The sequence below is a fragment of the Erigeron canadensis genome, chromosome 3, assembly GCF_010389155.1.
Source record: "Erigeron canadensis isolate Cc75 chromosome 3, C_canadensis_v1, whole genome shotgun sequence".
NCBI classification, from domain to species: domain Eukaryota; kingdom Viridiplantae; phylum Streptophyta; class Magnoliopsida; order Asterales; family Asteraceae; genus Erigeron; species Erigeron canadensis.
In genome coordinates, this window is record NC_057763.1 from 26,179,328 (window position 1) to 26,251,416 (window position 72,089).

At 32.7% G+C, this 72,089-nt stretch overlaps 8 protein-coding genes and 1 long non-coding RNA gene across 11 annotated transcripts; 7 read left to right on the plus strand and 2 right to left on the minus strand.

Moving 5' to 3' along the window:
* The first annotated feature begins 1,858 nt into the window (after window positions 1–1,858).
* On the plus strand, window positions 1,859–3,569 carry LOC122593492 (putative UPF0481 protein At3g02645). The gene has a single exon (XM_043765910.1). The coding sequence runs from the start codon at window positions 1,976–1,978 to the stop codon at window positions 3,359–3,361; it is 1,386 nt and encodes a 461-aa protein (XP_043621845.1). The 5' UTR covers window positions 1,859–1,975; the 3' UTR covers window positions 3,362–3,569.
* Window positions 3,570–12,026: 8,457 nt separating this feature from the next.
* Window positions 12,027–13,813, plus strand: LOC122593473 (putative UPF0481 protein At3g02645). 2 transcript variants are annotated; one of them, XM_043765887.1, is made up of 2 exons: window positions 12,027–13,461; window positions 13,551–13,813. In XM_043765887.1, exons 1-2 carry the CDS (start codon window positions 12,230–12,232, stop codon window positions 13,564–13,566), a joined length of 1,248 nt encoding a protein of 415 aa, XP_043621822.1. In that variant the 5' UTR covers window positions 12,027–12,229; the 3' UTR covers window positions 13,567–13,813. The 2 variants fall into 2 exon arrangements, with proteins under 2 accessions (XP_043621822.1, XP_043621821.1); XM_043765886.1 differs by having other exon boundaries at window positions 12,028–13,461; window positions 13,574–13,813.
* Window positions 13,814–14,760: 947 nt separating this feature from the next.
* Window positions 14,761–16,063, plus strand: LOC122590654. Its single transcript, XR_006322572.1, has 3 exons — window positions 14,761–14,845; window positions 14,931–15,062; window positions 15,841–16,063. It is a non-coding gene; the product is annotated as an uncharacterized LOC122590654 (long non-coding RNA).
* Window positions 16,064–18,196: 2,133 nt separating this feature from the next.
* Window positions 18,197–20,138, plus strand: LOC122591774 (putative UPF0481 protein At3g02645). The gene is made up of 2 exons (XM_043764016.1): window positions 18,197–18,220; window positions 18,645–20,138. The coding sequence occupies exons 1-2, from the start codon at window positions 18,197–18,199 to the stop codon at window positions 20,136–20,138; spliced, it is 1,518 nt and encodes a 505-aa protein (XP_043619951.1).
* A 4,143-nt stretch (window positions 20,139–24,281) lies between these two features.
* Window positions 24,282–25,905, plus strand: LOC122593873 (UPF0481 protein At3g47200-like). The gene has a single exon (XM_043766327.1). The coding sequence runs from the start codon at window positions 24,357–24,359 to the stop codon at window positions 25,701–25,703; it is 1,347 nt and encodes a 448-aa protein (XP_043622262.1). The 5' UTR covers window positions 24,282–24,356; the 3' UTR covers window positions 25,704–25,905.
* A 6,889-nt stretch (window positions 25,906–32,794) lies between these two features.
* Window positions 32,795–41,008, minus strand: LOC122593354 (auxin response factor 1-like). Of its 2 annotated transcripts, none has more exons than XM_043765747.1 (13): window positions 40,800–41,008; window positions 39,531–39,754; window positions 36,116–36,214; window positions 35,857–35,972; window positions 35,488–35,583; window positions 35,352–35,408; window positions 35,075–35,227; window positions 34,911–34,995; window positions 34,312–34,402; window positions 34,069–34,218; window positions 33,598–33,717; window positions 33,440–33,515; window positions 32,795–33,133 (listed from the first exon to the last, which is right to left on the minus strand). In XM_043765747.1, exons 3-13 carry the CDS (start codon window positions 36,129–36,131, stop codon window positions 32,996–32,998), a joined length of 1,098 nt encoding a protein of 365 aa, XP_043621682.1. In that variant the 5' UTR covers window positions 36,132–36,214; window positions 39,531–39,754; window positions 40,800–41,008; the 3' UTR covers window positions 32,795–32,995. The 2 variants fall into 2 exon arrangements, with proteins under 2 accessions (XP_043621682.1, XP_043621681.1); XM_043765746.1 differs by having other exon boundaries at window positions 39,531–39,762.
* Window positions 41,009–41,258: 250 nt separating this feature from the next.
* On the plus strand, window positions 41,259–44,153 carry LOC122594136. The gene is made up of 6 exons (XM_043766609.1): window positions 41,259–41,580; window positions 42,329–42,419; window positions 42,514–42,752; window positions 42,833–43,180; window positions 43,319–43,417; window positions 43,508–44,153. The coding sequence occupies exons 2-6, from the start codon at window positions 42,335–42,337 to the stop codon at window positions 43,886–43,888; spliced, it is 1,152 nt and encodes a 383-aa protein (XP_043622544.1). The 5' UTR covers window positions 41,259–41,580; window positions 42,329–42,334; the 3' UTR covers window positions 43,889–44,153.
* Window positions 44,154–49,132: 4,979 nt separating this feature from the next.
* On the minus strand, window positions 49,133–56,503 carry LOC122591081 (auxin response factor 1). Its single transcript, XM_043763277.1, has 15 exons — window positions 56,398–56,503; window positions 55,765–55,864; window positions 55,152–55,267; window positions 54,810–54,905; window positions 54,594–54,650; window positions 54,308–54,460; window positions 54,143–54,227; window positions 52,646–52,736; window positions 52,381–52,545; window positions 52,133–52,252; window positions 51,978–52,053; window positions 51,706–51,871; window positions 51,130–51,602; window positions 50,202–50,392; window positions 49,133–49,730 (listed from the first exon to the last, which is right to left on the minus strand). The coding sequence occupies exons 2-15, from the start codon at window positions 55,814–55,816 to the stop codon at window positions 49,559–49,561; spliced, it is 2,013 nt and encodes a 670-aa protein (XP_043619212.1). The 5' UTR covers window positions 55,817–55,864; window positions 56,398–56,503; the 3' UTR covers window positions 49,133–49,558.
* An 8,077-nt stretch (window positions 56,504–64,580) lies between these two features.
* LOC122591775 (putative lipid-transfer protein DIR1) lies at window positions 64,581–65,098 on the plus strand. The gene is made up of 2 exons (XM_043764017.1): window positions 64,581–64,899; window positions 65,076–65,098. Exons 1-2 carry the CDS (start codon window positions 64,581–64,583, stop codon window positions 65,096–65,098), a joined length of 342 nt encoding a protein of 113 aa, XP_043619952.1.
* Window positions 65,099–72,089: the final 6,991 nt, after the last annotated feature.

The window sequence follows — 72,089 nt, forward strand, 5'->3', positions numbered from 1 at the left end:
ATTGGACCAACTATTTTAGCTTTCAATTCACTATATGTTATAATCTTTAAAAATATAATCATTTGTAATATTACATAAAACTAAAAAACACTTGTCAGGTGGATGAGAAACCGTTGTCAAACTTTAGTCTTTAAAATTATATTTATACTATGGTTGATTTATGAATAAACAACCAGTTTATTTCATTATTCTTATTTTATTTATTAATCTGTCATTTCTAAATAATTTTTAAGTATTTATTATAGCATTTTGCTAGCTTTTTACATGTATAAATGTAATTTTTTATACGTTTTTTCGCGTTTTACGCGGGTTATAATGTAGTATTTCAGTATATAAGGTTTTATCTATGAAGTGTTTTGAAACCTAGATCAAACCAACTAGTCAAATAGATCCGAACATAATTTTACGAATACGATGATTAGAAAACAACCAGTTAATTAACTTTTTTCTTGAATGAACAAACAAATTGACCCATTAAAAATAGTTAGGCTCATAAAGGGTACGTTAATTCACCAAGATTGAATTGACATAGATAAAATTTTTAATAAATTTTGATGCATCTACTTACATAGAAACCATTATATAGTGATTTTACTGACTATTATTATTAAATGGTAAAGATAGGGACGCAAGTCTTGAATTCGATTCTCATGGATGATAAGTTTTGGGATTTTTCCCTTTGAATACTTGTAACGACCCATAGTCAACATCTCGTTGTCTAAAGTACGTGCAAGATTTTACCATTATACGGTAAGGTTTATCTGATATCGTATACCGACTGAATGTTTGAAAAAATAGGGACTCAATAAACTCATAATATTTTTTATTTATCTAGAATAATATTTGTATCATATCTTTGTACTTTACAACTATATAAAACAGGTAGTAGTTTAATAAATACGTATAAAAACTGTAGATTGCACGGACGATATTTAAAGCATTATTGGTTTGAAATTTAACTTTTAAAAGTTGTTACCTTTCTACTTGGACCATACACCCATAACAATTATCCATGTAAATTACTATAAAAGTAATAACTCTTAAAATAAAAATAATAACTCTTAAAAATAACACTGTTGTCCGTAGATATGGTCCAGTGAAAAAATAACAACTTTAGGATGTAATTTTTAGAAACTGCTGGTGGTGGGCATATTTAGAGTAAGTGTTTGGTGGTGGTATGAGTGGTGATGATGATGACGGGTCAAAAGTGGATTTCGATCGGTTAAATATGGTTGTGGTTGATTTGACTATCGGATGTGGTGGCGTGGGTTATTGCGGTGTCGGATGTGGTGGGCCGGTGGCATGGGTTTCCATGGAGATGGGTGGTCGGGGTGATGGATTCAGAGAAAAGAAAGGTGAAAAGAAAAAATTGGCAAAGAATAATTACCTTAACCTTCAATTTATTAGGTAATATTTCATTACTCACTTTTAAGCATTGAATACCATTACCTTCTATAACCAAACATCTTTATTTATTACCTTTCTCATTGCTTTCCCCAAAACCCCAACTAGACACCCCCTAAATATCAAACAAATAACTCTATGTATACATATTTCAGGTATCATCTAGATATGATTAAAAATTACCAGTTTTTTATTTAGTCAACAAAAGTCTTTGTTTAAATAATTTACTAGCTGTATCCCCTCTGTTGAATTACTCCACGTGAATTCGTGATTTCACCCGGTCAAAGAAACTAGTTTATATATCGATAATATAACCTTTTATGTAAACAATTATATACGAGTAATAAAAGTCACTAGTTCACAACTATTCTCACAGGTCAACTAACGTAGTTAGTTTTGAAAATATAATCTATATATATGTTGTATGGTTTGGCTATTTTATGGACCAAATAACCATATCAAAAGAAACCAACTAAAGCAAAGGTATCCCGGCCACCAGCAACTTTTCTTGTCTTTCATAGATTGTTAATTTCAAAAGATTTAAAAGAGCTTAATTAGCATCATTTCAATAATGGCAAATGTTGATCTGGAATATGGACGTGTTCCTAATGAAGAAGTAGATGAGCCAGCTTTTCAAACCCTTCTTCGGCGTGTAAAGAGTGGAAAGAAAAGTGTTGAAAAACGCCCGTCTATTTGTACGGTTCCTAGCGTCCTTAGAAACCTTAGCCAAAAGTCATTCACACCACGGGTGGTTTCTATAGGACCTCTACATAAAGAAAGTAAAAATCTTCAAGAATCCGAAGGTCTAAAAGATTCTTATTTACATGACCTGTTGTCTCGTTCACATCCTTCTCGGACACTAGAAGAGCAACTAAAAGAATGTTTGGAAGCAGTGAATCATATGATGAAAGATATCAGGTCGTGTTATGACGACGTCGTGATGAACAAAAAGTATAAAGACACCGACTTAGCCAATATGATGGTTTTGGATGGTGGTTTTATACTTGAATTTTGCTACAAATTACAAGATAATAAAGAAGCGACAATGTTAAGCAAGATACAAATCAGTTGTATTGCTATTGACTTAATGTTGCTAGAAAACCAAATTCCGTTCTTTGTTCTTGAAGCTATTTTCAACCGCACGACCCATCCGAAAAATATTTCACTTACGTGCCTTGTTCGAAAGATTTTAGGAAGCTACATTCATCCTTTTTCTTTTTCACTAGAGAAAGAAGTCAGTGACGATGATTCAGTTGATTCATCACAACATGTTCATGTTCTTGACTGTGTACACAAAATTTACAAAATCAAGCCGTCATCAGAAACGGTTGTAAATATCAAGTGTCAAACATCAGAAAAGGATGGAGATTGTGAGACATCATTGAATTACAATCACTCTGTTGTGGAACTGGACAGGTCTGGGGTGAACTTCAAGCCGCATAAACAAAACGAGATGTCAATGGCCATGAATGTTATCAAATCTCGTTCGTGTTATCATTTATCGCCGTGGAGCAAAAGAACACTAGTAATGCCAACACTTGTTATTCAAGAATTTACTGAGGTAATTTTGAGGAATTTTATTGCATATGAGCAATTTTCACCTAAAGTGAACTACTATTTCACATCGTATGCATCCGCTATGGACATGCTTATTGATTGTGAAGCGGATGTTGGTAAGTTGGTTGAGTCAAAAGTCATTGTCAACAATCTTGGTTCGAACAAAGAAGTGGCAAGAGTGATCAACGGCATATGCGTAAACATAGAAATCGAACGTTTTTGTTACTCTGAAGCGATTAAAGAATTGGATAAGTACTACAATTCATACTGGCCGAAACATTTTGCATATTTTAAACGGACGTATTTCAATAATCCTTGGAGTGTGATCGCTTTCTTTGCAGGATTCATCGTGTTTGGTCTTGCTGTTCTTCAGGCCGTCTTGAGGATCATTGACAGATGATTTACATGATGATTGCTTAGTAGTTAGTACTGTACGAATTGTATGTAGTAACCAACGGTGGGATTTCAATAATGATAATCTGTATCTTTTACTTTTATTATTGTTGGCCCCAAGCCTTCAAGTCATCCACATGTGTAATGTGTTGTATTATTATAAATTTATAATTACGATATATATAATAATAAAATGTTGTATGCTAGACCTCCAACTCACATCTCGTTTAATTTTTTTAAAAACGAGCTATATATTATACTCGTATATGTTAGTCAAATGCTGGTTTTCTCGCATTAATATGAGTCAGTTTTCAAAGAAAACAACTAATACCAGCTCAAATTATTTTTAGCTAAGCTTTAGCCATATAATAATCGTATACACCCATCATTATAATGCAAAGTGTCTAAGAAAAAGAAAGTTATACTATACCCGACACGATTCTCAATTAGATTAGAACATAAACGATTTAAAATATAATTACAATTATACACGTAACATAAACAATTCAAGCAAAGTTGTCAAATGATAGTTATGAAAAAACGACAATTTTAAATTGACAAATGTTAATGTGAATTAGTCAATTAGTAACAAAAATTTTAGATGTAAATATATTCTTAGATATTAGAAATGATAGAAGAGTATCAATGATCTTTAAAATATATAAACAGGTAGACAAGGTTTTACTAAAATGACGAGTATGGTACCCGCGCGTTGCGACAGATATTATGGACGACGGTGGCTGATGATGGACGACGGCGATGGTTATTCACGAAAATAAAGAAGTTGTGTATTGTTTTGCTATATAGAAAGAAAGAATATTTTGTGTGTTGTTTTGGAGAGAGGGAGAATGAAGATATTTAGTTTTGTTTTAAAGAAAAAGGTAAAAGGGTAAAATTACATGTTCCAAACATGTAAACTTTTCAACACCCCATATAATTTTTAATAGGGAGTATAGATGTGACCAATATTAGCTATAACTAAGGCCGATCCTTATAGCCGCGTTTTTCGGCGTCCAACGTCCAGCCAAGTTTAGACGCTATTAGCACGACTGCGTCCAGTCCTGCGTCCAACTCGTTTCTTCTAAGTGGAGACGCTCGTCCAAGGCTTCGTTGTGGGTCGCTTTGCGAGTTTGAACCATTAAAATAAAAAAACAAAAGCTTTTTCTTTTAAACTATATATATATATATATATATATGAAGAAGACGATTAGCACAGTACATGAATGTATTTAACTTGTTTCCGGTCAAACCTGTTTTTTTTTGTAACCATTAATGTAAATTTTCAATTTAACCCTTTGACTTTTAACTTGTTCACAAAATAATTTTTAGAGTCTAAAAAATTTCACTTTTACACCATGCACATCTATATATATATAGTTTGAAATTGCATATTGTTTATTTTTATTATTTATAAAATTTTAAATGAATTTGCAATTTAATGTAAGAGAATTTTATGGAAAAAAAAAATGAAATAATAAAATAATGAATGAATAGTGAAAGAAGTGGGAAAGAAATAAGTAGTATTGGGAGGAGGTATTTTTGGGGTGTTTTAAAAAAGAAAAGGCTGACAAATAATAAAAGTAGTATGGAAGAAGTATTATGTACAAGGAGAGGCCTAAAATGATGCCCCTCAAATCTTTGTATTGTTCAAAAACGTTAAATGAACATGAAGAACCCACAAAACATGAAGAATCCACAAAACATGAAGAATCCACTCCACTTAGGCACTATTCTCAATGGACATTAATATCAAAAGATCCCGTGCCAATTTTGATGCTTTCTAAATTTAGGCCACTAATCTTTTATCATGAGTCACGTTCACTTTTCATCAAGCTATCAACTTCACAGATTATAGAAAATCATTGCTCTTGCTTTTGACATTCCAAGCCAAGGAACTATCCATGTCGCGAGGATATATAACTTATTACTTTCAAACAATGTGGTACCTCCCATAATTTGTTAATTAAGCACGATCATGGGCATGTCTACTATGATCTCCGGACCCCCTTTCCATGGCATTGTAAATGTATAAAATCATCATTTATCGATAGAGAACCTCCATCTGCCCGGCCACTCTATAGGTGTCTTTTACTTCTAATTTTCTGGTTATCTATCACTTTGACATCATCATTAAATCACTGATAACGATGCCAAGCCGTGCAAAATTAGAAAACAGGTTGGTAGTTCATTCCAAAATACTCTTAATTTTCAACGCATTTTTAGCTCAAACACTAAATCTACCCATTAGAAAAGCAACATGGTTGGATCAGTGGTAAACACATTTGCCTCTGGAGACAGAGGTCATGGGTTCGATCATCATCCCATGCAAAGGTTGGAGGGCCTTTTCAACCATTTAGGTAGAAACTGTAAGCAGTCTCTCTACTTAGGTAGAGTTAAGGTCTGCCTACATCTTAACCTCCCCCATACACCGTCGAGGTATTGGGGCTCAAAACCCGCGGAAGGCGGCACTGAGCAGTTACTTACTTTACTAAATCTACCCATTATATCTCTAAAATATTTTACACCCATATTTATCCAAACTATCTATCTCTTTTATTATTAACTTAAATATTTCCACCTAATATCTCTATAATACTTTTAATAAAGTTATTTATAAAAGATACATCCCTTAACTATAAAATAATTACACTACCATTTACATCAATTACTTTTAGATTAATAACCACATCGTTACCACCACCGCCACTAGCATGTACCACCCGTTGCCGCGATCGCCGCCGCATTGCGCGAGTACCCATCTCATTATATATCTATTTATACTTCTATACTTCTTCTTCTATATTTTAAAGAGAATAACTTCTTATTTATGGAAATGTTGAAGTTTGTGCAATATTTACACATAGCACCCTTAAAATGTTTTTATCTACACTACCCACTTAACATTAATAATTAAATTACATTATAAATCATTTATTATTCAAAATGTCTCTATTACTTTTATATCGTTAACTTACACCACTCGACACCACCTCTACCACTAACAATCGCCCATACTACGTACCACATTGTTGCTGGACTACCGCCGCATCGCGCGGGTACCATGGTAGTACTTATTTATAATGATTATCACATCCTCCCATTTTTAGAAATAGTATACAATAGTTACATACAAAATTACTAAATTACCCTTAATAAACACTCACTATGGAAAGAGTTTTTATAAAATACCAAATTTGCCCTTAATGAATTAATTTACACTCTAAACCTTTATTTTAATAATTGACACTTTAAGCCCCTACCTTCTAAAATTTTTCACTATCACAATTACATCAACTTACACTATTTGACACCGTCACCACCACCAATAGTAGTATCACCAACACCACTAGACTTATCCACCATCGTCACCGCATTGCGCGAGTACCATATTCGTACTATTAAAGGGAATGAAAACATGAATAGAAACTCGCCACGTGTTACTATTTGTCTATGTAACATTCTAATTTTTTTTTTGGTCAAATCGCATCACGTCCGATTTTTTTATTACAAGTTATTTATTGGTATTTATGTCAACTTTTTCCTTTCCGATTGCCAAACAATATAATGCATTTTTTATTTCTATATCCCGTACAATTACCATTATTTGGATTTTCAAACATCGCATCCCGTTTGGATTTCTATTACGGGTTACTAATTGTTTTTTTAAAACTTTTTTTTCGTTTGGTTTCCAAACAGTATATTACAACTTACCCTTATTTAGTTTTTACACATTTTCTTCTTTTTGGTTTCAACTAATATATTAAAATCTTTCATTTGAGTGTTTTTCTTGTGCATATTAAATATATGTATTCGATACTATAAATTTTTAGATGCGTCTGTGGTATATCTTTAAATAAATATATATTTCATATGGTAAAAGTTTTAAGCTGACATATATAACGACACATCATGAGTAACAAAATGTAATCACAATAAATGAAACTTCACAGCACTCAGATTGAAGCTACAGTAGAACCTCTATAAATTAATACTCAATAAATTAATAACCTCGATAAAACTAATAATTTATCCGGTCCCAACTTGAGCCCAGTACAAAATTAGACACCAATCAATAAAATAATAAAATAATATTTTTTTAAACCCCAAGGTAAGTATATAGATCCCATAAACTTAAATTAATAATTTCTTAAATATTCCAAAATTTTAATATTGTTTAGTAAAAAATGAATCTATAGTCACTTTTTTTTTAACTTTAAATCTATGTTGAATTTATCCTTAAATTTTTACATTGTAATTAAGAGTTGAGACATTGTCGCAACAAAAGGTGTGAAGAGTTGTTAGCCGCTTATAATGCTTATTTCCGAGTGATTGATTTCTAAATTAATGCATCATCCTCAACTTCATTATCAACTAGATTTTGAACAATATCCATCACAAATTCTTCAATGCTTTGAACCTCATAACATTCATTATTTTCACCTAGATAATCTAGCAACTCATTCACATCCGTTTTGTGCTAATAATGCATACCCGTAATCAAGCTCACGAATGTCTTCTTCATAGTTTACATCGTTTAAATTACTTGAGCCGATTGAATTTATGAAACGAGTTTTATCGTTGAAAGCAATTTGCTTTGAACTCTTGTGTCATTTAATGTGTAAATGTACATTAGATATGAAAATTTTGAAAGTGATATATAATCCTTTTTAAATTAATAATTTATTAATTTATCGATATAATAATATCTCAATAATTTAATAAAATATCTCGGTCCCAACATTATTAATTTATAGAGGTTTTACTGTACTGTGGTTTTGCTATTAAATAAATATATATGTATATATTTGAAAAAACTTATTTATGACAAAATGTTCTTTAATTAGGCGGTTAGAGATTTAACACAAAATACTCTATAACAACATGACAATTTTAAAACGAAAGTTGAGGTCCCATAACGCGAGGGTCGAACTATACTTGGTTAACAAAAATCCCAACTTAATATATCAAATTATTATTTATTAACATGAGAGATCCCCTTCAATTCACCATCTACTCTTAAATTCATAGAAAATATGACAAAGATGTGACCACACAATATCTTTACCCTTTTGACTGCTAACATACCATCTTTATGGGATTAAAATCCTCTAAAGTTAAAATAAATTTTAGGTGAAATTGATAGATGTAGACCATTGGATTAAAATTATTGAACAATATTAAAAAATAATTTTTGAATCTTAATTTTTGATTTTAATCCAAAGGTCGAAGTCATCCTAACTTTACCTATAAAGTTACTATAACTTTAGAGGATCTCAATCTATCACTAAGTGTCTACGTCCCTTTTTTTATACGCTTGACTTCTATACACACCCTTAAATATACTATCACTACGTCCCTTTTAAATAGACCTAACTTCTACACCCTCTTAAACATACCGTCACTACGTCCTTTTTTTTATAGACCTAATTAACTTCTACATACCGGCCTCCTGTTAAACATATTACCGACACGTCTCTATTTTATAGGCTTTTCTACTACACACCCCTCAGTTTATTGTGACAGCGAGTGTACTTTTTGGATAGTGTATACAGTGATTCTTTAAGCAGATTTATAGTTTTGGGAAATAACTAATCCTTTTAAAAAGAATGACCTAAAATTTATTTAAACTATTAGATAAAGATATGTAAAAAAATCAGGGAGCAAGAATAAGAAAGAGAATTAGTAGATATCACACAAGCTTAATTAGGTATAAAATCCCTCACATACTACGTTCTTTTTTTTTTTTTTTAATATTTATTGTATAATAAATATATAATTGCCCCATGTTTTTAATATTTTATAGCCATATATTCTCATTTATGTGGTTGTTAGATAACTAAGTTTGAGTATGAAACCTCTCATGTATGAATTTTTTAAAATTTATTGTATACTGCACAAATGATTGGATCCTCTAGTTCTTTATGGATTCAAAAATTTGATTGTGAAGTTCTCCACTTAAACTTAAGTATCTATAATATAACTAAAAAATGGGGTTGTGGTACACTTGACACTCATAATCTCCCTCCTAGAGCCTAACCCTCCTTGTTATTAATCCTCTAATTTTTTAATATTAATCTAAATTAATTTACACTTTTTGTTTTTCCATCACCAATTTACACTTTGACCCAATCTAAAATAATTAATTTACACTTTTTGGTTTTCATCCACCAATTTACACTTTAACCCAACTTAAAAATAATTAACTTACACTTTTTGATTTTCCATCACTACTTTACACTTTAACCCAATTTAAAAATAATTAATTATACTTTTTGATTTTCTATCACCAATTTATACTTAAAAATAAATAACTTACACTTTTTGGTTTTTCATCACCAATTTACAATTTCACCCAATTTTAAAAATAATTAATTTACACTTTTTGGTTTTATTGGTAATCTATAATATAACTCACTTATGACAACAAAAAAAAACTATGATCATCAACTACAAAAAGAGTTTTCTTTTTTTATACTTTGTACATAATTAAAATGTTCGAGATACTATTTGCTGATGAATTGGTATGTACTTTTCAAATTATATAGTTTACACTTTTAGAATATAAAAAACTGTAAATTTTTTATTTAACTAAAGTTGAAAAAAAAGTAAGCTGAAATCAATATTTATATGGAGTTAATTTTTGTATGTTTCTTCTTTAGCTTTCGTATTGATTAAGTTGTGATATATGACTTAACTAATCTAAATATTATATGTTAAATATTTTATTTGTAACCTATATTAACTCTTAACTATTCAACTAGCAAATTTTCAAGTTAATTTCGGTATCTATCTGAATTTTTTATTTGTAACCTATATTTGAATTCCAATTTTTTAGCTTTGATTAATATATTTTAAAACTACCCGTCCATTAGACAGGTTTGAACATTAGTTTTTTTTTTAAAGTTAGTTTCGATTAATTCAAACATGTTGGAGGCAATTTTAACCAACAATTCGTTGGACCTCCAACCCCATTGGGAAAAACTTTTGTGAGAAACCCAAGACTCGAATCTGACACCTTGGGAAAAAACTCATCTTCGAGGCCCACATAGTGAATTTAAAAGATACCTCTGGCCAAACCAGAACACTAGTATAACAATATAAACATAAAAATAGAATGGAACTTAACCGAGAAAAAATATAAAGGAAAAAAAAACATTTTTTTTTGTCCTTTTTTAAAAAAAAATAAAATTAAAGAAGGTTTCAGGATGTACCTAGGGGTGTTCATTATTTGAATTAACCAAATAACCCACCCAATCCATTGACATGTGTATTATTTGGATAGGGTTATTCGGATTTGGTTCGGTTTTTGGGTGAAACCAATTAAAAAAGTCGTTAAATGGTTCGGTTTTGGTTTAGATAAATTACAATTGGGGCCCAACCGAAACCCGATTAAGCATTTAACATTTCATAAAAACTATAATAATTTAATCTAAATGACATAAATACAACTCTAGTTTTGTAAATACGTTAAACCTAAAATTAAAAATACACCTATTTATTTCAATAACCTCGCATGAATAAATAAAATGGTGTGCATTGAAATTCGATTTTTATGATTATTCAAATATATTGAATCAAAGTTTGAAAGCGGTTTTTATTTAGGTAATCCAAAACCCAACCAAATAACCCGAATTTTATTTGGGTGGTTTGAATTGGGTGGCCACATATATGGATTGGGTATTGGGTGATGTACTAATTTTTAAAAAACCGATTAAGCCAAACCGAATAACTCTACTCCCCAAAACCCGACCGAATGAACATCTCTAGATGTACCACTCGTTACGGGCCTACGACGCTATACCACTATTGGCGAAAAGTTTGGGCTAGAAAAAATTGAGCTACACTATTGCAAGTTTGCAACTCACAATAACAAATTGCGGAATTTTTCACCAATAACATGGTTGGAGTAACAACAAAATACATTAATTGGTAATTAAGTGGTATAAGATATTTAGTTAGTAGATATTATCTAGAAATTATGAGAAGGAATAAGTAGAATTCACTGTATAATGATTCCTCAAACCTCTGAAGCCTATCTATATTAGCTAGGCAAGTCTTGTATCAAAAGGATGTACAACATAAGAAAAAAGGGCTTTCCATTTTAGTAAACAGAAGTCGTCCCTCGTTTAATTACAATAGCCTCTTAAAAATTCCAACTATTCTTCTATTGAAAACGGCGATATATTAAAATAAAGGTCACTAATAAAGCACTAGATACCCATAAAGTACAAAGACGGAATCAAATACAATTACAATTTCACTATCTCAAACGAAACAAATCAACAAAATAAAAAAATACTTCTTGATGCTTGGATTGTAATGATTCACTCCACGGTGTTTTTGATATAATCCCGTATAAGCCCCAAGGAAATCACGAGCCAAAACTAAGGAACAAGCAGAGGTCATTTGAGTCCATTCAACCATGAGATCTATTTTCTTTTGCATCTGCTAGAGTACCACATAAACGACTGAGCGATGATGAGATCCATGAAAAACTCTTTGCGATGAATCCCATTGTTGAAAACTACGAGTACCTCATTACGGAATTTCCAAATCGACCAACATCCACAAAAAAATATAGCTTCGATAATTTCCATTTATTCCAAAGAAATATTCATATTGGCAATACATTGGAAAATTTGAGCAGGCCCATTACGTGGGACAGGAGGAATCTGAAGCCACATAGCAATTAAATTCCAAATTCCAGATGCCACCACACAAACTCCTAATATATGATCACAAGTTCCATCCAAGTTACTACACAACTGACGAAGAGTCGACGGTATATCCACACCTAAACCCTAAATCCCAACTATTCTAACACGTCCCCTTTCATACATTGCTAATTTCAAAGGTAAAAGAGCTCAGAGTTACTATGGAAAATGATGATGTCGAATACGGACGTGTTCCTAATGAAGCCGAGCCTTTTGAAATCCTTCTTCGGTGTGTAGAGAGTGGAAAGAAATGTGTTGAAAAACGTCCGTCTATTTGTATGGTTCCTAGTGTCCTTAGAAACCTTAGCGAAAAGTCATTCATACCTCGAGTGGTTTCTATAGGACCTCTGCATAAAGAAAACGAAAATCTGAAGAAATTTGAATGGCTAAAACATTCTTTTTTGTATGATCTATTGTCCCGTTCAAGTGACCCGACATTAGCAGAGCAACTAAATGAATGTTTGGAAAAGGTGAATGATTTAATTGAAGATATCAGGTCATCTTATGATGACATGATAAAAGAAAAGTATAAAGGCAGAATTGATCAACTAGCCCACATGATGGTCCTGGATGCTAGCTTTATACTTGAATTTTGCCTCAAGCAGGAATATAAACAGGATAATAAAGAAGCAACAATGTTAAGCAAGATACAAATCACTTGTATTGCCATTGACTTATTGTTGCTTGAAAACCAAATTCCTTTCTTTGTTCTTCAAACCATCTTCGACTGCACCATAAATCGTAAGGGAAGCCATCAAGAAAATTACCTTACTTGCCTTCTCCAAAAGATTCTAGGAAAATACATTCACCCATTTGCCCAATGCACTAAAGATTCAGAAGATACAGAACATGCGCAATGTTCTGATGATTCAAAAAAAGAGTCAGAACACGCGCATGTTCTTGACTGTTTACACAAAACTTACAAAGTGAAGACATCAGAGAAGGTTGGAGATTGTCAGGCATCATTGAATTACAATCACTCTGTAGTAGAATTAGACAGGTCAGGGGTGAACTTTAAGCCGCAGAAGGAAAAAGAGATGGAAATGTCTATGAGTATTATCAAGTCACGTTCGTGCTATAATTTGTCGCCTTGGAGCAAGCGTACGCTTTTCATGCCAACACTTGTTATACAAGAGTTTACTGAGACAGTTTTGAGGAATTTTATTGCATATGAGCAATTTTCCCCTGAAGTGAACTACTATTTTACATCGTATGCGTCTGCCATGGATATGCTTATTGATAGCGAAGCGGATGTTGGCAAGTTGGTTGAATCAAAAGTCATTGTCAACAATCTTGGTTCAAATAGGGACGTTGCAACAGTGATCAATGGCATATGCGTAAACATAGAGATTGAACGTTTTTGCTACTCTGAAGCGATACAAGAATTGGATAGGTACTATAATTCATATTGGCCTAAACATTTTGCGTATTTGAAACGTACGTATTTTGATAATCCATGGACTGTGATTGCTTTATTTGTAGCATTCATCGTGTTTAGTCTTCAGGTTCTTCAGGCCGTGTTAAGGATCATAGACAGATGATTCACAATTATTGCTTACTTTGTATACGGATTAAAGTAGCCAATGGCGCCTGAAATCAATGTTTGCTTTTTCTCCTATCATCGGCCCCAGCATCTGTAATAATTGCCTTTTCTTTTATTGTCTAGAGAATCGTGGACACATGATCCACATGTGTTGTACCATATGATTATGATATGATTATATAATAATTATTTTTTTTTTGTATAATTATACAGTAACAATTTTAGTTACGAGTATGATATATACTCCATTTTAATTAGCTAATGTTATGTATATGCCATTAATTAGCAGTTTAGCACGTACTCTATACCGATTTGTCATATACTCTTAGCTACGTTTGTACATCCAGTAACATGGGACAAACACTCAACTCAACTTTTTTACATCCAATTTTCATTACAAACTTCTCTTTACTCGATATTTTATCCACCTCATATCTGTTGGACATGAGAAGTGATATTAGTACCACAGATATTGATTTATCTACCATAATGTACAACTTTTATAACATATTGTATAAGTCAATAAAATACATATGTGGTAGATATATCAATTGTTGTGGTACGAATATTACTTCCCATTGGACATATAGATGTAAACACTATAAATATAGGTGCAATTACAACTGATAATGCTATGTGACATTTTATAATTCCATCGTTATGAGTTTTCTAGTTTATTTTTGTTGATCTCAAGCCTGGATAAAGGAGAAGAGTTTAGGTATATATTAGTTACGCTTAGAGCACTCAAACTGATTAAGTCGATCGGCCCTATAATCGATTCTAACATTAATTTTTTAAAAGTTTATGAGTTTCCCCTATATATTATTGACATGTTATTCGTATATATTTTAAAAGTTTATGAGTTTCCCCTATATATTATTGACATGTTATTCGTATATATATGTGATATGTCGTGTATACTTATAATAATGTTGTATATTACTCGTATCATGTTATTTTTCCAATGTACACTTATGTGTGAATGTATGATGATCTCACGGAGGTTCAACGTAAATGATGTAAACCAATGACGATGCGACATATGACGTAAGACTGTAAAACCGAATAATTAATATTTAAAGTCTGTCAACATTAGGAGGTTGGTAGGTATAGTATGTAGTGTAATAATTCATAACGATCCATATGATTGATGAATCTAGCTATATATATAAGTTGTATGGTGTGAGTACTTAATGGACAAAATAACCATTACCAGAGGAAACGAACTAATAAGGTAGATTAGCATTTCTTATGTTTTCATAGTCTTTTAATTGGTATTCAGATGGTAATAATTTAATTTTATTATCTATCATATATAGATTATTAATTTCAAAGGAAAGGAGATTAGCATTACTATGGCAAATAATGATCAGGAAGCTGGAAGTGATCTTAATGAAACAGAGCATTCTCAAATCCATCTTCGGTGTTCAAAGAGCGGAAAAACTCCATGGGTAGCTACTCTTTTTTTTTTTAATTACCAATTATGCTATAATCGTATGCTACATTCAAAGTACAAAATAATGTATATACATTCCTAGATGTATTTACTTATACAATTCTATTAAAAAAAATAGAGCAATGGTATATGAGACTAATTTGATGCACTTAAAAATATGTCATATTAAAATATAATGCTCATATATGAATTTCATTCATTTTGTTTGTAAATCTTAACTTTTCTTTCGGGCACAGTGCATCAACATAAAATTTTAGACATATTTTTAGTCCTACTAAATTATTAACATTCTTATCATTTTTCCAAAAACATATTTATACAACTTTATAGAGGACCCTTATTTTGAGAACCCATTTTTTTTAAGAAGCTTGAGAACTCTTAAATTATGTATTGGATCACATGTTTTTTTTTGTTCATTCACATGTGAAACGTTATAAATATATATGTTGCAGAAAAAAGCTTTCTTCAAAACCTTATATATACCCTATTTGTTAACAAGTGAACGAAAACGTGAACATATTCATTCACAAGTTCACAAAAGGCTATTTTGAATGTTTTTTAAAAAAGTTTCTTCTACAATATACTCACTTTTTTTATATCATTTCAGATGTTAATGAACAAAAAAAAACATGTGATTCAATACATAATTTGAGAGTTCTCATATTCTTAAAAAAAAATGATTCTCAAAATAAAGAAAGTCCAACTTTTTTTATATATATATATATATAAGAACCGCATAGTTCTTTATATATATTTAACTTCTAGAGTTGTAGCCTTGTAGGTACAACTTTTTGAACAACTAGTGAGTTTTGGGGACCACAAACTTTTGTCGTGTTGATCCGGATTTATTATGGTTGTCTATTCTGCTTTTCTAATCAAAAGATAGGAGGACACTCCTTCTCCCGAAGTTAAGGGGTCTTTTTGTCGAGTTCTTTCGACATGGTTCTCTGCGGTGTGCCTACTTAAAAATCCAAAATAAAAAAAAGTGTAAGAAACCAAGAGATAACTTGAATAAAACAAAAAGTGTGTCAGATCGAATACATACATTTAGTTTGTGCAACAAAACCAAAAATCAAAAACGAAGGAAAAACAAAATGTTGAGTAAAAGTTTCCAATATATTAGTTGAGAACACAAAAGCAAAAAATCTACGAAAAAACCCGAGAAAAAACCCCAAACAGGATCCAATATGACCAAAAAAATATGTGTAAGAAACCAAAGAAGACGAAAGAAAAAAAATTCTTAACGGGATCCGATATGGCAAAATCCGAACCAATAAAAGAGACCACAAAAGCAAAATAAATGTGCAAGAAACCAAGAAGAACAAAAAAAAATCGGAACGAGATCCGATATGTCAAAATCCGAGAAGAAACTTAAAAGAACTGTGCAAGAAACCAAAGAAGACAAAATAAAAAAAATCTTAACGGGATCCAATATGACAGAATCCGAAACAATAGAAGAGAACACAAAATCAATATAAATGTGCAAGAAACCAAGAAGAACAAAAAAAAAAAAATTGGAACGGGATTCGATATGGCAAAATCCGAGTAGTAACATAAAAAAACTGTGCAAGAAACCAAAGAAAACGAAAGAAAAAAAATCTTAACGGGGTCTGATATGGCAAAATCAGAACCAATAAAAGAGAACACAAAAGCAAAATAATTGTGCAAGAAACCAAGAAGAACCAAAAAGAAAAAAAAACTCGAACGGGATCCGATATGCCAAAATCCGTGTAGTAACATGGGGTGTTGGACCAATAGAACAGTGCCCCATGGTAGTGGTAGAGAACACGAAAGGAAAAAACTATGAAATACACCAAAAAAAACCCGAAAGAAATAACCCTAAACGGGATCCGATATGGCAAAATCTAAATAGTGATGCTGGGTAATAGATAAAGCAATAAAGAGAATACAAAAGAAAATAAAAATTGTGCAAGAAACAAAGAAAAACCAAACTGTATCCAATACGGCAAAATCCGAACCTGAAAGAAAACTCCCAAACGGGATTCGATATGACAAAATTCAAATAGTGATGCGGGGGATGAAGCAATAAAAGAAAACAGAAAAGCAAAAAAATTGTGCAAGAAACCAAAAAAACCGAAAGAAAAAAAGTGAAACAGGATCCGATTTGACAAAATCTAAATAGTTTGTTGAATATAAGTGGACTAATAGAACAATGTCACCTGGAGGTGGCACTGTTTATTATCATCACCTTTAATGATATAATAATGTGTCAAAATTTTTTTAATGGAAAACCTAAAAAATATGATATTTAAAATAAACGAAGACCGTTTAAAAAAATATTTAATGAAGACCGTTTAAAAAATATTTAAAAATAAAAATATAGTGACAGTCGTATGAGTTATATTTATCGGGCATAAAAATTTTACACCTTCGATTTTATATTTAAATTCGGGGTAAGAAACACTAACTACGTAGTAATATATAATCTAAAAAGGTTTTTCTCTACATGTTTACATAGAAGATTTGTATGCTTCGAGTTAGAGGTAAAATAAACGTGTTTGACACTTGTTAAAATATATGAAAGAAAAGTGACTATGGGGTTGTTACACACCCAACTTAGGTGAAAAACTCCTTACATGCTAAGTTTTTAATACTTTGAATAAATTATTGATCTCCTATGTTTTTTATGTATTAAATTTAGTATGTGAGATGTTTTTCACCTAGGTTAGGTGTGTAATAGCCCATATTCAATTTTTCCAATATATAAGATGTCAATAAGAGTAAAAGAAAAGACAAGTAGAAAAACCAATTAAGGTAAAGTTAGCCCGATCTACAATTTGCTTATGTCTTTATGTTTTTGTTGGAAATTTTATATTATTTCATAAGTTTGAAATATATAACTTAATATAAAATAATCAAGTGAATAAATATGTTAAAATGAAATTGGAAAATATGTTTAACTAATGTGGATTTGTCACATTGTAATGAGATAAACATTAAGTGTATTTATAAGAAAGAGTGTTGTAGAATAATAATTACTTATAAAAAGTCACACTCCAAGTTGGCAAGGAGGATACGAAGCAGCCGACACGCCCTGTCAGAGATCGGTTTATGGGCGATGAGGCGTAATATAGCGTTTTAGTGGTGTACTTTGAACTTAAGCGGTTCATGGTCTTGCACTTGGCACCACAGGTGCACTAATCCTTTAACCAATCCACTAACTAATATACTGATTAGTGGTAACTACACATCTGATTCCTACCATCAAAATATACACTAAAAAAACATAATTTTGGAGCATCAAGGAAATATGTTTGCTCTAAAAACATATTTCGGGCCATCCAAGTGAACCCCTTGTCTAACATATTCCTCAGCGCCCTTTTATTTTGTTCTAGTTGTATGTCTTTTTGATTTCTGTAATTTTAGTTTTCTAGTAGTATTCTTATTCTCTTGTAATTCGAATATATAATAATAATAATAATAATAATAATAATAATAATAATAATAATAATAATAATAATAATAATAATAATAATAATAATAATAAATTGCATTTTAGTGAATGGTCAATTATATTCTTACATATATGCTAATAGCTTTTATTGTCCTTTCCTAGATTATTAATATCATAGGAAAAGAGGTTAGCATTACTAAGGCAAATGAAGATCTGGAATATGGAAGTGTTCCTGATAGTGAAGAAGAGCTTCTTCAGTTTGTAAACAATGAAACGAAGTGTGTTGATATATGTCCACATGAGCCTATTGGCATGGTTCCTAGTGTCCTTAGAAAGCTTAGCAAAAAGTCATTCATACCACGGGTGGTGTCTGTAGGACCTATACATAGAGATAATAAAAATCTACATGAATTTGAAAGGAAGAAAGCTTCTTATCTGCGTGATCTATTGTCTCGCTCCTGTATCCAGAGACCAGAAGACCAACTAAAAGAATGTCGGGAAAAGGTGAAAGCTAAACTTGAAATTATCAGGTCATCTTATGATGACGTGATAATGGAGAAGTATAAAGACAAAGATGATCAGCTAGCCAACATGATGGTTCTCGATGGTAGCTTTATACTTGAATTCTGCTTAAAGCGGGATAATAAAGAAGAAACCTTGTTAAGCAAAATACAAATCACTTGGATTGCCATTGACCTAATGTTGCTTGAAAACCAAATACCTTTCATTGTTCTTCAAATTATCTTCAATTACACCATTAATAACAAACCCCATCCAAAAAATTACCTTACTTGCCTTCTCCGTAGAATTCTAGGAACGTACGTTCATCCCTTTTCTATTCCTGATAAAGAAGTCACTGATGGTATATGGTTTTCTAAATGCTTTCCTAAATGGTTTTCAAAAATGGTCGGTTCGAACAAAAAAAAACCCAATGATGATCCAATAGATAAACTATTCCCGGATAATTCAAAAGATTCAGAACATGCCCATGTTCTTGCCTGTTTACACAAAATTTACAAAGTTAAGCCATCAAAAATGGATGGTCAGCCATCACAAATGGATAGAGATGTTCAGGCCTCATTGAATTACAATCACTCTGTTGTGGAACTGGACAGGTCTGGGGTGAACTTTACGCCGCAAAAACAGAAAGAGGAGTCAATATCAATGAATATTAAAAAATCACGTTCATGCTTTCATTTGTCGCCTTGGACCAGGCTTACACTTTTTATGCCAACACTTGTGATCCAAGAGTTTACTGAGGCAGTATTGAGGAACTTTATTGCATATGAGCAATTTTCCCCTGAAGTGGACTACTACTTTACATCATATGCATCTGTCATGGATATGCTTATTGATAGCAAAGCGGATGTTGGTAAGTTGGTTGAGTCAAAAGTCATTGTCAACAATCTTGGTTCAAACAAAGATGTGGCAAGAGTCATCAACGGCATATGCGTAAACATAGAGATTGAACGTTTCTGTCACTCTGAAGTGATACAAAAATTGGATAAGTACTACGAATCATACTGGCCCAAACATTTTGCATATTTGAAACGTACGTATTTCGGGAATCCATGGACTGTGATTGCTTTCTTTGCGGGATTCATCGTGTTTGGCCTAACCGTTCTTCAGGCCGTCTTGAGGATCATGGACAGATGATTAGTACGGATTGGGGTAACCAATGGTTGGATTTCTGCTTTTTCTCCTATTGTCGGCCCAAATAATTATGATATTTGCCTTTTCTTTTATCGTCTTGAGGATCGTTGACACATGATCCACATGTGTTGTATAATTATGATTATGATTATGATAATGATTACTCGTATAATATAAGGTTGTATAATAATTACTCTGTTATAGTACTTAGTGATCCATTAGAGAAGGAGATACTATTCTATAATTAGGTGATGTTATGTCTGCTTTTGATATTTGGTATTGTGTAATACACAAATTACTAAATAAAACGTCAAATGCTATTTCCTCGCATTAGGAGAGCTTCGGTAGAGTTACCAAAAAAATCAACCTTAATACCGATACAAAACATAAAAAGTACAAGTTTTCCAAAATCTTCTACGCCCAGCGGTGTAATGCAAAGCACTTTGTAACTCAAAATGTATAACAAATCAAATACGAGAGACGTAAATATTAAACCAACGCCGAAGAAGGGCTTCAAAGGGGTCTTCTTTCATTGAGAACACGTTCATATTTGTAAGTTGTAAGACTCATATATTTGACTTCGTTGACTTTGTATTTAACGTGGTTAAACAATTTGCTAATCAATGATATATCGAGTTAATTAACTTTTGTAATCCTTAGCGTAAATTATTATGTTGGATATTTTCATCTCTCGTTTTGGTCCTTTTGGATAGTTACATGGGGCCAATAAAGTATTGAGTATTGACATACATTAGATGAACTATTCATGAGGTAGACAAGTGAGATTGCAGAAGTGGGGGTCTAACTCTAATATCTTCTTCTCATTTTACCCTTGTTTATTTAACTATCTACAAACCAACATATCTTTGTCCTAAGGGTAATATAGTCATTTCATCTCTTTGCCTTAAATTCAAATCAGACAACATACAACACTACAAAGGGCACTCATAAACTTACAAGATCCATCCCATTTATTACTTTTGAGTTTAGTGTAATTTTAGTCCATGCTTTTTGTATGATTTTACAAAAGGATAATGGCATGGAAGTGTAACCAACTATGACCAAAATGTTATGTAAGTTAACCAATGACTCAACTATGACCAAAAGGTTATGTAAGGTAACCAACGACTCAACTATCGAGTCATTGGTTACCTTACATAACATTTTGGTCATAGTTGGTTACACTTCGATATCATCCTCCCTTTTACAAAAGAGACTCTTCTTATGTTCCGTAAGGCTGGACGGAGTGGATAGGGGAGGGAACCGGTACCCGATAGGTACCGGATGGAACACCGCGCCGACCCCCCAGTACCTATAGGGTGGGGAGCGAGTTGGGTACCACGGTGCCGGTTTTGGTGCCTATCATTTTTTTTTTGTCTTTTTCTTCCTTTTTTTTTGTTTTTTCTTCCTTATAAATAGAAAATTGTGGGGAGTGGGGGGGTGAGACATTCCTAGCATTAGGGGAGGGGAGGAAAAGAAAAATCGAGGAAGGGAGGGGAGGAGTGGGGAAGCCCTCCCCCCACCCTAACAATGGGAAGCAAACCTATATTACAAAAAGGGAAATGATAATGGTACCACTAGTTTTGATTAACTTGACAAAATGTACAAGTTTTACTGCACACAGTATAAAACAGTATTGCGTTTATGTGGTTGATTTATCATTTGTTGTGCCACTTCCCTTACAAAAATGTGCAAATAACAGTACCAAAATTGCATTTAACTCTTTTGTACTACATGTCCACACTCCCTTGCCATCAAACTTTACTTATTGTACCTTTTACATTGCAGCTGGGCCGGTACTTCTTCTGTAAAGGACTTTCCAATTTAATAAACCAAGCTACCAAATGTCCTCTGTTTAAAAAATTCTCTAGTTGGATGACTTGGATCCGGCCCCTCTATTCAATTACCTCCATGTGAACTCAAAATTTAACCCAGTCAAACAACTATTTTGATTGTAATTTATTCTTATATGAACGCTAAATATTACAACTATTCTACAGGTGTAATGTAGTAATTTTGTAAATTTATCTATATAATCACCCCTTTGATACTAAAGGAGAGTTCCAAAGTGACATCACTTGTGTGTGTTGTCAAGCAAAGAAGCTTTTTACATTGGAACTATAATGTCAAGTGGTGTGTATTTTATGGTGTATTTGGTGTATGGAAGAGAAAGCTTCTTTGAGAAGCTTTATATTTATATTTAAGGTGTAAATTGTGTGTGTTGTGAGTATGTTGTGTGAGCAGGGGGCACACAATTATAAACTTCAAAATTACAAATAGATTATTTAGAAAACTATCAAAAAACAATTTTCATGTAAAGAACAATAATCGGTTGGACTTGATTTGAAAAGTTCTCAAAGGTTCTCGCAAAAAAAAAGGTTCTCAAAATAACTTTACCCTATATATAAAGTTTTTGAAACTTTTGTGCTCCCTCAAAATTGTACTCTGGTTGGATGTCTTACTTGCCAGTTCTGGGTCTCCCATGCAAGTATTGACAATTTGACATACATTAGATGAATTATTAATGAGGTAGACAAGTGAGAGTGTAGAAGTGGGGGTCTAACTCTAACAATTTAACAAGTAACTTCATCTTCTCCTCATTGTACCCTCATTTATTTAATTATCTACAAACCAACATATCTTTGTCCTAAAGGTAATATAGTCATTTTGTTCTCTTTGCCTTAAATTCAAATCAGACAACATACAACACTACAAAGGATACTCAGGCTATCTTTAATGGAGGTGTCTTTGGGTGTCCTTATGTGCCATTAGATATCATTTGCCGTTGAAGCTTGTCCAAAACTAAGGATTTATAGAGGATGCCCTTACCTAAGGACATGTTTTACTTGTTCTTACCTAATATATTTTTGTTTTTAGTGGGGGTAAAATGATATATAAGGATGATTGTATAGTTGGAAATAAAATTATAATATTTGAAGGATTTGTAAAGATATAATGTGACAGCTCAAGAACGTCTTTAGCATTGAAGATAACCTCGTTAACTTACAAGATCTATCCCGTTCATTACTTTTTGAGTATAGTGTAATTTTGGTCCATGCGGTTTGTATGATTTTACAAAAAGGGGATTTTTTTTATGTTCACTAACAATGGGATCTCCTTTTAGGAAACCTCTATTACAAAAATGTGCAAATAACAGTACCAAAATTGCATTTAACTCTTTTGTATTACATGTCTACACACCCTTGCCATCATACTTTATTTTTTGTACATTTTACATTGCAGCTGGCCGGTACCTCTTCTGTAAAGGACTTTCCAATTTAATAAACCAAGCTACCAAATGTCCTCTTTTTAAAAAAAATCTCTAGTTGGATGACTTGGATCCCCTCCATTCAATTACCTCCATGTGAACTCAAATTTTAACCCAGTCAAATAAACTATTTTGATTAATTGTAATTTATTCTTATATGAATGCTAAATATCACAACTATTAACAGGTGTAATGTACTAGTAGTTTTGTACAATGTTTTAAATACCGGTAAATACCAGCCGGTATTACTGGTATTACCGGTACCGGAGACCACGCCGGTATTTTAAGTCCGGTATTTTTTCGGTATTTTCACTATTCAATACCGGCTGGTATTTCCGGTATTCCCGGTATTTTCTGGTATTACCATACCGGTATTTTCGGTATTTTCAAAAAATAAATTTTGATTTTTTAAAAAAATTATTTTTATGATATTTTAATGTTATTTTTTGTTATTTGTGAACTTTAAAACCTATATTTTGTTATGAAATACATATTTGGTATTATTTTTGAGTAAATTATAATTGCATTTTGACTATTTTTGTTAAATTGTAACAAGTTTTGTAAGATTTTTACACAAAAAAATATAATAAATTAAAAATAGTCGTACCGGCCGGTATTTCCGGTAATACCGGTAATACCTGAAAATTTTTCCACGCCGGTATAACTAAAATAACGGTTTTTAAAGAATTGGTTTTGTAAATTTATCTATATAATATGCTTGTATGGCTTGACTATTCAAAATGGACAAAATAACCACACCAGTAGGAACCAACTAAAGTAAAGGTAGCCCCACATCCAAATTTCTTAGTCTTCGTCTTTTGTAGTCTTTTACTCGTAATATTTAGATATATATATTCTACTATGCTATTCTTACATTATCTCCTAAAATAACTTTTCTTGTCTTTCATAAATTACGAATTTCAACGAAAAAGAGCTTAATTAGCATTTCTATAATGGCAAATAATGATCTAGAATACGGACGTATTCCTAATGAAGAAGAGCCAGCTTTTCAAGTCCTCCTTCGGCGTGCAGAGAATGCAAAGAATCGTGTTGAAAAACGTCCGTCTATTTGTATGGTTCCTAGTGTCCTTAGAAACCTTAGCAAAAAATCGTTCATACCACGAGTGGTTTCTATAGGACCTCTGCATAAAGAAAACGAAAATCTACAAGAATTTGAATGGCTAAAAGATTCTTATTTGCATGACTTGTTGTCACATTCGAGTGACAAAACAAGTACACTAGAAAAATGTCTAGAAAAAGTGAACAAAAAAATGGAAGAAATCAAGTCATGTTATGATACCCGAATGATCAAGAAGTATAAAGACACTGACTTAGCCAATATGATGGTCTTGGATGGTAGTTTTATACTTGAATTCTGCTTCAAACAGGATAATAAAAAACCAAGTTTTTTAAGCAAGATACAAATCACTTGTATCGCCATTGACTTAATGTTGCTTGAAAACCAAATTCCTTTCTCTGTTCTTCAAACCATCTTCGACTGCACCATTAAGAAAAGCCATCCGAAGATTTCTCTTACGTGTCTCCTTCGTAGGATTCTAGGAAGCTACATTCACCCCTTTTGTATTCCCTTAGAAATAAAAGTCACTCATGAGTCTGATTCACAACATGTTCATGTTCTTGATTGTGTACACAAAATTTACAATCCATCAGATACAGTTGTAGATATTCAGCCAACAAAAAAGGATGGAAATATTCAGACATCGTTAAATTACAATCACTCTGTTTTAGAACTAGACAGGTCAGGGGTGAACTTTAAGCCGCAGAAAGAAAAGGAGAAGGCAATGTCTATGAGTATTATCAAGTCACGTTCGTGTTTAAATTTGTCGCCGTGGAGTAAGCGTACACTTTTAATGCCAACACTTGTTGTACACGAGTTTACTGAGGCGGTTTTGAGGAATTTTATTGCATATGAGCAATTTTCCCCTGAAGTGAACTACTTTTTTACATCGTATGCATCTGCGATGGACATGCTTATTGATAGCGAAAAGGATGTTCGTAAATTGGTTGAGTCAAAAGTCATTGTCAACAATCTTGGTTCGAATAAAGAAGTGGCGAGAGTGATCAACGGCATATGTGTGAACATAGAAATCGAGCGTTTTTGTTACTCTGAAGCGATACAAGAATTGGATAGGTATTATAATTCATACTGGCCGAAACATTTTGCGTATTTGAAACGTACGTATTTCCAAAATCCATGGAGTGTGATTGCTCTATTGCTATATTTCATACTCTTTGGTCTTGCCGTTCTTCAGGCCATCTTGAGAATCAGGGGTTCATGATCCATAATAATTGGTTAGTATAATTTGATCAGTAACCAACGGCTGGATTTTCATTATTTGCTTTTTCTTCTATTGTCGTCACCAAGTCTTCGAGTCAACCACATGTGTTGTGCAATGTAATATAAATATATAATATACTTCTAATATGATGTTTTGTATGCTTCTGATTTGTTTAATAGACAAATTATTTAATATCGTCAAATGCTAGTTTCCTCGCATTTGGTTGAGCTAATTCGATAGAGTTTTTCAAAGAAGGCAACTAATACCAATTAAAAATAAAATTACAGATCATTCATGTCAAGGAAAATTTAGCTCGACCCATATAATCTTTTAAAAATTATATACACCCAAAAGTTTAATGTAAAAATGTAAAAAAGAAAATTATGTCATATATACCCGACAGGATTCTTAAAATATGTTAGTTTTATGGACTTTTAATGCATCAAAATGATATTTTTTAAGGTATTCTCACCGAAGTGTTAAAATATATAATTTTTAAACACTTAAATAATGATAATTAGTTATGCACTATATCAGTTTTATGAACTTTTAAAGCATCAAAATGCAGTTTTTAAGTGTTCTTATTTGTTCTCATTTTAATTTTGTTCTCATTTGATTGTCACCTTATATATATATATATATATATAGGAGGGGTTATTTGAGAACTCCTAAAAAAAAGAACTCAAGAACTCCTATACACCCTTGGATCAAAGAAAATGGATGGACAAGATTAAAAATAAAAAAAACTTCTTTCAACGCTAGATGGGTATTTTCGTCAGCTCCTTTTTTTCACTCTCTTACTTTAATAGAATTCTATCTAATTCACTAAAAATCTTTTATCTCACAAAACGTAAATCGTCAAACGAAAAGAAAAGCATGGGTAGTCTTAGAATTTCATCCTCTTTCATTAGAGATGCGATTCGATATACTTTTGACGACTTTTTAAATTTCGTTTTTTTCCCCATCACGTTCATTTTACACATGTGTACGTTGTACTTACCCATGAGCAAGTTGTACTTACCCCTAATACATCCCGTTCTAGGGTTTAGGATTTGAAGGTTGAGGGTTAGCCGTAACCCTCGAGCTTTAAACCCTAAACCCTAGAGTGTGAACCCTCATCCTTTTTAGGTTTTTAGGGTTTAGCATTTAGGGTTTAGATTTTTCAGGGTTTTTAGAATGTAGCGTCCCCCTCGGATTAGTAATTAAGCTTTAGGGTTTGAAGTTGTAGGGTTAGTCGTTACAACTTTAAACCCTAAAGTGTACCGTGTACCCGTTTTAGGGTTTAGGGTTTGAAGGTCGAGAGTTAGCCGGCTTCAAACCCTAAACCCTAGCGTGGGAACCCTCATCCATTTTAGGTTTTTAGGGTTTAGCATTTAATGTTTAGATTTTCCAGGGTTTTTAGAAAGTAGCTTCCCCTCGGATTAGAAATTAAGCTTTAGGGTTTAGCATTTAGGGTTTTACAATGCGTCATCATCTTTTTTGAACTTTATAAGTAACTTACCCATGTGTAGGTTATACTTACCCATGGGCAGGTTGTACTTACGCATGGGCAGGTTATACAACTCACTACTTCCAGGTCTTTTCTACACATGTGTAGGTTGTACTTACACATGTGTATGATGAACGTGATGGGAAAAAACGAAATTTAAAAAGTCGTCAAAAGTATATCGAATCGCATCTTTAATGAAAGAGGACGAAATATCAAGACTACCCATGCTTTTTTTCCGTCTAACGATGTACGGTTTGTGAGATAAAAGTTTTTTAATGATTTAGATATTTTTTGATTTAATAAGAGGAGAGAGAAAGAGAGTGTTGGACAACTTTTTTAATAATGACAAACATGCCCTTCCTGATCTTGATGAATGGAGGGCTGAGATTGGTTCTCGCGTTCTTTTTTTTAGTGGTTCTCAAAATAACTCACCCCTATATATATATATATATATATAGGGATGAGAATATAAGGCTGTCGGGTATTTAAGCTTAGGTGTGTAACACTCACATATTGTTTTTTTAATCCATAAAAATCATGGGGGCCCATGCATTTATTCATTAAACAAGAAATAATAAAATATTATTATGTGAGGGGTTCTACACCTAACCTTAGGTGCCGGACAACCTTATATTCCCTTTTCCCATATATATATAATATATATATAGGGTGACTATCAAATGAGAATGAAATTAAAATGAGAATAAATGAGAACACTTAAAAACTACATTTTGATGCATTAAAAGTCCATAAAACTGACATAGTGCATAACTAATTATCAGTATTTAAGTATTTAACAACACATCGATCCGTTAAAATCCAAAAATTCACGTTTTTTGTTGGATGCATCAATTTGATAAATATGCATCCAAGATGGATGCACAAAAAAAACATGATTTTTTTTATTTTAACAGATCAATGTATAGTTAAACACTTAAATAATGATAATTAGTTAAGCACTATATTAGTTTTATGGACTTTTAATGCATCAAAATGATGTTTTTAAGTGTTCACACAATTCTTTTTTTAAAAGTGTTCTCACCGGAGTGTTACCCTATATATATATATATATATATATATATATATATATATATATATATATATATATTCGTATGGTGCACGATTTAGTGAAAATAGAAAATGAAAGTTATGGAAAACACAGTATTATTAATCTTAGATAATAAACAAATTTTGTTAGTTACAAAATTCATGTAATAAAAAAAAAAACTCTACTTAGGTGGATTAGTTGGGGATATCTTTTAATTTACTATGTGAGCTCCGAAAGTGAGTTTTCCCCAAAGTTTCGGGTTTGAGTCTTGGGTGTTCTTTCATCTCAAAGTATTTTTCATGAGAAAGTAGATTAGAAGTCTAGCAAATCGCTGTTTAAAATTGCATTCAGTACGTCTAAATCGAAATTAATTTAATAAAAAAAATGGATATTTTCGTTTGAAGAGTTTTATGTCCTCTTTACTCTAATTTTCGTTTGAAGAGTTTTATGTCCTCTTTACTCTTGCTCTTTGCTCTTGGGACTCAGGTTTATATCCATGAACTTACCTTTCATCCCTGTTAATAATTTTTTTTTGGGTTTTGTTGAACAAAGATTAACGTGCATTAAACAGTTGTATAATTATTATAAAAATTAAGGAGTGAGCTTTTGTTATGAAAACGTACAACTTTTGTATACGTGAAGCCTTCATTTAGCATTTTCCTTTTTTTATAACCCTTTTTTAATGATGCTCTTAGGACTCATAAATATCGCTCAATTTTACATTCTATCTACATCATGGTTGCCTTAGCTGTTTGTGGGTACGTTGTCTCATTTGTAAACAATGAATTGATCAATTACCTTTTCTCACATCAATCAATCGATTGATCAATATCTTATTTTTTTCATTTTTCTTTATGGCGATTACATCCTTTTTACTCCTTTTTATGAATGACCCTAATATATTGTTTATCCAAACCAATCTATCTAATGATCTATCTATATCTATCTATCTATCTATCTCTCTATCTATATTATAACTAAATAGGAGGTTAAGATACATTTGAGTTTTGACACCTTTTAAATCCCCTTTTAAGCCTAAAACTCTCTCTTAATTACTCTAACTCACTCTTTTTTCCAACCTTTTTTTTATTATTTATTTGTTTATTAAATAGATAACTATATTTAAAACTCGGTCATAAATATTTTTTTATCAAAACATATCTTTTTTAAATTTTAAATATATATAATATTTTTAAAACTCTCTCAATGAATATACATACAATTATTAACCCATTACTATTTTAAAAAAATTATTATAAATACAATCTAAATTTTTATTAATTATTCTCATTCATGTTAATCCTCTCCTTCCTATCTTTAATAAACAAATCACGTTCAGTGAATTTCTCAACAAAAAGAAACATACGTTTTTTTTATATCACTTTAATTTTATTTTTGTTATTTTGTTCGTGTTTGTTTATTATATGATATTGAATTGTTATATTATTGTTATTTTTCATCTTTTCTAATTTAGTTTGTAATCGATTGTAGTTTGATTATGACATCATCTTCTTTTAAATTTATTTTGTTCTTGTTTTGTTATTTTTCACCTATTATGTTATTTGTTATTTTGATATTTAACTTATATATATATATATATATATATATATATATATATATATAATTTGAGATTATTCGTTTATCGGACGGGTCTGAATTTTAGTATTATAAATACAACTCTAGCATTCTTTTAAAAAAAAAAAAAAAATTCCCTACTTCATGGGTTATACTTCATACTATACTATCTTAGTACTTTTTAATATTTATTTTACTTTTACAATCATGGACTATTTATGAAGCACACTATTACTAAATCAGATTTTCTTCTCCTTTATTAATAATCTTAATATTTTAACAGATGTTTCAAGTTCTTAATCTTACTTTTAACATCCTTATTCCTAATTTGGATATTTTTCATGATGATACTTATAAATTCATCCCTAAAATTCATTTACACTTTTCGAGCAAAGTATATATCCAAACTCCTAGATTATTACTCCTTTGATATCGGTCAAATTATACTTGTTACATTTTATGCTCAATTAGTGTATTTTGGGTTACCCAGTAAATGCATAAGTATTTTGTAGGTTTAGTACGTGTTTTAGTGTGTTTTAGGTTACCCGGGTACATGCATAAGTGGCTGTATTCAAGTATGTTTGAGACTTTGAGACGATATCATTTACTCTTGGGCCAAAGTTACATAAAGATGTTCGGAAAGAGAGTTCCTAAAAGCAGGCGTGCTCCTATTATAAGCGAGATCTTGTGGACTCTTTTGTGTCGTGATGGGGCAAAGAGAAAGCCTAAACACTTTGGCCCGTTTTGGTTCATTTATTGGTCAGCCCAAAAGCCAGCTGTAAATTTGTATTCACATTTTTGTTTTCTCTTTTGGAAGACTTTTATTTGTTTTCTTTTTGACCATAGCAACCACCAAGCACCTCTTTTTCCCAAACATCTAGTCGAAGGAAACTTCACCATATATTGGTGAAGCCTTGCACGTACCTTAGATAATAGGTTGTTGACCATGGGTAGTCATATATATTAGAAAGGCCCAATAGTTTGTCATTCCTGAGGATCCAACTCAAGATCTTAAATAAAACCGAGAGTGTCTCAGACCAACTAGGGTGACCATCATTGACGTCCTTTACCTTTTATTTGTATTTATTTGGAACGATAAAAGTTTAGATCAATAACGAACTGAAGAAGTAACATAAATTTTATCCTTTTACACTTATGAATATCCAAACTCTTTTAATTGACACTTAAAAACGATCTGATTGACACTTAAAAAAATATTATCTTCTTAAACATTAAGAAACAGTTGTTTAATCACTTATTGACCAATCGAATCTTTTGATTTCTCATATTTATTTTGTTTTCAATTTTGACTTTTGATATTATAACTATAAATTAAAAATATGACCCACAACAATCTTAATTATTAACTATATTAATAGTTTTTATAAAAAATCTCATTAAATTAAAGTTTTTGTTTTCCTTACTAATTTATTTTTTTTTAACTTTTTAATAAATAAATATATAATTAAAACCCGTTAATCTATATATATAATTAAAACCCGTTGATCGATATTAGTGTCGCCTCACAAAAGCTTTGTATTTTAACATTTAGTGGAGCCCACACATTATCTATATAATTATTAAAACAGTAGTTATCTGAGCATTTTAAAACATGCTCTTTATTTTAAAGCTACTCTTAAATATTGCTACATAAGATTTATTTTAGATGGCATCTCCATATTTTTTTACAATTAATATATTTATTTATATTTATCTATTTATATTATTTATTTATAAAAATTATTAAATATATTCTAAAGTTTGAGAAATGTTGATATGTAAAACATAATTTTGAAACTAATAAATTTGATTTTTTTTTCCAAAAATACACACATTACTTTTGATAAATATATTGCTTATTTTTAAGCAAATATGCTTCTTAATACCCATCGACACAATCATAATACTCTTAGGTCACGTTTGTTTCACAGAATTTGATGGAATATTTCAATTCCATTCCTTAGTGCGTTTGGTTGTTTAAAGAAGGATGAATCTCATTCCGTAGGAATGTAAATATTCCATCATTTGATGGAATCTCCATTCCTTAGGGATAGGAAAGGAATTTGATTCCTTCTATCACTTGAATACTCAAAAAATATAATCAAAAACATTTTGTCAAATTCCATTTCTTCATATTACAATTTCTTCGAAAGATTCCATTTATTCCAAAAATATTATGTGAACCAAACGCGCCCTTAGGTTTTCCCTTAATTTTGTTCCTCTCCACTTTCAATATGCAAGGTAACTGATTTGTTATATTTCATGTGTTCTATTGCATGTCTTTTTTATTTTTCTTAAATTTATTAGTTATGACACAACTTGAGATTTATCTTTTCTTTACTTTATTGTTATTGTTACTCAACTACAATATTTCTTTTTCCTTAGATTTTTATAAATTACAATGTTTTATTTGAAATTATTATTACTATTATGATTTTGCTTAGGTTTAAAAATTCCTTCATTCAAAACTAATCATAGGCTACACAATTTGTCTTGATGATCTACTAGAGATAATTTAGTATTTGAACTAATTTTACAATTATTGGTTATGCATCTTTATCCAAATCATTCATTTATTTACGACAAATATTATGTACCTTTTTTTGTGCTAATAGGTTGTTATTAGTTACTATTGTGTAAATTGGATTGATTATTAAGACACAGAATAAATGATATGTCTCTCAAGACAATGTCTAAGTAACATAACTCGTACATAAATATATAGTGTGGATTTCTATGCAGCCTCTTCTTTTGGCAATGTTAGTCCTGTTGTTTAATTTCTTGCAACAATAGTCCCCACTCCCCATTGTTAAATGACAATACATTTTCATACACACGTTTAAATAAGAAACAAACGAATGTATCTGTTACATGTGTAAGGTTTCTAAAAGCAACGTTATGTCCCGGGGCAACGCCCGGGTACATAACTAGTTGACGTTAAAAAAGAACTAATGAATTTCAATATTTGCAACGTTGACGTTAAAATGAAAAACAGATGTAAAAAATATTTCAAGGCAGCAGAAATATATCGTACAAAATGTGAGAAAACATGGACCTGAGAATTGATATGGGCAAACAGAACACCTTATATCCCATCTAGCCCCATAAAAAGCAGAGCATTACATTCACTTAAACACAAGACAAACAGCAGTAGTAACAAGCAGACTATAGAGCAAACTTTTAGTCCAAACAGAAAAGTTTTTTAACTATAGATATTCCGAAACAACAGCAGCTCCACCAACTTCTCTTTGGAGGGTCAATTTCCCAGGCGGAAACTCGGTTAGGGCATGATACCAACATTCCTTGATCCCACCGAACCTGAAACACAACATTGTATATGATTAAACATAAAGTTAGGAACAGAAAGTATGTAGCATTTAAACATCAGCAGAATCACCAACTTTTAAGATATCTAGCAAAAATAAGTCGCTTTAATTTATTAATCCTTGTTAAAAGTAAAAATTAATTATCGTTGATAGTTTAGGCTATTATCGGGCTAGAGTAGAAAAGAAAACATAAGAAACAATCTTATTTTTATTTGTATGAACTATTCAAAACATGTAGACTTGTAGAGCACTGTGGATTTTCTAGTGCTAACTGATGTTTCTGATGGATGGAATTTACCTTCAATGATCTCCATTCTGAATCAGGCCATTTTGATGAAGCAGTCTCTCCAACACCAACAATGGTCCCTCTAAACCTACATTAAAATGTAAAATAACCCATTATGACATTTCTTAAGCACCCAAATGTGTCACTAATGAGCCATCAATAGTAGGTACCTTTGCTCAAGAGAATCTACACCATCAAACTTCAACTGGAATTTCATTCCAACAGAAAACCTATAACTTTGTGCTTTAAGGTATTTGTTCAGGCTGATGATAAATGGGGATGGACTCGCCCTGTTCATACATGATTCCAAATTTAACAAAAAGAATTTTTTCTCAATATATAACAGACAAAATGATCAGATATTTTAATGGTGTGTATCTATTGTTCAGTTCACGCAAGATGGATAAAAGAAAAACATCATTTTTCTCTTATTTTCAACCTATCACAAACTCAATATATTAAGCTCCTACAAAAACCAAAAAGCCTCTTCACACAATCGAAAGTAAAATTGCATGCAAACAATTCCCTGGAACTTGCGAGCATCATTAAAACCGAGTGAAAGTTCACTTTCCAGTCATCAGTAAAATTCGTTAAAAAGATTTAAGGAATCTCACTACAAATAAACGAGTGCTAATGAATACCTTGGCCTGTATGTTACTAAAAACCGGGTTCCGCTTGTAATTGCATGAGAGGTAGTTGCAAGGATGGAAAGATGAGTCTCATTTGATGTCGCAGATGAAGTATGATTCTTACGCCTCCTTACCCCAACACAGATCTCTCCATTTCCCCCCCTGAAATAATGATTAATAAGGATTGCGGTACCGTTAAGTTTCTAGATTAAAATAAATAAATAATTATCAGGCCGAGTTAATGATACAACCTACCTTAGAAAAAGAAAAGCATCACCAGCAACCAACTTTTTAGCATTAACAAAGTCGCTCCAACCAGTAGTCAGGAAGTGACGCTTAGGGTGCTCTGAAATACATATCCAAAAACTATTCAAAGTCCAACACAATCAAAAAGCTACTATACCCATTAGATGGCAACTCATGAAGCTACAAGACAAAGCAAATATAAACGTAGTCCGACGCCTCTATAATAGGTTAGACATCATTAACCTCGTAGCACTAACTTGAGGAGCGTCATATTATAAATCGCATTTAATATTTCAGAAATTTATTACCATGTTAAGGGTATAGTTTCCTATTCCTAGCCTTTTATTGTAATAATTGAGATCATTAACTCATAAGGAATGTTGGTGGTTAATTTTCATTAATCATTTGTGTGTATTATGATTTATAGAAAGACTGAAAGGTTTCAAATAAAGCTTAATACACTTTAGGTAATTCAGGATGCACACTTGTGTAACTGTAAGGGTCACATACACAAGTCCCAAATCATATGACAGCATACAAATGAAGCCCGTATAGCTTATGTACATATATGATATATTATTTATGAAAGTAAGTCAACAAAGCGTAACCTTGCAACATATGACAAAAGTGCCATTCATTATTCTGAAGATCAGAAGCAACCACTTCTTGCCAGGATGGCTGCTGAGACATATCCTGACCATGAAAATCATTGTTAGTAGACGAGCAGAGAAAAATTGAAGATATACTCTAGCCCATAAAAGCTGAAACTTACCAGTGTTAGCAAACAGTCAACTGCGTCCCTAAGGGGAAGAGATAATCCGCCAATTGTGCTAGTATCCAATGTGGTCAATGTCTTGCAGATTGTGCGAACCATGCAAGTAGAAGATTCCAGAAGCGGAGGATCTGGGATTATAACCTCACCTTGCTGCCACAAATAAAAAAAATATAAAAAAGAAAAAAGAAAACACACACACACAACATAAGCACAAGAGACCAGAGGTTGGTGTAGGAATGATAGGGATAATTATAATATATAAATTTATGCTCACATCATGATCGGGTAAAAGGGTTATGTCTGCATATATTTCATCTGTATCAGGTTCAACCTGAAAATCATTGCAGATTCATTAGTCAGTATCAGCATTAGAAAATGTGATGATATTTAACACATAATATATAACTTACCAGAAGTTGAACATTCACCACCTTGCACAATATTTTGGGGGGTAGATAAAACGATGGGAGCTGCTGCTGTGATCCATTATGCATGTAGGCCTTGATCTGTAATAATAACCACAAATAACCGTCATTTCAGGTACATAATATGAGTAAATCGGTTCATAACAAGTATAGAATGAAACTAATACAAGATGACTTGCAAAATCTTTTGAGATATGAAATATCTGTATCATATCCGCATATATTCTATTTCCGAATGTACCACAGAACTTCAAGTCTACAATAACCTGACAAACACTACCTGAATCCTTGCATCAACAAGAGGTCCATAAAGAAGATTCTAAATAAACTCTGGAAAGAAGAAAAATAACAAACCTGTTCCATATGGCCTTCGGGGAAGTAATAAACACGCTCCCCTACACATGGAATACTGACTTGTGGTCCAGCACAAGCAAGCCACAACTCTTTATACATGGTCTTGGTTAAAGGTCCTGAAAAGCAAGCTACATTATAAACAACAAAGGTGCAAAAGTGGAGAACAAAATTGAAAACATCTGTGCAGTGAATATAAAATATTAAAATTCAAAATAATATTGATTATAAGTTAATTGAGCCCCGAGAGCGTAACAATTACCAGAACTAAGCCCCATGATGAAATGAAGTTGATACACCAAGCCCCTCTAAATATATATAACACAGTATATAGCGTAAAGTACCGTCCCGTATACAGTAGCTGTAAGAAACAAGAATACAGCCAATGACCAGAATGGTAATCAGTATGTAATTGCTAGTTTATGATATGAATGACTAGTAAGTCACTAATATCGAAGATTATATAGTGAAGTCTTTTGGTTACTATCCGGCTTTTCGCACTAAAGTCAGCAGAAAAGCCGAGTTTTATGGTATTTGTACTGAGCCTCAAAATCATAACAAAAGCATGACTGTCTCATGCGATGCATCAAATACCACAAACCCATTTAAAGTTATCCGTCCATTCTGGTCAAAAAGTCACCGCAAATGGTAAAAATGACAAAATCTTTGTGGTTCGCAAAAATCCAGTAGTTTGAACTTTGAACAACATCCAATGCGGTAAGTGCATAAAAGGGTATTCAACTTGTCACGTTTTGCAAATGTGTGTATCGGTCTTTCAATAGTAAGGTGGTACAGGACTACAGGTTTTACTGGCATTACAATCTATATAGCTATTAGCTACCATGTCAGCAAAACAACTTACTTGATAAGGATGTAACAGCATACATACACTATCAATAATAGATACATACAATAGCAAGTTGAGTGGATACTACAACAGTAAGTTTGAGAGCGGATACTACAACAGTAAGTGTTAATGTATGTGTATATTAACAAGTTAGATACAATATTTTGCACTTGACACATATCCAAAATTTTATAAAATGTACCTACTTGAACCACTACAAAAACTAACATCTACACTTTTTTTTGACATATATACGCACTTAAAATTGTGTAAAACTTTATACATGGACTGAGAAATGGTTGCAGGACCTTAGCTCAAAATTTCACTATAAGAAATGCTAAGAAGACGGTTCTAACTCTATGCTTAAAAGTGCAGATAAATTTGATTCCAATTTTCAAGTCTCCAAACTTTCAAGTGTGGACCATGTTATTATTTTCATTCCATTTGTAAGTGTGAACGCATATTGATAAATTAAAAAAAAAAAAAAAGAGGTAATGGGGGAACCCTAGCCCCGGTACCAGAATTGGATACTCATCAACTCACCCGATATGAGCAATATGATGCTGGTACAATACCTCCATTGTAATTCCCACATGATCTGGGCACCCTGAAGGATCGAACCCGCATCTTTAGAACTTCACATGTGGGCATAGGCTTCATTGGTAATGGGTACCTTAAAAGAATTGTTTGTTTTTTTTTTGTGCCAAGTGGGGATCAAACTTGGGACCTTAAGCTCACCAAGTGTTTCCCTTACCACTAGGCCAACTCCTTGTCGGTACATTTATAATTTTATGTATGCTAATAAGAAATTATACCCCATCACTAACAACCAATAACCATACATTAATCTATGGACTAGTTATCAGAAAAGGATGGCTTGTATGTAAGCAACCAGTATTACGTCTGTACTTTTCAGTATTTCCATACAGCTTTCTAGCACTAAAGGCAGGAAAAAGAATCCGTTTTTTATGGTATTTAGAATAAAAATCATCATAAACTTTGACTGACGTGAGTGATGAATCTCCCGACCCCTTTACCATAGATTTCCAGTTGGCAACTCCAATAACTTGAAAATTATCTGAAAGAAATTAGTCATGTAGAATTGTAAACATGCCCAGAGAAAGGAGTCATGGCCACCCATATATTTATATCATTCACTTTAAAAATTACATTTACATGTTTTCCTAATCCGCAAAACTTAACATGCGTATTGTAGTAAAGCATTTTAATAACGCTATCAAATTACCATGTAAAGTAACTTCACCTAACCATTACATCACTGATTGGACACGCTATCAATAAAGCAAAAAAAGAAGGTAGATAATTAAAATTAATCATATATACTGATTCTCAATAGCAATCAAAGTAAAAGGTTAAACAGAAGGTGGCATAAGAACGAACAATGATATACCTATGGAGTGAAGTATAAGGGATTTAAAATCAACGAGAAACAATGATTATCAACCACATACACACCAATTAAAATCTAAAGATTGAAAGAGTAGAGGATCAAAGAAAAAGTTAAAAAGAAGAGGCAAATTATAATAAATGATTAGAGCTTTGAAGAAATCGGTAAAGGTGAAAAGAAGAAATATTACAGATACTGATAATTGACAGTCTTAAGTTTGGTTGAATCCAATGGTATGCATGCACACTTAGTATTTAAAACATCAATAAATGATTCAATTAAGGTATATAAGGATTAAGATTGACTAGATGATTACACAAAGTAATTTTTCAGCATCAAAATATATATTTCTTTCCCTTCAGGAATAAATTGTTAGCAATTAATTTCATATAGATAGTTTAATCAAAATAAAAGTTGATTGATATCGAGTCTGTCAGAATAGAAGTTAAAGAGGGTAGCCAATGATGATGAGATAACTCTCCTTAAGGTCGATGCTAAAGAGCATACTTAAGACCAACCTTGGGCAAGCACCCAGGAAGGAAAACTAACAAGATTGCTCTATTCAATAGGGACTTCTAAAGATGGGACCTTTAAGAGAGGAGGCTTCAAACACTCGCTAAGCCCCTAACGAATAGGGCGAGCTTGTTAGTCTTCCTTCCTGGGTGCTTACCCGGGGTTGTCTTTAATAGTCCTTTGTCTCGAACTTTGTGAAGAACTCCATTCTATCTCTCCCTAGTTAGAAAAAACTGGGGCAACAACCCATTCGTACTGATAATCTGATATGGACCATTTACGGATAGTCTAGGAAAGTGGATACCGTTAATTAGTTAGACACGTCATAACCTAAGTGTCTTTATGTGATTGGTTGGTACTAAGTCAGTATGATCTATTGTGCAGTGTAGATAGAATCTTAAGTCCTATAACTTATCATTCAAGCATTTAAATTAATAAAATTTCAACGTTTTGCTCTCAAGCTATTCTTGAGCAGTAGGACACAATTGGGGCTGTTCCTTAACATTGCTTCATTCTATTCTATTCTAGAAACGGTAGCTTCCGCGCCCTTCCTGCTCGTGAAAACCCGGGTCGGTCGGTCCTCCATTCATCCGACCGGGGGAAGAGTTAGTTAGTTGCTAACCGGAAGAGAAGGACTTACACCATCTGCTTATGTTCTCGTGAAATTACTTAATATTCCTCTATTATTAGAGCTTAGATAGGGTTTCACCTTCTCATGTACACTCCATTGGTACTGAATTATATACTAGAAATACTCCTCAAGACAAAGTTGTCACAACTTGTAAATCAGGATCAAATCGATCAATCAAACAAAATCATGCCATTATTGATTATAAATACATACATGCATACGTAGATATATAAGTTGCAAAAGTATATTATTCGTATGTATATGTAATCAGAACTGACCTGTATGCTTTTCTCTTCCTCCATGAATATCTCTAGGAAGCTAGTCCATTGCGAGACAGGTAGAAAGAGATCCCAAAGAGCTTCTCCTGGATATCCACTGAAGCAAGGAAAATATTACTTGAACTTGATGCTAATATCCTTTCTTTAAACAGATTTTTAAAACATATCTGCAAAGCTTGTAGCATATCAATGCAGTCCATATTGTAATTCCTCTTCGTAAACACCTGATCAGCTAGAAATGAATAAGAGTAACTTAACTACATCATGTTATCCAGTTTCTAGAGTATTATTTCATAAAAATAAAATAAAAATACTCGTACAACAATGTGAAAGTGTCACTGGTGGCCGTAAAGCTTAAGAGCTACAGTCAGTCATCAACTAGAAAAACTTGGACAAATATATATACATAATGAAGTTCAGTCAATGGGAAGAAAAAAACGAGACAGTAAGGGACCTAGAGCACCAACTGGCGACCTAAGAAACAGGTAGATGATTATAAATGCTAATTCATTAAAACAGTTGAGCCTTTCTAGTTACAGTAACACATTCTATTATGCTGCGCAAATCAGTTAATTAAGCTTGAGCCCATGATGCCCAAAAATATTCATTAGTTTGAGAATGTTGATTAACTTTTCACCTTTGTTCTTGCCTTCATGTATATGTATACTACAGTACATTATAAAGCAATTATCCCTTCCTTTTTCATCGACTAAGAAGTTGATAACCCCAAAATGCCCCCTTTCCTTTGTTTAAATACAGTGGCGAAGCTTGAAAAGTTTCAGTGGGGGGTCGGGATCTAAATTTTTTTTTCCTAAGGCTATTTTTCGGGTAAATGGGGGGTCGAAACCGAGTATATCGAAATTTCTCTACACGAAAACAATATACCCCTATATCGCAAAAAAATTTCGGGTGGTCGGGCGCCCCTTCCCGCCCCTTAATAGCTTCGCCCTTGTTTAAATATCTCCACATAATATACCTATAATAATGTTAATGAAATTATTTACAACGGACACGCAACACCTAAAGTAACTACGCTACCCCTTTTATATCAATTACTTTTACATTCACCGCCACCACCACACGTCGCGCGGGTATGTGTCTAGTTTGTTCAACATATAAATTTAAAGTTCTTTTGCATCTAACAGAAAATTCTTGTAGGTGTCTGAAAAGTCAAACTAAGTAAAGTTATAGGGTTTCGGGTTGATATGCAGCAGATAGACGTTTGTATGGATTGAACGTAAAATAAAAAGATTTTCAGAAAGGAATTACCTATCTTGATGAATTCCCAATAAATCGGGGCTTTTGAGAAATCCAAACATACTACGAGTACATTTTTACTACCCGAGGAGGTTCCAGTTGTTGTGCCTGTACTAGTTGTTAACCCATTTTTGCTGACATGAAAGTCAACACCAGTCGGCGTCACCGGATAGTGATTTTGACTTTTGAGACCCTGTATCAAATAGAATTTGTCATGTTACACCTCTTGTTGTTGTAGAAGATAGTTCATGTCGAGTTCAAAACCATTTTAAACAAAGAAGCGCGTCAGGCCCCACCACCAACTATTAGCGGCGACGTCGCCGCAAATAGTGGGCGGGTCTGCCGAGATCCGTTTCACGTGCCATGACCCCACTATTTGCGGCGACGTCGCCGCTAATAGTGATTTAAATGCTCTTCTTCTTCACACCACTCGACCTGCGAAAAAAAAAAAAATTTCCAGCTATCCAAAAAAAACCTCTGGGCCATCTATCCCCCCACCTTCTATATCAACAATCCGGCCACCCCCGGCTTCCGAGCTCCTTCTCCGGCTATTTTTGAGGCAATATATCCTTTTTATTTGCATAATCCGGCCATCTATCCCCCATCCTCCTTATCAACAATCCTATTTGTTTGTCCCACGTTTTCCGACATCCCGACCTCCATTTTCAGACGCGGTACTAGAGGCGAACCAGTTTTCCGGCGAACCAGCTTTCCGGCGAACGAATTTTCCGGCGACCCAGTTTTTCCGGTTTTCCGACTACTCATTTTTCCGGTGAACCAGTTGTCAGACGAGGTAACACTTATTTACCTTTAAAAATGTTATAAAATATATATTTGTTATAGAAATTATTAGTTATAGAAAATAAATGTTAGAAAATATATGTTTGTTAGAAAATATATGTTGAAAATAAATGTTAGAAAATATATGTTAGAAAATATTAGTTATAGAAATGTTATAGTATAATGTTATAAAATATATGTTTGTTATAAAAAATATATGTTAGAAAATAAATGTTAGAAAATATATGTTTGTTAGAAAATATATGTTAGAAAATATTAGTTATAGAAATGTTATAGTATTATAGTTAGGAAATATAAGTTTGTTAGTTTGATTGTAAGAACTTTGTAGAATATGATTGTTAGAAAGGTTATGTTATTATAGTTAGAAATGATATGATTCTTAGAAATTAAATGATTTTTAGGAATTATTGGTAGTTAGAATTATTGTTTAAAATGTTATATTATTATAGTTAAAAATTATATGATTGTTAGAAATTTTATGGTTATTGTTAATATTATTGTTAGTATTATGTTAGAAAATACTTGTTACTATGATTGTAATTGTTAATATAGTTGTTATTAGGTTAATATTAATGTTCGAAAAGAAGGTTTGAAAAATAAGTTGCAAAAATGTGATCATTTTAGGTATAATAAGTTTGAAAAACATTTTTGTGTCCAAAATATGTTAATTTAATTTGCGTCTTTTTTTTGACATTTATGATTGTTTTTATTATTTTATAAATTGTGTATAACTTATGTAGATTAAAATGGCTGCCCTTCACGGCGGAGATGGTGGCAATGACCCTCCAAATTGGGGGTGGAATCCCGAATGGGGCTGTAGGCGTACGGGTGGTAAGTATATATTGATGTATTAAGCATATAAATATTATATATATATATATATATATATATGTATATATATTTGTTATTTTATTTTGTTTTGCAGGTATTAGCACAGGGAGAGCTGCCGCTGTTAACAATGATCTGGAGCGGGAGTTTCAGAATTCCGGACGCCGTATATCTCTTATGCTTAATAACGATCTTAGTAGGTGGCAGGCCATCGGGGACCACGCCAAATGGTACAAGAGCTATTTGGGGACCTATGTCGCTACCGTCCCACATTTTTACGAGTCGTGGGAGCAGGTGCCCCAGCCCATCAAGGAAGGACTTACTGACTGGCTTCTGGTATAAAACATTATTTTTTACAATTTAATTACGTCATTAAAAAAATAGGGTAGATGCTAACTATTACTACAAAATTGCAGAGACGGTTCTACTTGGAACCCTATCTAGATCACCCAGAAACTCACCCCTTACGAGAGGCCGTGACTAAGATGATTCGTCAAGATGCCCTGAAGAACTACAGGGACAAAAAATCAAAATTTAAGAAGACTTGGTTCACCGACAGGGGTGGGTCACAGAGACTGGCAGAATTGGAGGGTCAACCGCCGTTTGGAATGCCTCCAGAGGTTTGGAGTTATCTACTGGGTTACTGGACCAGCCAGCACCGGATGATTGTTGCCCAAAGAAACACGAATAATAGGCATGGACAAGATAATCTTGTCAGTACTCACGGTCGGCAGTCATACGCTCAGCGTGAATGGCGTTACGCTGTAAGTTATACGTAAATATTTATATCCACACACACACACATATATATATATATATATATATATATATATAGAGAGAGAGAGAGAGAGAGAGAGAGAGATACACATACATATATATAACTTTGATTAATGTATATGCAGGAAGATAATGAGGGGCGACGTGAGGACCCACCTGAGTTCTATTTGAGGGCCCACACCAGACGAGATGGGACGGTGCACGACGCAGCTATGCCCATTTATGTAAGTTCTCGCACAACACTTAAATTCGTAATTTTTTGTAAATTTCTATTAAGTATAACTAACTGGTAATTTTTTGTTCATATGGTATAGGACCGGCTTGTTGATACCCACCATAGACTTTCCCAATTGCCTAACACCCCGCCTACGCAGACATTTGTGGACGCTTTAGGGACCCGATCGGGACATACTCGTGCGGTTGGGCGTGTCGTTAGGGGAACACGAGGACTGAATGTCCCCCTCCCAGTGGATATAGAGGAACCTCTCCCAGCCCAGCAGTCGTCGTCCTATAACGAGAATGATATGTTCGCCCCGATGAGCCCTTGGAGCCAGGCATCAATCCAGGCCAGGCCTAGCACGTCATCATCCCAGGCCGGGCCTAGCACGTCATCATCCCAGGCTGGGCCTAGCACGTTACTGGCCCACACACAGCGGTTGGGTACTGATAGTGATAGTGATAGTGATAATGATTAGTTTTTATTTTTTACGAACTTGTTGGTTTATGTTTGTATTCATGGTTTAACTGAAGTTGCGGCGACGTCGCCGCTAATAGTGCCACGTGGCACCTAGGGATTCACACCCAGTCTCTGAATCGCCGCAAATGGTGCCACGTGGCACCTAGGGACTCACACCCAGTCTCTGGATAAGGTGCATCGGATTCCTATTTAAACCATCCGGCCACATTGCATGTTCTCTGCACATTTCTTTCATTTACCCTATTTAAACCATCTGTCGATCACCATCTCCTATCAACAAAACTAATGGCTTCTTCATCGTCATCTGGGCCATCATCACCACCTAGGGTAACATTTCATGCATTGAAAGCGCAATGTACAGAGGATATAGACGATTGGTATCAACTTTACAACAAAATTAATGATTGTAAACTTCTTTTTGAACAACGAAAACTCGAACATAAGAAGAAAATCAAAGAAATACGGAAAATGGGCAGCAAAACCATTATAAGTGAAGATATGCATAGCGAATATCTTGAATCAACATTACCAAAGATCGAAGATATAACCTCCCACCTTGACAAATTGCTAAAGTTGGTTGACCAAAAAATCGACTTTGCAACATATTATAAATTGCAAGCTGAAGACGGTTTCCGTTAAAAAGTTTATGTAGTATTTTATCTAAGTTTTATATCGTTATTTTGAATATGTATAATTTTTATTAAAATTTTCTATCGTTGTTTTGCATATGTTCAAGTTTGAATATGTATTATTTTAATATAAGTTTATATTTGACTATGATGCTTTGTCCGTAAACCATCGATTACATTGGTGGTACTCTTGGTATGTTTTGCATACATCCAATTTTGATACGCTTGTTCTTGATTTGCGTACATTGATGCCCGTCGACGTGCAGGACTGGTTGCGTGGAAATCCCATAAAGGATTCTTGTAAGCCATTGGGTACTGGCCTGCTAATTCCACTGCAACAAAATGGTTTTCGCCATTTATGAGAGCAATACTTATCGGTTGCTCGAAAAACAGTTCATCCAAGCCATGATGCATCGGGAATACTGTGCGGGGGTCAGGTAGGCTTATGCAGTTGATTATTATACCCAGCTTATTGGCCAGGAGGATATGCAACCACACTTTACTCATCCAATGATCTTTGGGTCGGCTTCTTCTATAATAAGATGTTCGTGGCGCCTCTAACATGCGGGTGCCCTCAGTTTTCCCAAACATTCGCATATACCCATCGAGGTCAGATTCATACTCCGCGAGCATCTGCGTACGAACCCACTCTGCACCCATCTCCTCATCTAGCCCCAAAGCAACAACGGTAGCTCGAAATCCACAATTACCATCTCCTTTGACATTCTGTGGGCCGACAACGTATGGGCGTATGTACGATGGTAGCTCATCTAGTACCCAATCGTAATTTCTGGACAGACTGGCGTTATACGGTTCCGCAACATACCCAACCCAACTGGCCGAGGACTGTGCCTCTAACTCTGGATCTGACACCTGCTCTTGCGTTGTTTCATATATGGGTGCATAGTTAGGTTGTGTCGGTGGTGCCCGGAACAAGTCATCAACAAAGTTGGAATATGGTTGCTCAGAGTTGACCCAATCAGACGGGTCCCCGAAGCCATATAATTTATTAAAAATGTAGGAGGTTTCCCCGACGCTATATACTTTTCCGACCCCGTAGGATTGGCTTGGGTCCCCGAATGTATATATATCATCAAGACCATGATATGGGTGTAGGTTTCCGAAAAAGTCAGGATTATCTTTGACCCACTCTGCCTCGGAGTGGGACTGCTCCCCGAACAAGTTTCGCCTCTCGGGATAACGACAGGATTGGGACGGCTCGTACATACTGTGTCGCGCACCCTTTGGGTCATCAAAATAATCATGTGTGTTGTCGAACCGTGATGTGGTGGTCGCGTACTCAATTTGTCTGGCGGGCTGCGCAGGTGGGGGTTTGTTCAAATCGGGCACCTCGTCTTCCCTCGGTCGACTGGACTTGGATTTTCGAAGCCCAGGTGGGTTTTTGTTGAGATCCGGCACCTACACCATTAGTAAGAATCAATTACCTAAACTGAGGTAGTTATATATGATGTATTTCTTTAATCACCAAAAAAATTTATGATGTATTTTGTATACCTTTGGCGGCTTTTGTTTCGACCCGACTGGTCTTCCGCGTGTGCTCTTCTGAAAAAGAGGATCTTTCACTAGTGTCTTACCCGGCTTAAACATGTCCTTAATCTTTGACAACCAATGTTTCTGTTGGGCCTTGGGTTGCTCAACCAAGAAATTCGTAAGACCACCTACGACTGGACATCGTCTTCATCGTCTACGCATGTCCACGGTGTTAAGTCAAGCTTTCTCCAAAACGGGCCCTCTTCACATTAGGCTAAATACGAGTCCTTGCATTTTTTGATATCAATAAGTATACGACATTATGTCCTTATGATGGAAAAAAATGTAATAAAACATACTAACTGCGCTGCATGTACTCGGCAATCTTGCAAGCACATGGTAGCCCGCAACTAGACTGAACCTTGCACCCGCATTTTTTTACGTGTCTTTTAAGGACTTTGTCTAAGCGTACGATTTCACCAGCCATGATGTCCAAAGCTTTATGTGAAACCTTTCCCAACAGGTCCTTCATACAGTTGTAGTTATGACTCCCTTTCCGGGTCCCGTTGCTGTACCCCCGTTGGCCCCTTATTTCTGTCTCTTGACCGATCAGGACAGAATCAACACATTGCAGGATTCTAGTAAATGTGCATTTCCCCCTCAACTCTTCCTTCAGCAGGTGGTGCTCGGCCTTGAATCTGTTTGTGGTGTGGTTCTGGTAGTTGAGGTGTTCATCGACCCAACATGACACAAACTGCTCTCGGTACGGGGACAACCAATTATCGGTCAGGTACTTGTAAACGCCTGGGAAAGCTGCCAAATTATTCTTTAACTCCTTCTCGTATGACTTAAACTCGTCAAAAGTCCGAGATTGATAGACTTTTTTCCACCAGACGTTAAGCCTGTCAATGTTAACATCTTTCTTCATCCGCAATGCCGGTTCGCAGTGTTTGATTATGTTTTGCCATATGTGGTACTTACACAGCAGGTGTTTCGCTTCCGGCATAACAACCTTCAAAGCTCTCATCAGGGCCAGCTCCCTGTCATTAAGAACAACACGAACTGCAAAGCTTTCAACAAGGGTGGACTTGAGACATAGTAACACCCATTGATAATTCGCCTCCTGCTCGTTTACGATAAACGCATACGCTAAACTGAAGGTCTTGCCTGTTGAAGTCACGCCGACGATCTCAACTAGCGGCATATTGTAGATGTTGGTTTTGTACGTGAAGTCTATTTCAATAACCCAGGGAAATGCGCGTCATAGGGTCATTGATGTTGGATGCATGAAAAACAGGTTCTCCAAACGTCCATTTTTTATTTTTGTGGTGAACTGGTAAAAGTAGTTTTTCTCCTGCAACAATGAGAACATAACCTACGAAAAGTGAACAAGATATACTAAATAAGTCACTTCCAACAACGTAGTACATAATCACTAATTTGATGTTTGTACCTGCATTGGAGTACGCCCTGCTTGGCCCGACCTCCGTCTCGATTTCAGGAAGTTGGTAATGTCTCCTCTCCGATTCAGGTTTCCCGGAAATTCAAGTTTGAGGTTTACCAGGATCTGACGTGGGTACAAACTGCGATCTGATTGGTTTCCCACATATTCCTTTTCTTCATCCGTCATCCGTCTCGCGTACGCATTCCCTTGCAGATCGGTAGTTAGATCATGATTGTGTCTCCAGTTCTTGACAGTTACTCTCCAACCACCATCACGCCCAGGGCGGCCTATTAAAATGAAAGGACAACCTATCTTGGTGGACCGTTTGGGTGGCCCAATTAACCTTGCATCGTGCGCTCCACCGTTGTGACATATAAGCGTCACTTTATTGACCACCTCTTTTGAGTTTTTGTTCGTCCGCCGTATGACTAGAACATAACCCAACTCCATTGCTGTTCTTTGAGCCCACTCCGTCAATTCTTCAACGGAACCGAACACCTCATCGGTTTCTAAGTCCCCAGCTTCGCATTCAAATTCACCGTCTGCATCAGGTTGCTCAAACACATTATCCGGCACTTCAATACGTACGTTTTCTGGGTCTGCCCAAATATCCTCCAAACTATCCATCTAAAACAATTCAAGTAAACATCTAGTTCATTAACTATTCATAACATACACATATGTATAATATCTATATTTATATTCATAATAAATATATATATATATATATATATATATACGTATACGTCAATATACCTGTGCTAAACATAATTGGAATATGGCTTTGAAAACGAAATTTGTGAATGAAAATGACTGAAAATGAAAGTTGTGCGTATGAAAACTAAAAGATTGAAAACGAAAGTTATGCGTATGAAAACTAAAAGATTGAAGCGAAAGTTATGCGTATGAAAACTAAAAGTTATGCGAATGAAAACGACCGCTACGAAATATACAATTTATACTGCAGAATCAAGATGGACTTTTCTTATCCTGAATGGTGGGCTGACATACTCTGACCAATAGCGAACTATTTCAGAAAGGGTTGCCATACTCTTATCCTATCCATGGCGAATAACGATTCCCGAGACTTCCTAAACGTGAATTGTCAGAGGGGGGGCCCACTATTAACGGCGACGTCGACGCTAATACCTCTGACGCGGCGACTCGTAAACGTGCTTTTGTCAGTCAATGTTGCAGGTGTCGGGGGACCGACTATTTGCGGCGACGTCGCCGCTAATAGTTTGGTGGGGTTGACCGTTGACCTGGTGGTGTTATCCTGTGCCTTAAACAATTAGCCCATCACAAAATACCCTTTCGCCCGATAATAGATAGACATTCGTTTTTACACTCCAATTTCAGTTGAGATAAATCATCATTATTGGTGAATCACTATTGGAATTTCTATGATGAGGTTTTGGTGACCGATTATAATCTCATTCATTCATTATACAAAAAATGTAACTATATGTATTGCACTGAATGTTATATATATGGCTAAAGATTGTTTAAGTGAAAATTTGCACAACTTATGAAGTGCAACATATTCACCCAAATTCATATAGCATGCCTTGAGAAGTGCAACATGTGCATGACTTATTCAAAATTAACAGAAATTATCTAGCATAAGTTAAACGTGGTTTGATGATCGGCAATGGTTATACACTCATGAGGCGCATTATATAGAAATTTCATGCGTTAAGTACTTGGTTAACACTAAACAATTAGAAAGAGACATCCTGGGCAACACATATACTTTATGGCCCCATACTTTATATACAAAAACCACATGTATTTTATATTTGTCAATAACAAGGACAGAAAACGTTAGAAACTAGCTACTACTCTCTCCATCTCTCTTCGGAGGAAACAAACGGCTTGTACCCGTAACCCGCGTTTGAAGCGCAAAACAAGCAGAGGAATACATACCCTTAATCCAAACAATGACAATACGACTGATGAGAAAATAATAAGATCAAACCCTTATAAGCAGGCCCAGTCGTAGCTAGCAGACTTTTGAGCTGCCATTCAGTCCCAAAATATGAAAATGTTTTTTTTTTTTTTTTACTTTCCAAAAGTACCAACAATTTGGGTAACCTTGAATTGTTTAACGAGGGGCCTCACTCGACGAGGACTGCTCTTCCGTGCTTTCCTGAGCATTTATGACCGGCTTCGTTTGTATTATTTCATCATGTTCCAAAAGTTTTATCTTCGGGATAAGCCTCTTAACTTCCTCAGTAGTATATATGAAAATCTTTCGCACCATGCTGCAGAACTCACTGTGCATACATTCAAAACATATGATTCCGACACCCCAAATGAGCAGGTTAGACATGTAAGATAAGGAGTCAACCAAGGTACAGGCAAAAGCTATGTCATCCGCCTTTTTTTTTTAATTTATACAAACTTAATGCATTTAAAACTTGGGATGGCTTTCGACCCAATTGACCTGCGTCATTTTCAGTTTTTTCTACTTTTCTTAGCTTAACCCAAATTTACACAAAAATAGAGGCAAGCTAAATTGACCAATTTGTATACGAATGGGGTCAGAATTCGGAATTGCTACCTCAGACAATAAAAAGTGTCCACCACTCCACTTTAATCTTTCTAATTTACTTAACAAAAGCAGTTCATATAGGTTATGCCAATACCTCCTATACCCTATAAATTTCTAGACTTTATAAGTATTCTGTTCTCGTTTTCATTTATCTGGGCGATAATAACTAATAACAGTCATGATATGTACTTACTTCCATGGATCATCCCCGACCATCATAATGTCATCTTCAACATCCGTGTATACGACTTGCCATTTCTTTGGTACCACACGAAGTTCACCTTCAATTTCAAACATATTCTCCAGTTTCTCCAGTAAATCCTCGTAACAACTAAACTGTGTTAGATCAACAGCCCTACCAACAGCCATCCCTTGCATATGAACCTACAAGAATTAGTTAATAAACAGTAAATAAACAAAAAAAATGCCACAATCGTTATCATTATTATAATTTATAAGGACAATACAACTCTCAAGATTGATTTGAATGAGACAGGTTTTTCACACCCGGGTGATCTCATGATATTTATAGGTCGCAACTCAACCCGTATAATGAGTCGATTATGGGTTTTATATCAAAGAGAAGATACTAAACCTTGAAACATTTACTTTTTGGAAGCCAAGAGTTATGCTCGAGAACTAACAAGGCAGAAGTAGGTCGATGGTTCAACTATGGTCACGTTTATCTCTAACAGGCCACACGTATATATTCATTACTTAGAAGGGAACGCGCCAAAAATCACCTAAATTGGAAGGCATGGGATGAGGGGTAGTTTTGTGTGTAAGCATAGCATTTCTGGTTGAATGCACCCCAATTCTCCTGGAGAATTACTGGATCTTATTAACATGCTAAAGAAGTTAGAACCTCCTATGTCGTTTAACTCAAGAAATCAGATATTAGTAAATAGTATAATTTTCCTAATCATATCTGACACTATTTGTACCAAATATCACCCATATTGACATATAAGCAAACTCGCCCGATGTGTCCAATTTGCCACCTCTAGATACTATTGATCACATGTAATCTTCTTATCAAGGTAATAAGCTGCAAACCAACAATCAAATGCCGAATGTTTCAAATCTCAGCAAAATCAGGATTTTAAAAACTAAAAACCTACTTTGGTGCAGCTACGAATTTGCCTAGTATGCAACTCCGGAGATCTCATGCTGGACTTTTCAGGGTCACAACTTGCAGAAGGAAGATCAGAACGGTTGACATTTGATGGTTCAGAACGCCAATCGGATTCAGCATCAAGAGAGAAGATTGGTCTTTCATCAGCCACTGGTGAGGATTCATCCACAGTTGAGTGTTCAAGTAACTCGATTCCAAATAGCCTGTAGCCATTAGCCTGTCTTCTTTCACCACGTTCTCTATCAGCAAGGGGTTCAAATGACTCTGTTACTGTTTCCCTTAAGTTGGACCAGTGGATAGGCGTGGTGGAAGCAGGAGGCAAAGTACCATTCTCACTGTAGCTAAGAGAGATACCCTTGACAGAAGAAGAGCCATTATTTGACGGGTAGATATCACGTCCATGTTGTGGGTCACAATACTGGAAAGCTGAGGGATGATCTGCTGGTGATTTCCACATTCCTATAGACATAAGATACAACACAGAAACTAAGTTGAGAACCAAAAACCTTTAAAAAAACTAACAAAATGTATTTGGTACAAAACTTAACTTACGGTACCATACCCAGGGCAGAAAGATCAGATCCAGAAGAAGGTATAACAGAAGGTCGAACCCGCTTACTCCTCTGTTGAGGTTGTGTGTTTGATAAACTAGATGCTACAAGTGGTTCAAGTTCCCATGCTGAAACTCTATCCGGGCGTAATATTGATGACGGTTCATCCCATTGAACCTGAAGTAGATGATGTCAACGTTATATGCATAAAAGTGAAATTAGCTATAGTAGTTAGAAATACAACAAAATGATGTTTTAATGTTTTATGCTAGTTTGTTTGAACCTTCAGGGATCTCCATTCAGAATCCAGCCATTTTGATGATGCAGTATCTCCAACACCAACGATGGTCCCACTAAACCTGTATCAACATCTACATATCAACCTTGCGCCACTTATTAAGCAGATACCAATGTAATAATGGGCCATGTAGTAACTACCTTCTTTCAGGAACCTCTTCACCCTCAAATCTCATCTTAAATCTCATTCCAACTGATAGCTTATGATTTCGAGCTTCAAGATACTTGTTAAGGCTGACAATGAATTCAGATCGACTGGTTCTGTAAGAATCACAAAAAACGTCAAATTCAACAATGAATTCAATGTTCAATTTTCACTCACAAATAAACCCCAGCTTATAAAAACAGAAGATCGCTACTCCAAATAAACCGAGTTTAATGGTAGATACCTTGGTTTATAAAAGACTGAGAAAAGGGTTCCAGTTGCAATCGCATGGGAGGCGGTAGCAAGCACACCAAGATGCATACTATGACTTGATATAACAGACGATGGCATATTGTTCAAAAGTCTCATCAGCCTTCTTACTCCAACACGTAGCTGTCCATTTTCCCCCCTAACGAAAGGATGAACAAAAAATGATCATACTATAACTTTAAACATTACATATAAATAAAGTTTAATGTTTTATATGTAATGTTTTATTTGCAACTTACCTTAAGAATATAAACGCATCACCCGCTACCAACTTTTTTGCACTTACAAAGACACTCCACCCAGTAGTTAGCAAGTGACGCCGAGGTTGCCCTGGGATATATATCTAGCACTAGTCAGAATATAGCCACAAATAAAAAAAAATAAAAATAAATAAAAGAAAAATAGAAGCTCGCATAAAGGAAGAACATTACTGCCCACATAAGCTACTAACTAGAATCTTTGGGAACCAGACACCAACTATTGTTAACTTCAAGACATGTAAAGTATATAAATATACGCTAAAAAGGATTTGGCTTGGTACATGACTTGAAGCACTCAGTCCGATTTCGGACTGATCACAAACTCGGACAAATCAGACAGAAAAAAAGATAAGAGATTATCATCGCATCTCTGTATCTTGAGCGGCATTCATTCTATGACTCTTCGTTTCACCATTATCATCTTCACACATAAATCTGATTTAAAAGAAAGAAACTTTGTTGGTTTTTTAGAATTTGATGAAAGTTACAGGTTTTGATTCTTAAAAAGAATGAACTTTCTCTGAAGATTGGAGAAAATGGTATACTTATACTTTGTAGTGGAAGGTGAGAAGACAGTGAGTGCTTACTTTTGCGTATAGAACATAGTTATTACACAGTGGTCAGGTCACGAGTCAAAAAATAGGGATTTTGTGTCATGAGTCAGCAACTATCGGCATATACGAAGTTATGTACTATAATGGATGGAAAAGGCTAGAAATAACTGCAAAAAATCTTTAACAGTGATAAGCAGTTGAAACTGCTAGTAGGTCAAAGAAGTCATTGCAGTTAAGACACCCAATACTTAACGGAGTCCTCATTAGGAATTTTTTGGTTTGAACTATCAGGTACTAAGAGTTAAGAGTAAAGACAGGTCAATCTCTCACCGGCTTGGGGGCTAAGACTCCCAAAGCCTTCATATATATTGAAATGTGAAATACTACATGAGATTGCAAAGTGTATCTGTCCCAATTTAAATGTCTACCTTTCTATTCAGAATTTCAGATTGTCCTAAATCAAATGTCCACTTCCAAAAGTAGATTCGTAAATTTACGATTTTTCCCTTGATTACTATACGGAAAATAATTTGTCATTTTCAAGGTAATTGCATTTCAAGTACATTGGGACTTAGGAGTAGAATTAAATTGAAGTGAATGGAGAAAGTAATAATTAAACACTCCCCTAAAAATTGTTAATCTTTGTGGTGTACATTTAAATTGGGAGAGAGAGGATAGATCATATAGCTTCATCGGCTCTTAATCTCTTCAAAACTCGATGAAGACAACAAGCCATCACACTCTATGTAACCCATCAAACAGTGTTTGTTTCAGAAGTGAACCTAAGATGGTAATAGATCAAGTTACGCTAAATTCCGAAAACTAAAAGACCGCATATGACTCGTGCACATAAAGCATATAGTTTCAGATAGTGAATACACATGATGCCTCAGTTATAAGAGCAGTCATAAAGTTTTGCAACCTCGGAATATATGACGAAAATGCCATTCATTGCCATGAAAATCACTAGCAACCAGTTCTTGCCACGGTGGCTGTTGAGACATATCCTGATATAAGAACTCATATTTAGTAGAATAACACAGAAAGATGGGAAGAAACTATAGATAGGGAAAAAGCTTATGCTTACTAGCGGAGGTAGACAGTCATCCGCATGCCTACGAAGAACAGAGAATCCACCATGTGTGCTTGTGTCAGATGCGGTAAGGGTCTTGCAGAACGAGTGAACAGTGCAACTAGGAGGTTCAGGGAGCGGAGGATCTGGGCTTGTAACCTCAGTTTGCTGATTCGTTAAAAAACATAAGCAAAAGAGACCAAAGGCAAGGGAGGGCCGGAGGGTATATACTAAACTAAAAAAGAAGAATATTCTTCGCATGAATTATAAATACTCATATAAAATGGTTCAACATGCTTACATCTCGCTCAGGCAGCAGAGTTATTTGAGCATAAACCTCGTCTGTGTCTTGTTCAGCCTGAAAATAACTCGAGATTCATTAGTACATCTACTCCATCAAGACTAAAGTACAATAACTCAATTACCACGTAAAATCCAAATTACAACTCTGTCTGCAGAGTTGTATTATACATTTATTGCCAGAGCCCAACGTAAGCTAGTAATAACAAAAATTTACCCGAAGCTGAACATTCATCACTTTGCATAATATTTTGGCTGGCAAATTAAATGATGGGAGCTGCTGATCTAATCCCTGGTGCATGGAGGCCTCAAGCTGTAAGAATAACCAAAGTGCACCATCATTATATATACAAATAAATGCTTATATGGTGGATCCCAATATTCAAAATGAAAACTATGCATGATGATGTGCAATAACCATTGAGTGGTGAAACAATTACGCTATATATACATTAATATTATCTCAGAAAGCAATACAATAGTTGAAGTTTAGAATAATCTGACAGTGACTACAAGCATTTTTGCACTAAAACATACTCTTAGTAGAAGATCAACAAACCTGTTCCATGTGTCCTTGTGGAAAATAATATACTCTTTCTCCTTCACGGGGAACAGTAACAAGCGGCCCAGCACATGCATGCCACAGCTCTTTGTACAGGGCATCGCCCACGGAACCTGTAAAAAGATATAAAGTTTTATTGCCAACACATATGGAAACTTTAAAACAAAATCAATCATTAATTGAACTAGTGGGCATATGCTTCCATTAGGGTTGCCATATCGAATCTCTACCCCTATTATAAAGTTCACAACACCTATCGTTTTCTATACTTGACTCTACAAAGAGTGTGGAATCAAACGAAGACTAAGCATTCAGAAAAGAGCCAAAACAAAGATAATATATACTTCCGAACAAGGAAATTAGCGCCAACATACACACTACGACAATAGATACCGGGATTGCGGCTCTAAAGAATACATCCCGTCATCCCGATAAAGCACATAGATGTTGTCATAATCGTCATTATACATAAGTAGCAGCATTATCAATAGATATTTCTAGATTGTTTTTTTTTTTACACAAAGGCATACGTAAGTAGCAACATTATCGATAGATATTTGTAGGCAAAATTAAAATCAACATTATAAGCTTCATATATAATAATTGCTACCTGATGCAGTCCCTCCAGCGTAACGACTGTCATTAATATTAATATGCGCCATCAAGTAAACAACTTGATGTCACTACAACTTGAACTACGAAGCACCGTCCTGCATCGATTACACCAAATAACCTTAAAAAACGACTAGTTCGTACACAAAGCGGAAATTTCACAACTCGTTTTCGGTTTAGCCGTAAACAACATTATATCAAAATAAAAGCTTAAATTACATTTGTTTTTATTTTTTTTAATTACATTTTCAAATTACTTTCCTGCTATCTAATATAACTAGGTACATACATATAGACAGATCAGATAAAAAAAATAAACAAATAAATAAAGAGATTTATTAATTATTATTAAGAAGTATAAAATAATAATTATAATTATGATATGAACTTACAATAAATGAATGTAGCTAACGATAATAGGTACTGATTAAAAATGAAGTGAATTGAAATAAATAAATAAATAAAGGATTAAATTGAAATTTCATTAGGGTTTTGATAAATATATAAAAGAGTAAAGTGAAAATGGGGAGAGATTATACTATACGTAGTATTATATTATATTGCTGTACATGTGTATATGGAATATATAGATATATAGATATAGATATTGATATAGAAGGTGGATACATACAATGATACAATGCAAAAAACAAACAGGTGATGGATGGATGGACGGACGGAGGGATGGTGTGATTATATTTTTAATGTGAAGTGTTTGATTATTGAGATGAGTAGTGATGGTTTTTTGCCTGGTTCAAGCCGACAAGACCCCTACACCACCACACTTTTTTAAACCAGTCAAATTTCGATATTAAATTATTTTGATTAAAATAATTGGTTAGATTATGTGTAATTGATGTACTTTGAACATAAACATAAAATATATAAGTAATTGATTAATAAGGTTGCTAAAGAGCCGAGCTTTTTTGAGCAACTCAAGCTTGACTCGATCGAAATTATTATCGAGTCGAGCCCTAAATTCAGGTTCGAAATTATTAGCGAGTCGAGCTCGAGCTTTACATAGCTCGACTCAAATACTTATTGAGCTTTTCATATACTATGTATATGTTTATATATATAATTCTTAAAGAGTAAATTTCTAATTCTACAAAGGCTATTTATATAAATTTTGTCATAAGTGATATATATTTTCGAGCCGAGTTTGAGTCATGTTTATAGACATAAGCCAAACTCGAGTCTTTTTCGAGTTGAGTTCGAGCCGAGCCTACACATTGAAAGCTCGTCGAGCTTAGCCGCTAAGCTCGAGTTTGGCTTGACTCGATAACACCCCTACTAATTAATAAATCACCACAAAGATGGTGTGTTGTGCTGCATAGTTATTAACCTCTCATAAAATGATTTTTGATATAAAAACATATAAAATCTTTTATATACATTAATTTTATTTATTATTGAAAATAGTTAAAGAATAAGTATGAATATGATTACATAGACAGGTAGATATCCCTATTATGTTATATATATATATATATATATATATATATATAAATGAAAAACTTAAAAAATGAAAGAAAGGGGTTAACTTATGAATAACGATAAATAGATACATAAATTTGTTAGGTTAAACTATGTGTAACAAAGGTATCAAATCATGTCATTCACGAGGGATGGCAGTTGAAATATAGATACCATCTCTTGTTTGAAAGCGCAGAGAAGACCTTCGATAATTTTACAAAAAGTGACGATTGAACCCCCAATTCTACTTGAAATACAACGTAGGTATAACAATGAAATCAAATGGGAAGTATTAATGAAAAGACTACAAAAGTATGTAACTAACAACAAATGTCATATTTTACGAGTTTTAAGGTTTTATACATTTTTCGGTGTATGACATCCAGTTTTGCTTGGCATGAAAATTAAACTCTTAACATCTGTCTCTAGATACAATGTTCCAACCACTTCATCCAACCCATTAATATATATAAAATAGTTTAACTGTAATATTAAATTATGAAAATTTAACAGCAAAATTATAAACTTATCCCTTAAGCTAAACAATTAGTTATATGGTATGTTCATTCATATTTAACGACTCAACATTATCTGATTTATTAACATAAATACCAATGGTTTGAAACCCGGATTTCACATTGAACCACAAAACACATTTTAATGGTAAATGGGTCAAGCTCATGTGGTGAACCAGAATATCATATCCCATGATTTGAGTATCCCAAATTTGATTTTATGAAGGCTATATGCAAAAGCAGCAAAACTCCCGAATGATTGAATCAAATGCTACTAATACATGAACTAGAACTTGATATAAAAAAGGTTTTTATTATTGATGTATTAGTATCTTTGATAATAAAAATGTTTCGAAAGAATTTGAGTACCTAAAGGGGTGTTTGGCTTCATAATGGTAATGATAATTTTATTGCATTTTTAAACCCACCCAAACATCTCACTTGTGTTTGAGATATATCTAAATACAAAGGTTCTCAATTTTAAAACCAAATCTACTAACCAAACACTTGCATCATACCTATTTTCATACTTTCTTTTCATAACTTACACTTTAATATATAACTAATCAATAACCAATGTATGGTTAATGCACTTCATAAATGCATATGGTTTTTGAAGAGAAATCAAGGTTCAAACCTTAACATGACATATTTGAAGTAGTTTTTTAAAAGTATGAGTGGATTTGATATAATATTTAGTTGTTTAAAAATAAAAATAAAAACTAATCGCACCCACCATTTATCTAATTCTATACTTTAAATAACATACATATCGAAAGGAAAAAGCAGCATGGTTGGATCATTGGTAAACACTTTTGTCTCTGGAAACAGAGGTCATGGGTTCGATCTTCATCCCATGCAAAGGTTGGAGGGCCTTTTCTACCATTTAGGTAGAACCTGGAAGCAGTTTACTTAGGTAGAGGTAAGGTCTGCCTACATCTTAACCTTTCTCATACACCGTCGAGGTATTGGGGCTCAAAAACCCGCAGTATCGGAAAGGAAAAAACATATCATAAAACTGTAATCACAAATCCAAGATGATGTCAAGTGCTAGTGCATTTGCAGCTTTAAGGATCTCATGATCCAGCCATTTTAATGACGCGGTATCTCGAATTACATAACCTTCTTTTTGGAACCTCTAGACACTCAAATCTCATCGTGACCTTAATTCTGACAGAAAGCTAATTATGATTTCAAGCTTCATGGTACTTATATAGATAAAATTGAACGAAGACCAACTAGTACTGTATATGTCATTGACAAATAGAAATGTAAAACTCAGCCAACATAAAAACCATTTGATGTCACAACTTGAACTACGAAGCAGCGTCATGTAAAAGTCAACAAACACAAACAATCGTTAAAACATGAGTTAAGTACTTTTTTCGTCCCTGTGGTTTGTCGTTTTATCACTTTTCGTCCTCGCCGTTAACTTTTGGCTAAAATCATCCCCGTGGTTTGCATTTCATCCTTGATCCGTTAACTCAGGAGCATTTATGTCTTTTCATCCATCTTAAGTGCAAAATTCGTCCTTATGGTTTATCGTTTTTGCATTTTTCATCCTTATCTTTAACAAATCTCCAAACAATAATTTAATCAAAAACCAAAACAAAATCAAATCAAAAACCTATATATATACATACATATGAAGATGTAATTTAACACAAGCGGTACGACTAATTTAATTTAATTTATAAAAATGTTATAAAATTTACTATAATTTAACTCAATTGTCAAAATATAATTACTATTCACTCAAAAAATACCAAATAGGTACTTTATTATAAAGTATAAGTTTTAAAGTTGAAAAATTAAAAAAGTATAATATTAAAATATTACAAAAAAAATTTTAAAAAAATTCAAAAAAATAAAAAATGAGAACACCGGAACGGTATTACCGAAAAATATCAAAAATGCCCGAAATAGTTGTATCGGAGTACCACCCCGATACCGGTATTGCCGGTAACACCGATCAGTATATACCTGTATTTAAAACATTGTATATACGTGTTTGCATTTGAAGGTGATTGAGTAGATTCTCAAATATATATATATATATATATAAGTTTTTGTTTTGTTTAGATAAGTTGTTACTGTTTTTTTTTTGTTTTTTTTAACGGAGAGGATGAAAAATACAAAAATGAAAAACCACAGGGACGATTTTTGCACTTAAATGGGTGAAAAGACGAAAATGCCCCTCACGTGACTTGCATGTGAGGGGGTTAACGGCAAAGTTATAACGGCAGAGACGAAATGCAAACCACGGAAATGATTTTAGCCAAAAATTAACAGCGATGATGAAAAATGATAAAATGATAAACCACATGGACGAAAAAAAGTACTTAACTCTTAAAACATTATTATAACTTCCCTTGGATAAAAGCAGAAATTTGGTACATAAAGTGGATATATCACAAATTGTTTGCATTTTAGCTTTAACAACATTATATCGAAATAACACTTAATTAAAAAGATTTTCCATATTACATTTTCAAATTACTATCTAATTTGACTTAATTATTTGCCCAAACTAGTTAAATACAATAACACGTAAATATGGCTATTGCGGATCAAAACAATATATATACATACATATAATGAATGTCTCACTAAAAACAATGGAACCTAGGTTTTTAGGACTTTGGTTTACTTTATTTAAAATAACAATTCAAAACATACGATATATACGGAGTACATGTTTTTTTAGAGCTAACTGAGCTTTTGGAGAAGGAATGTCTATAATAAATAAAAGATAATTGTCTTTCAAAAGTATTTTTAGAAAAAATGTGATATGGCAAGTCTATAAATATTTTACTTAAAAGTTTTTTATTTTAATTATGATGTCATAAATAATTTACACTATTTTTAATTAAAAATAGGTCACTAAATGCTTATTTAAAGTTATTAATCTTTTATTTACAAACAAAGAAAATTATTTTATATAGTATATAATATCCTTTTATGTTTTGTTAATGCAACTAGATTATTTTCCCGCATAATACTCGAGATAAGATAAGTTGAAATATGATGATATTACTATTCAAAAATTTTTATATATCGAAGTTGTCTAGTAAGATGTACATGTTGAGTCTTAGAATAATTGATTAGATTTGTTTATAACAAACAACGTAAAAAAATGTATAAGTCTTTACTTGTAAACTAAGTCAGCTTATACTCTTTTAACTTAGGTCATTTTGGATCTCTCTTTCTTCCCCTCTCTCTCTCTCAATATATATATATATATATATATATATATATATATATATATATATACATGTATTAATAAAAAAACAATAAATTAAATTTTAAACCATATTAAATTAATATCTAATATTAATAACATCGTAAGTCCTTTATATTAGTACGAGCCTAAAATCTAGTCTAAGTTTTAAAACATAACGTTACTATTGAACTTAACTAGATTTTAGACTCGTGTTCAACACTGGACATGAGACTTACGACATTATTAAAAATAGATATTAATACATGTAACTCATAAAAGCTTATAAGTTCAAAGTTGAAGATATATGTAGATATTATGTGTTTAATTCAAATGTCAAAAATGTTAAGCTAATAGAAATAAAACTAATGTAAAAAAATAATATTTGAAGCATATACCCTCATTCGACAGTTGAAAGACTTTTTTATGGACGAAATTTATTGTAATGTTTTTTCTTTTCTCATCTTTGTCACATATTAACACCTTAAAGCCCTTTCTCGACTTAACTCAAGATACTGCAATGTACAATTATTCTTGTGTGAAAGCTGAACTTTGTAGATAGAAACTAATTTTAATAACAATGTAAAATAATTATTTTAGTTATTTGTTTTTTATTAATTGAATAAAATTATGTAAAAAAACTAAATAGTGACATCATCGAGAGTCAATGTGATGAAATCGTACTATTGAACTTAATTGATGAGAGAAAACTGATCGACTTCACATGCGAATGCAATACACACTTTATTCGTACATACGTTCTTTACATGTGAACTATATATTCACATGTAAATGTAAATATCTGTCATCTTAAATATGTTACCCATGCCAATTAACGTACGATACTCACATGCATGATTAAATAAAATGTTTGTTCATCCATGATTACTATGTGCATCTATGAACATGTATGCACTAATTCACATTTTACACATTTGTTTCTTGAACAAATATAACTTAAGCTTAAGAATGTGACTCTTGAATCAACACCATGTATTCACATGTACTACTTGCATTATATCCTCACATGAATTTTGTTTCGTAAAAATATGCTTCGTGCTTACAGCTTAGGGTGGATAATAAATATGATTATAAACATGTTACTCGTGAACCAAAACTATGAAGAATACTAGCACCGTACTTACGCAATGTGATAATGGTCATGGTGACGACGGTGTGATGAGGGCGATTGTTGGTGGTAGATGCGACGTCGACTGGTGTAAATATTTGAAGTAAAAATAATTGATTTAAATGATTTATGGAGATATTATAAATAACAATATAATCTAATCATTAATGTTAAAAGATAGTTTATGTGAAAATATTTTAAGAGATACTAAATAAAATATTATATTTTTTTAACACTTTAAAATAGAATAAATTGTTATTTTCTATATAATATATTATAAAAGTACAGATATGTTCACGTATCAACACCTAAAAAACAACAATTGACTTGTTAAATACTTTTGGGGTTTAATGAGTGGGACCCGTTATTCCCATATACATTTTGGTACTTAGAGCATAAACCACTTAAAACTCATGTTAATTTATTAACTCAACTTTTCAATTATCTATACTATCTTATAATAATTATCATTTTCTCTACCATAAAAATATTAAATGAAAAATTATCATTTTACCTTTTATAAATTAATTTACATCATTCATCCTTTATCTTCTAAATTATTTCTACTATCACTTTACATCAATTACATTTACATAAATTACTTACATAGTTACACCCACCATGAACAACACCACCACGACCACCATCACCACCGCCAATCATCGTTACCACCAAACCGCCGTCGCATCACGCGGATACAATGCTAGTAAGATATAGTTTTTTCACTTGCTTTTGATAAGTTTCAAGTCTATGACATATAGTTTTAAATTTATGAACTCAACCTACTAATGACCACACCACTAAAATTTCATCCTTGCTTACTCTTACTCATTTACACTTATTCTAACTTGATCAGTCATCGAAATCAATACTCATAAACACTTTAAAACGGAATACAATAAAGGTTCACATGCATGTTAATATTAATTTATTATATTCTTCTCATTTGTATTTCATGTTGTATTTTATTGTGAGTGCGGAGAGGATAAACTGATCGAAAAATTAGATTTCTGCCCATGCACGTACGTGAGTTAAATTTCTAATAAATAACTTAATAAAAATTCAATATATAATAAAAGCTTCAATGAAACACGAACACTTTTTTTGAAAATTATTGTAACCTTAATAAACATATAACGCACAACGATTCCAGGTATGGTTGTTAGCATCGGGATTTCCTCCATACACCAAAAACAATTCTTTATTAGCTATTGAATGAGAAACATTAGTTATTGAATGAGAAACATAATCGTTAAATTATGAAATGACCTTGATCCATATTCATATTTAACAAAGGTATCTGAACAAAGGGATAATAAATGTCTTAACCGTTTAAACTATACTTAAATGTTTTCGGGAGCATTGGCGTGTTGCTAGACGCTAACCAATGTTATTACCTTCATTTATTACGAGCTCAAGTGGGAGCTGTTAGAATATGATCACGTAAAATGAACGTATGTCCGGAAAGTATTTAAGCCTACGGGGTCACACCTCAACGTGAATGTAACTATAAATTAATTAATATATTAAATGTAATTTATTAATTAATTTGATCACGAAGAACTAACGGAGGTCCATTAAAAGAGTTAATAGTTAACGGTACTTAACTATTAGGAAACAATTAGGAGGCCCTCTAGAATGTTCCTAGAGGGGCTGGTCGAAATCAAGGAGAGGGGAGGGTTTGAAAACCCTAAACTTTGTAAACAAGTTACCTAATCCTATAAATAGAGACCTAAATCTAATTGTTTTCAACACACAATTCATTAGGTTTTCTAAAACCCTAAAAATCTCTTATTCTTCTCCTCTCTTTGGTTCGATCGACTTCAACAAAAGAAAAGGGTTTTGGGTTATTGTTTGGTTCGAAATTTAGAGCTAGGAACAAAGGGTTGTTCGGTTCGTGATCAAGTACTACCATACATACATTCCAACATTGTGTGTGTAATCGTAGAGAGGTTTCATTCAAACCATCTTATTAAGGTTTCTTGCTTAATTCTCTCCAATTTAAGGTACACATTTTATACTTTGCTTAATTAATTAAACTACATAGATCTTGTCTTCCGTTACATGCTTTGTGATTTGATTTGATAATAGTTATATAACCCAACAAAAATCACTGTAATATCGATCACTTTTTCCAAGTTATAAATCTTTCTTTCACGTTCAAATCGGGACCAAATAATTAATACAAAACATTCACTTAAAGACTTAAAGTAACTATATATGGTCAGTTAAAGACTTAAAGTAACTATGGCCGGTCTAATCTAATATTTCACATGCAAAACAATGGTTAAAACTAACTCAAAAGTACGTGTAAACACTTAAATACTTCACATTTAAAACAACCACCACCAACTAAATTTTACGAGTACTCATTTAATTTACATTTAAAATTCCTATAAATAGTACCCCATGTATTTCTTACTGTCACCATATTAAAGAAAAGAAGCATAACTAAACATCACCTCCCTACAATAATGGCAATATCCACTACCCGTTTCATGTTTTTTGCAATGCTCATTTGTTCATTCGCCGCCATCTTCGGTAACAAGATGGTCTCGGGCCAGTGTTCGGGTGACATGCAAGGACTCATGGAGCAATGTGCAAAGTATGTACAAAAACCGGGTCCGATGATTCAACCATCAAGTGCTTGTTGTAGTGTTGTCAGGAATGTTGACTTGGCTTGTGTTTGTGGTCATATCACAACCGAGGTCGAAGGTATTATCAGCATGGAGAAGGCAGCTTTCATTGCTCAAGCATGTGGTAAACCGCTTGCTCGTGGAACTCGATGTGGAAGTAAGATATTTTTTACAATTGTTTTTTTTAACAGCAAATTTCGTTAATAACCTTTTGGAAAGATGCTGAAAGCAACAAACGTTACATCAAATGATTCTACAACCAATACTTGTTTTTGCAAATTAGTTATCTATAATTATTTACTTAACATGACTTATTTGTACGTGTTTTCTTAGGCTATGTTGTACACGGAAACTAACTAGAGGATTGGCATGCATGATGAAAGGCTTTGAAGGTTGCAAAAAATGTGAACCTTTTGGCTTCTTTATGTACCGAATAAATATATTATTACAATAATATATGGGACAATTTTGTTGTATCATGTATTGATCTTATTTCATATGAATTGCGGATGTTTAAATTTCAAGAATATATATCTATCGACCGCTTACTCAAAAGCTAGACTTATTTCTTTTTCAAATTAAAAACACAATCTTGTCCGAAGATAGATACATATTGAAGATGTATTGATGCAATGTAAAACTTAAAGACATGGATATGTGTTTTTGGCTGCTTTTTGTAACAAAAAATAAAGAACAAAGAATGAATAGCTAAAAAGATTTTAGTAAATACAAAAAATAAAGAACTAAGAATGAATAGCTAAAAAGATTTTAGTAAATACAACTCATAAAGACTATTGTTATGATATGATGCATAAAATAATTATATTAAATTATATATTTATTATAAAATTCTAAAGTGCATTTCTAACATTTTATATGGCTTCTTTTTATATGTGTATCTCTAAAGTTTGTATGTATTTAATATTTTTTTAAGTTAATTACTCATATCTTTGTGGATTATATTCTTTATAGTAATAATAGTAAGCTAAGTTTGTATGTATTTAATATAGTATTCCACCCTACCCCGCCCCAAAACGCTTGGAGGACGCCATCTACGTCACCCCTATAGGCGTTCCAACCCATTTTTTGTTCTTCACGGTTGTGCCCAACCTTGACCAACTCTTTGCGCCCTCTCTCTCTCTCTCCTTTTCCTATTTCCCATAAACCAATATTCTATCATTCTACTATTCATTTTTTTGCCACTTGTTGATAAACCCTCCACCAAAAAGAGTTGCCTCACCCTTATATTTTTGCAAGATGCCAAGTTTGATGACATGGTTCCTCATATGAAAGACATCTCTTCTTTAGGATATCTCATACCAAATAATCTAAACAACTTTTTATATTAGACATTTTATAATTGGTAAAAAAATTGAATTAAATCTTGATGATAAAAATGATGGTGAAACATAACATTGAATTCATGGAAGTGAGTTAATGGGATATAAAGATATATGAGACGCTAACAACATTCTTAGCTCTCGGCTTATCTTTACTACTCCTTTATAAAGCATTTTGCGTTTTTATTTGTGCTATATCTTAAGAAATTAAGCTTTTTTTTTTTTTTCAAAAAACTTCCTTCATCATATTTATGGTTCCCAAAATGCTTCTTCATACACTAGAACACTAAATTACCGTATTTATGGGGAGGGGAGGGGTGGCGAGGTGCTCCTAGCAAAAAGGGAAGGGAGGGGAGGAGAAGAAAAATCGGGGAGGGGAAGAGTGGGCAAGCTTTTCACCCACCCTTATGAAAGATGTCAATTTTTGAATTACATTAAAATACATATGCTTATGTACGTATGCATACATGCTAAAAAAACAAAACTTTCGTTTTTGACACTTATCACTGGTCATGCACATATGATCGCTAAATAATCTCATTTACATAATACTTACATACATGCGCTCATTTTTTATTATACTAAAGCACAGTTGCTCTAATAACTTATAAATCAATCACAACTTTTGATTTCTTAATTTTGACTTTTGTTTTCAATCTTGACTTTAATTTACACTTTTTTGTTTTCCATCACAAATTTACACTTTTAACCCGATAATTTTAATATAATAAACAAATATAATAATAGCTAATATATATCCAATTGAATAGTAGCTAATATTTATCTAATAAAATGATAACTAATATATATCCAAATTATATTTTTTACCCGATAATTTTAATATAATCTATCAATATATATATAACAAGGTCATAAGTTCATTCTTAAACAAATAAGAACCCTTGGATGAATTTTATCTTTGATTTATAACCATTAGATCAAATTTAATTATTTCAACCTTGTTAAATGACAATATTAATACTTTTACTTTATATGATTTGTCAAAATATACCCTAATCAATTATTAGAATATACCATAAATAATAATGATTAAACTTTTATATAAAAAGTTAACATATAGATACGAGCACTTATAACTTAACATATCATGTTTAAAAGCTATTATAAAATTAATATACTTATAATGATATTAGCGTTCGTACCCGCGCGATGCAGCGGGGAATAAGAAAAAAACGCCGGTGGTTTGATGGTGGTTTGTGGGGCGGCGGCGATGAAAAAGAAAAAAAAATAAGTCGGCGGCAGTGGATGATGGTTTGATGGTGGTTTTTGGGGTGGTGGTGGATGGTGTTTATGGGGGATAGCGTACATAGAAGGTGGATTGCAGCGGTGAATGGTGGTATTTGGGGCGATGATGGATGGTGTTTATGGGGGGAGAAAATCAGAGAAGGGGGGAGGGAGAGAAAAATCATAAATCGGATGAACGTATGTGTGTGTAATGAGCGTGATGGAGAAAAAATAGGGTAGTGTAAATTAAGAGGGCATAAAAGACATTTTAAAGATAAAGGTGTTAAAAGGGGTGAGGTAGTTTGCTTATTAATGGAGTATAGATTTGCATTATATAATTAGATTGTTCGAACTCTTATATTTTCTTTTTTACAACTTGTGATATTATATTTCTTTATTTTTTTTACTTGATTTTATAAATTACGAGATCTCATATATAGATTATATTTATATTTATATATTTATTATTTTGGATTTAATGTTTTTAAACTCTGTCTATGCATAATGAAAGAATATATATTTCACAAGTAGTTATATTTCGCAAGAAGTTACAATGAGTACGTATGATATTAGTTACAAATTTTAATAAAAAATTAATGATTTTAAACAAAACTTTGTTGAAAGATTAATGCATCTAAATGAAAACTATAAAACGACTATATAAGGTTTAAGCTTGAAATATAAATTAGATGTGTACCCGTATGAAAATTAAAAATTTACCAAAAATATATCGAATCGCATCTCTATTAAAAGATGAAAAAAGTTTAAGACTACTCATATTTTTTTCTGTTTAACAATGTACAGTTATTGAGATGTAATTTTTTTTTAATGAATTAGGTAGAATTGTATAATTTAATCATAAGGAGAAATGTATGCTCTAATATTATTATTTTTGTTCTTTTTAAAAAGTGTTCTCACTTTAACTTTCTCCCCATGTATCAATATATATAAGATGGAGTTAAAGATTTAACTTTTAATTGCAACTTACAAAATGATGATGACATCACTTACTTTATTATTGGTTAATGACAACATTAACCTTTTTACTTTATATATTTAGACTAAAAAGTTTCGAATATATTTTCATTTTACTTTTTCATCATCAATCAAAGAGATGGTCACTAATGTAAAGGACCATCTTTAAGAATCAGCTGAGTACTTTGTACCTTTTGTTTTCATGTTTATCTAATCCCAATGTTGATTCAAATAACCAGAAATAGATAAAGAAGCTTAGGATACTTTACACAATCATAAGTACCAGATTGTTCATCATATCTGACTGTAAGTACAAACTGACTTCTACACCTAACGTTGTCTTGTATATTTGTTCTTCATCATCAACTTAAATCAACTGTTATTACATTAATACATGTGAATAATGATTCAGCTTAGACACCTTACTAACTTAAGTGAACATACGCTAACTCAACTTACAACTAAAGATTTAAATATTCTTTTACACCGTTTGTTATCAATAAACCTATTCAATTACAATGTGACTTAACATGTATATCCTACTAAACAGTTTCGATACATAAATTTTTTTAAATATTAATATCAGCATATTTCAACATGTCTTATTTATGACTACTAATTATATTATTATGAAAACTTAATAAGAATAGCTCAAGGACCGTTAGATTTATAACTACTAATTTTTTTTAAATATTAAGGTTCTAAATTCTTTTATAGAAAACTAAAGACCGTTAAATAACTTTAGACTTTTAGTTATAACATTTAAATCAAAATTATTATATTATTACCAAATGTATTATTGTAAAAACACAACATTAGTCCTTATATTTTATATAGTTAACATTTATTTAATAATCATAAAATATTTATATATATTTAAGGCATGTTTTATATAATAGATTTTATGAAAAAGTTTGCCAAACAATTTGATATGTCGTATATACATATATAATAATAATAATAATAATAATAATAATAATAATAATAATAATAGTGATAATAATATTATTATTATTTAGCACATCAATTGTCAATTGATATACTAAACCCAAATGCAATCATTAAAACTTCACAAACATTATAAAGTTTTGTTATTTTATCTTATATACAATTGAGCTCAATTTCATAATAATTAGTTAATTATTGAATTTTTTATAGTTAGCTTATAATTTCTTATTAGATTATTGTCCTACATAAATTATTAAATAAATGTTGATTATATAAAATAGACTGATTAATGTTGGATTTTCCTAATAATAAATTCAAAATAACATTATTAATTTGACGTAAATGTATAAAAAAAAGTTACTTATATTTTTTGATATATTATTATTAGATTGAAAAAGATATATCACTACATATTTCAACATGTCTTATTTATAACTACCGACTATATTATTATAAAACTTTAATAGTCGAGATTAAACAAGTCGATTTAAACAATATATTGCTATAATGCTTTAATATTATTTTTTTAATTATTTGCTAATACGACGCTTTAATATTTTATACAGTAAATATTTTATAATTATTAAATAAATGTTGCTTTAATAGTGCTATGATGCTTTAATACTCTATATAAAATAATTTTTATTTTTGTTAATTTACATGTGTATTTATATAAGCATTAAACGTGAAAGATTATAAAAAATGACTATAATTACATGGCTAAAAAAAAGTTAAATTTATATTCACTTCTTAATTAGATTTAGTCAAACAAATTTGATTGTCTTGAATTTCAAACTATCACTTGATATATTAATTTTAAGTTTTACTAATTTTAATAAAAACATAAAATCATGAATTTTTTTTTCTTTTTGATTGTAAATGCAATAGTCTTCAATGACACTTTGTTTATTTATAAGTTAACTCATATTAGCAAGATATATAATAATTTATATCTTTTGCATCATGATACTAATTAATTTATTTTCCACATCTTTTATCTATGTTTGTCAATTTACGATATTATGAAACGATAATATATCATTAATTAAATGTGTTCTCTCGTGTATTACGCGGGACAATAATCTAGTAAACAAATATAATAATAACTAATATATATTCAATAATATGTTCTATCATATATAAATATATAATTAATTAAAAATAAATTAAATTTAATTCAAATATATTAAGATTTTAATAGTAATGGTACTATTTTAATTTTAATATATTTTAAAAAACAGTTGAACTAATGACTTATTAACCAATCATATCGCTCGATTTCATCAAATTGTCTCCCGCTGATGTCATTATTTAGTTTTTTACATAATTTTATTTAATTAATAAAAAACTAAAAACTAAAATAATTAATTTTACAATGTTATTTGAATTGGTTTCTATCTACAAAGCCCGGTTTTCACACACGAACAATTGTACATTGCAGTATCTCGAGTTAAGTCGATAAGGGGCTTTAAGGTGTTAATATGTGACAAAGATGAAAAGACAAAAAACACTACAACAAATTTCGTCTATAAAGAAATCTTTCAAATGATGAAGGATTGTATATCCTTCCAATGTTCTTTTATTACATTAGTTTTCTTTCTATTAGCTTAACATTTTTGGCATTAGAATTGAACATTTGGTATCCACTTATATCTTCAACTTTGAACATATAAACTTTTATGAGTTACATATATTAATATCTAATATTAATAATGTCGTAAGTCTCGTGTCCAGTGTTGGACACGGGTCTAAAATCTAGTATATCACTAATCATGCACATGTGATCACTAAATAATTTCATTCCATACATATGCTTATATGACTATTCATACACGTATGATCACTAAATAATGCATTTACATAATACTTACATACATATGCTCATATGATTATTTATTTACTAAATAATTCATTTACATAATATTTGCATACATATGCTCATATCACTAATCATGAGCACATGTGATCACTAAATAATCTCATTACATATATACTCATATGACTATTCATGAATGTGTACAACATAGTAGCATACATGTGCTCAGATTGTGCACATGTGATCAATATGGTTGGTTGTTCATGCACATGTAATCACCAACTAATTATATGAAACACTATATACAAAATACTAGCATACATATGCACAAACTATATACATCAAATTTTAATTTACAATATAATTACATACATATGCTTTGATGATACATACGATCACAAATATCTCATAAACATTTATCTGCAAAATACTTGCATACATATGATCATAGCATATGCACATATGCTCATATAAAAAATAATACAAATCGTATGTAATTCTATTGTTTGCATATATTATAGACTTGATTATCATCTTCATCCTCATTATCTTTATTCACAATATATTCATTGGGCCTTCAACCTTCTGATTCAAAAATATGAAAGATCATCAAGACAAGACAATTGATATAAATTAAAATATGTACAATTTTACATATAGATATATTATTTTGGATAAAAATTATGAATAGATGCGAAACTATTTATACACCTAGAAAGACATACTGGACAATTGAAACAATAAATCCTACCGAATTGTAGCCGCATGAAATCTTACCACTAAAAACCAAGAATCGAAACGTACAATTGAAAACCGAATGGCTTTTAAGATGTTAACCCCAATTTTGAAACCACCAACCACAATACAAAATAATTAACGTGAGATGCAATTCCACAAATGGAGAAAATGAATTAATTATTATACCAAGTTGATATGATGAATTATTGAATTGTAGCAACTATGAAAAATAATTGTTTTTAAGGGATTGCAAAAAATTTAATTTGTAAAACATTTGATCACAAT

What these genes read in the sequence shown, in the direction of transcription:
- LOC122591081 (XM_043763277.1), bottom strand. Translation starts at nt 55,816, where the DNA reads ATGGCGCATATTAATATTAATGACAGTCGTTACGCTGGAGGGACTGCA. An exon ending in CACAAGGACACATGGAACAG is followed by an intron (nt 54,906 to 55,151) that starts GTTTGTTGATCT and finishes TTATTCTTACAG; the next exon opens with CTTGAGGCCTCCATGCACCA. An exon ending in AAATTCGTAGCTGCACCAAA is followed by an intron (nt 50,393 to 51,129) that starts GTAGGTTTTTAG and finishes TAATTCTTGTAG; the next exon opens with GTTCATATGCAAGGGATGGC.
- LOC122591774 (XM_043764016.1), top strand. Translation starts at nt 18,197, where the DNA reads ATGGTCTTGCACTTGGCACCACAG. An exon ending in TCTTGCACTTGGCACCACAG is followed by an intron (nt 18,221 to 18,644) that starts GTGCACTAATCC and finishes GTCCTTTCCTAG; the next exon opens with ATTATTAATATCATAGGAAA.
- LOC122593473 (XM_043765886.1), top strand. Translation starts at nt 12,230, where the DNA reads ATGGAAAATGATGATGTCGAATACGGACGTGTTCCTAATGAAGCCGAG.
- LOC122591775 (XM_043764017.1), top strand. Translation starts at nt 64,581, where the DNA reads ATGGCAATATCCACTACCCGTTTCATGTTTTTTGCAATGCTCATTTGT. An exon ending in TCGTGGAACTCGATGTGGAA is followed by an intron (nt 64,900 to 65,075) that starts GTAAGATATTTT and finishes GTGTTTTCTTAG; the next exon opens with GCTATGTTGTACACGGAAAC.
- LOC122594136 (XM_043766609.1), top strand. Translation starts at nt 42,335, where the DNA reads ATGGCTGCCCTTCACGGCGGAGATGGTGGCAATGACCCTCCAAATTGG. An exon ending in AGCGTGAATGGCGTTACGCT is followed by an intron (nt 43,181 to 43,318) that starts GTAAGTTATACG and finishes ATGTATATGCAG; the next exon opens with GAAGATAATGAGGGGCGACG. An exon ending in ACGCAGCTATGCCCATTTAT is followed by an intron (nt 43,418 to 43,507) that starts GTAAGTTCTCGC and finishes CATATGGTATAG; the next exon opens with GACCGGCTTGTTGATACCCA.
- LOC122593354 (XM_043765747.1), bottom strand. An exon ending in CCGAAGGCCATATGGAACAG is followed by an intron (nt 35,584 to 35,856) that starts GTTTGTTATTTT and finishes TTATTATTACAG; the next exon opens with ATCAAGGCCTACATGCATAA. An exon ending in TTAGTAACATACAGGCCAAG is followed by an intron (nt 33,718 to 34,068) that starts GTATTCATTAGC and finishes ATGTATGAACAG; the next exon opens with GGCGAGTCCATCCCCATTTA.
- LOC122593492 (XM_043765910.1), top strand. Translation starts at nt 1,976, where the DNA reads ATGGCAAATGTTGATCTGGAATATGGACGTGTTCCTAATGAAGAAGTA.
- LOC122593873 (XM_043766327.1), top strand. Translation starts at nt 24,357, where the DNA reads ATGGCAAATAATGATCTAGAATACGGACGTATTCCTAATGAAGAAGAG.